General features: G+C 39.1%; 1 non-coding gene across 1 annotated transcript; it reads left to right on the top strand.

Moving 5' to 3' along the window:
• The first annotated feature begins 43,045 nt into the window (after positions 1-43,045).
• On the top strand, positions 43,046-43,152 carry LOC118492856. Its single transcript, XR_004894857.1, has one exon. It is a non-coding gene; the product is annotated as a small nucleolar RNA R71 (small nucleolar RNA).
• Positions 43,153-72,089: the final 28,937 nt, after the last annotated feature.

The raw sequence follows: 72,089 nt of genomic DNA, 5'->3' as shown, positions 1-72,089 counted from the left end.
AAAACGCATAGGAGTGCATATAGGTAAAGCGAGATTAAACAAGTTTGAATAACTTAAATTGGAGATGTATTAAAAATGTGTTGTATTAGGAAGAAATTTTTTTTTTTTTATAAAACGGTTTGTATTCAAGAAAAAGTGAGGTAGTTTGCATAGGAGGTTTTAAGGTTAGTGTAAAACCACATGTAAAAATTGCTTTTTGAGTGGAACGAGAAAGTTTGGTACTTTAAATAAAGTATTAACGGCCTACTAATATGTTTACCAGGAATAAGAATAGGAAGATGGTTTTAAATGTAATGAGATAAGTTAGGATGCGATTGTTTGAACAAGCTTGATTGTGAACGAGGTTTGTATGAAAGAAAAGGATAGAGGAGAATAATACGAGTATAGAAATGAACGAATGACTCTTAAGGAGTGCAAGTATAAGAATAGCAAAAGTGTTGAATAGATGAACGTAGTGTGTTAAGAATGAAGTCTCGTCGTGGATAATCGGATATAATGCGTTTGTGAGTTGTGTAAAGTTTGTATTAGGTCTAAAAGGTCTGCAAAACACTGAATTTCTCATGGCACGTTTTACGAAAGTTTGGTAACATGGTGAAAACACTTATATATAGGAAGTACCAGCGGCATATCCACCATGTTTTGGCCACATTACGTCCGTTTCGTATTCGGTGTCATGTTACGTTCCGTGTCTTACCATACACAGCAGTACACTCTATGGTTCTCATACGCCTATCACTATAATCCCGTGTGCACCCGCGATTATTTTGATCGTCGCATGAACCGCATAGCTTGTACTAGTTGTGTATGAATCAGGGTATACATAAAAGGATAAGGATGTGTACGTATAAGAATATAGTATGTAAGCAAGTCCATGCTTAAGTATGTATGGGATCCACGTAAGCGAACCCCTCGGATTCCACTCGCGTACGGGTACGAATGTATGAGTATGAATGAAAGTACGAGCATAGATATAAGTTTAAGTATGATTATTCACGTAAGTATGAGTATAGACATAAAACATATGAGTAGTACGTGTACAAGTATAAGCATAAATCTTATGAGTATGAATGTAGGCACGATTAATAAAACTACGCATATAGTGTATGTTGAAATATAACGAATTCGGTCATATACAATGCTCGAGAATTTGAAAATGTAAAACGAATGATGTGAGCGAACTCGTCGCGAGGTGATTATTAAAATGTGTATGATGATTTACATGTATAGCTGTTTGAGTTTATCGAATCAAAATAGATTGAGTTGATTTGGAAGGTAGAATATAGTTTGTAAATGTAAAGGAACATAAAGTACACATTGGTTATGCTTAACGTATTTTGTAATGATTGAAATGCTACTTTTGTTTAAAAAAGGGAGTTCACGTATGTTGAAAATTGTCGGTCCCCATGAAGTCTTCTAGCCCACGTGTTTTGAAATTTGGATGACGAATTAAGCGTTGTAGAGAAGGTTTTTTTTTTTTTTTGAAAATAACGGGTTTGTTTCATTTGCATCAACACAAGAAATTTTGAACTTTGAAGGTTCTTGTGAAAACGTCGACCCTTAGAAAAGAAATTTAGAAAAAGGACTTGGTGATTGTTAAAAGTTTTTAACAAATGATTTGTTGATGTTGAAAAGAGTCTTTGATAAAACAATCATATAACATCTATGAGATCTTATAAGTAATTGAGAAAGGTTAGTTTGATTTCGATTAAGAGTGGAAGTCTCTAGTATGATGATATAATGTGAACGTGTTTTAGTTAATAAATCGGATGTGAAGTTCATGGGCAAGAGATTCATTAGACCGATTAGATTGATAGGTAGCATTTCGTAAGGTTTGGAAATTCGTGTAGTAAAACGTTTTAAGGTATGATTAAAAATCTCGTATGTATGAGTTCTGTGAGAAAAATAGATTGTAGGATAAGAAGTATGTTTGATAAAACAATGTATTTTGAAATCGGTATGAGTAGGTATTTTGAATAATGATAAATGATTTAGGTATAAAACGTGATCGGGTTTGCATAACAAGACATTTTGAAGGAAAGTTTTGGTAACGATCGCCTAGGTAAGGGAATCACCCCTAACTCGTTGGTGAGGTCGATTTAAGAAAGAGGGAGTGGAGTTATTCGTCAAGGTAAGGAACTCACTCCTATCTTGATGATATGTCTCCATTCGTTGTTATAAGAAATATAAATAAAATTTTATGAAATCATGGATATGTATAAATGTAGGAAAAAGATTTAGTATGTTGTGTGTGTGAAAAGAGAATATCTAAAGTAAATTCGAATTTGAAAGATTGCATCGTATAAAATAAATAATAGAAACACATGTTTGATCAAAATTTGGATGGTTCCAAAATGGAACTTTGACTAACCAAAGTGGTCGAAAAGTCTTTTGAATTTGAGGAGCATGCTTTGGCCTAATAGGTAAAATACTCTCGCCGACAAGTCGGTTAACGGTATTTACCCTTCCGGTTACTACATGTCTCAAATCAATTGAAATTTCGAGACTTGGCGGGATTTATGAAAATCAAGGAGTGGAACTAGTCGACGAGGTGCGGGTTTCACCCCTAACTTGACGACTTTGTACCCTAGATGTGGTTGCTACTCGTCGGGTCAAAATTAAATTTCGACACGTTGACGAGGGTCCACTGGAATTTGAAATTGAAATTTGAAATTTTCATTAAGATGTGGGTTTCACCCCTAACTTAATGGTGTAATTTCGTCCAAAAAAAATAGAATTTAAACGGAATGAGAGTCGTTTGTATAATATGAGTGTTGTCGGAATTATAATAATCAAGCAAAAGTCGTAGAAAGAGCGTATGTTAAGGCAATAAACGAACAAGTATAAACACGTAAGAAGGTATGTCGAGAATAACACATAAAGAGTAGAACAATAAAGCAAGTACCAACACATAATAAATCAAGTATCAACACATAAGTGACATATATGTTTAAAAGATAAAAAGAGAAAAATTAAGAAGCAAATACAGTAGCATGCAAGAAGTTTCAAGCAAAGTATAAGAATAAGGCTCTAAAACTATAGACTAGGTAAAAGCATTCCTATTTTTCTTAATTCCCTATAGTTATGGCTCTGATACCAATCTGTCACACCCCAACCAATGGCGGAAACATCGGGATGAGACGAAGTGTGAAGATTGCTAGAGGCTTCATAACGCTAATTGTGACAATAGAATTAAAGATAAATTGATTTCATTCATGAATAAATGTTACAACACATTAAAAATACAAGAAAATAATACAACAACAAATATGAAATTTATACAACGTATTTGACCTAAGACGTCTAAGTGAGTATCTAGGCATCTTTGCTAGTCCGTTTTCATAGCATCATCAATCCTCGACCTGTAACATGTTTAAAATACAATTCAATGCAAAAGCAAAGGCGAGTATACAAGTTTAAGCATAAGTATAAGTATAAGTATAAAAGTTTAAAACGAATCCACATGGCAACTTAGTCTATACAAGATCAACCTAGCGTGGCATGCAATATTTCTAGCCAACCTCTGTTTACGCAAGAAAGTTTAATTAATTCAACATGACCCAAGTTTAAGGGGGGCGGTGCGTTACTCCTATAGCGCTATACATGTCGAAGGGAGGCTCGTGAGAGCTAATGACTAAAACATATCACATAAGTATGGTCCATGTAAGCATCAAGTATCATAACATAGTATTCATGTATAAGGATTGTTTTGTGCATTGCATAAAGAATAAGTTTAAGTGTAGTTTAATAGTAAAACATGTTACACCCCAAAAAGTGGTAAATATAAAAAGGGGGTTGCGAGTATACTCACAAATTTTCATATGCTTTCCGATTATCCAATTATTGATGAGTTGATGAGGTTAGAAGATTAAATGTGTAGGGTTTAAAGTTCAGGTATGCTTAGAGTCGAGATTCGGTAATTAAAACAACATAAAAGTAAGGATTAGATTGTAGTACATAATATATATATATTATATCAACTATAATACCAACTATTAAAATATCATAAGACTAGGGGTTTGAACAAAACAAATTAATAAGTTTGGCATTTTGGTCGCTGTGTTGGCAGCCATACATTTTTTTTTTTTTGCAATATAATATGTACATTGAAAATAATAAACTTTACGTTAAGTTGAATTCATTATTATTATATTACTATACTATTATTATTATTATTAGAATAGAATTATTATTATTATATTATTATTAGAATTAGTCATGTATTTAATAGTTAACAAGCATGTATAAGTTATGAGTATCAGTGTGTCGAATATCGGTCACGCGTATGTGTTCGAGATTGGTAACGTATAATTCAAGTATTGCAACACGTATAAGCATGTATAAAAAAAGGAATTTCATTACGGTCGAAGTCTCGGATTTACAACGGTTCGAAACTAAATACGAAATACAAAAGGAACAAGCTTCCAAAAATAGAAATACATGACGTGTTTTCTAATTAAGGAAAGTTACGGAAAAGTAGGGCGTTACAGAGGCGGAGGAGGTCAAACGCACGGATGTCCGTGCGAGGGGGTGTCCGCATCAGCACTCCCCAACCGTCAAGTGGCAGTCATTACCCGCCACTTCAGGAGGAAGAAGAAGAACCACAGATGGGGGTTCCATCAAACCCCATTCCAGATGTTAACTCAGTGCCTGGGGCGCCTCCGTTGGGTTTTGACAACCCAATTCCTGCTTACGCCGGTTCTGCGGCATACAACCCGTTTGAAATGCCGGGCCACAACAGCTTTAACTATGCCAACGTGGACCCATATCAGGAGGCTTGGGATTACAACGCTCGACACCCTGAAGGGCCCTATGGTGGTCCTTGGACTACCGGGTACCCTCCATATGTGTACCAGCAGCCACCACCTCCTCAGCCGTTGTACCAGCCACCGCAGCCACAGCTTATTCCGCCGGAGCGTCAGCAGGAGGTTCTTGATAGGTTGAACCAGGTCGAACGAGAAGTTCGAGAAGACCGCAGAGAGCGGCAAGGCTTCTTCAAGGGTCTGTCAGACTTGCTAAAGGGGAAGTCCAAGAGGAGGGGTCACTGAAGACCTTGTTGTTTGTTGCTTAGTTGTAGTCAGTCCCTGCGTGGACTTGTTGTTTCTGTATTCAGCTCCTGCGCGAGCTTGTCTTTTTGTATTCTGCCCCTGTGTGGGCATGTCTTTCAGTTAACCCCTGCGTGGGTTTGTTTGTTGTTTTGTTTATTGTTTGTTGTATTTCGCCCCTGCGTGGGCATGTTATTTGTAGAAGTCCCGTTTAGGGCAAGTATTGTACTGTTGAATCTTTATTAGTGAAATGTTGCATTTAAATTTTCATGATTGTTGTTATAAATAAGTATATGAATAAACTTAAAATAAAAAGGTAAAAATGAAAATAACATTTCCTAAAATAAAGAAGACCTACCATTAATTTAAATGGCAAAATCTAAAAAAAAAGGACAAGACTTAGCCACGTGTCATTTTAAGACAAGGCCAAGATGGTATCTCCATAATTAGATTCAGGTCCATAATTAACGTCTCAACTTAGGATTGATCTGCGTTATAAAGAGAATCTTAGGGGTAAAACCTAGCCACGTGTCGTCGTAGACATGGCCAGAATGGTAGAACCTGTCTAAAAGATTCCAAATTCTGTTGACATCAGTAAGTATGTTGACATACTGGGCAAATTGTGACATAGTAAAAGTCACATAGGCCATCATTGAAAATTGGGTTAATTTAAAATTCCCTGTAAGTAAATGTCCATTCCTTGAGAATGAAGTGCCTACGGGTAATAATTAATGTCCTAGGGACTAAGAGACAGTTTGAGTCTGCAACTCACTGTCTAGAATAGGGTAATGAACTGTGATTCAGACCCTAATACTTTGATTCTGTAAGAATCCGGGTTATAAACTAACACTGTCCTTGTGACTAAGTTATATGTTATTTCTTAACTATAATATAGGATTATAATACAGATCCTGAATTAATATTTGATTAATAAATTAACCTGCAATGGCTATTTAAAACCATGGTTAATAAAATACATAAATAACTGTATTAGCTGTTAAATAAAACCTTGCCCGTTATTGTTTATATGTAGCAGTGAAGCTACATGGCTAGGTCGGACGAGGTAAGTAGTCGTCCGGTGGAAAACCACGATAATGCAAAGATACAGTTAACTGGTGCGGAGTTGAAAGCACTGGTAGATGATGCGGTTACAAAGGCATTAGAAAGACAGTACAGTGAGTACAGTGGGACCCATAGTAGGACCTTGTCTACACCGCATATCAAATCCAAGACTCATTTTGAGTCTCACAGCAAGCCACCATCTGTCCAACCCAAGTCTAAAAAGGAAGAATCTAAGAAGGATGATGATAGACATTCTTCGAATGAAAAGAGTAAACTGCCATTTTGGTCCCTGTGGTTTGGCCAGTTTTGCCACTTTAGTCCAAATCTCAAACTTATTACATCCAGGGCCCTGTGGTTTGCATTTTGTTGCCATTTTAGTCCAAAATCCAAAGACCCTAGTTTTTTTACTGTTGCAACCTCCTATTTTGTCCTGTAGTGCAGGGGCATTTTGGTCATTTTGTTTTTCATTTAACATTTTATTAATTAAAATTTTGGTCATCTTCCCCAAATAAATAATCATCATCCCAAAATAAACCCTAACTCTCTCTCTTCTCCCAAATAATCATCATCAGCAGCAGAATATGTAGAACATCATCATCATCAAGAACATCATCATCATCAACCCAGAAAATCCAGAAAATCCAGAAAATCAAGAACATCATCATCAACCCAGAAAATCCAGAAAATCAAAACCCAGAAAATCCAGAAAACCCATCATCAAGAACATCTGTATCTTCAAGAACATCATCATCAAAACCCAGAAAATCAAGAACAGATCAAAACAGCATTTAATTAATTCAGCGAGATTTTAATATTAAACGAATTAATTTTCGTGCATCCAAAGGTAATTTTCAGATTTTCAGTTTGTTTACTTGAATCATCATCACCTAAACAAATCCAATCAAAACAGCATTAAATTAAATGAGATTTGAACAAATTAATTGTAGTGCTTTGAACAAAAAAAAAACCCAAATTAAGAACTCAAAGTAAAAACCCAGATCAAGAACTAACACAAGGAATCAACCCCAGATCAACAACCTCCACCTCCACCGCCATGACCCCCACCGTCACTTCCTTCTCCCCTTTCAGCCGACGACCAGAGCCGGCACTCCGGCGCCTCGTTTTGTCGGTGACGATCCCACACAACGATCCCTCAATCCCCTCTTCTCCTAATTTGAAATGAAAACATCAGAAACAATCAAACAATCAAACAACATCAGAATACCGAATCAATCAAACTGCTTCTCTCTCCTAATTTGAAATCAAAACCCTAACTCAAACTCAAAACTCAAAGCTGAAACTCAAAGCTCAAACCCCTGATTTCGATTCAGATCTGAAACTCAAAGCTCAAAACCCTAACTGACTCTCTCTCTTCTCTCTCTCCTCTTTCGATCAAAATATTTCGATTCAGATCTGAAACTCAAACTCAAAACTCAAAGCTGAAACTCAAAGCTCAAACCCCTTATTTCGATTCAGATATGAAACTCAAAGCTCAAAACCCTAACTAACTCTCTCTCTTCTCTCTCTCCTCTTTCATGTAGATCTGCCATTGTACAAGTCGATTTCGTCATATTAGAAACCCTAAAACCGAAACCCAACTGCAGATTGTATATGAAGAGGATCTGAGTGATCGATTGAATGGGTGCTCGATTGAATTGTTTGAGGATCTGAGTGCTCGATTGAATTGTTTTTGCAGAAAGATGAAGAGTGCTCGTTTTTGCAGAAAGATCTGAGTAAGAAAGATGAGAGAGAGAGAGAGAGAGTTCTGTATGAGAGAGAGAAAGATGAGGATGATGATTTAGGGTATTTTATATACATAATTGAGTTATAATAATTACAAAATACCCAAAATGCCCCTGAGAATAAAGACAAAATAGAAGGGTTTAAGTAGGAGAATCTGGTCAAATTTGAAATTTGGACTAAAATGGCAACAAAATGCAAACCACAGGGCCCTGGATGTAATAAGTTTGAGATTTAGACTAAAGTGGCAAAACTGACCAAACCACAGGGACCAAAATGGCAGTTTACTCGAATGAAAATGATAATCATTCCAAGAAGATCGTGCTTTATGATGCCCCATGTGCCAAGGGTTGCACGTATAAATACTTTGTGTCTTGTAAACCCCGGGATTTTACTGGGGAGAAGGGGGCAGTGGACTGTATGACTTGGCTTGATGAAATGGAGACAGTAGTGGATATAAGTGGCTGTGCTGAAAGAGATATTGTGAAGTTTGTGACACAATCTTTTAAAGGTGATGCACTACAATGGTGGAAGTTGCTGATTCAAGCCACCGGGAAGATACCTCTATACAATATGTCTTGGGAACAATTTGTTGCCCTGATCAAGGAGAATTATTGTCCCCAACACGAGGTTGAAAGGATAGAATCTGATTTTCTGTCCTTAGTCATGAAGAACCTGGACTGCCAGGCGTACCTCACAACCTTCAATACCTTTTCAAGGCTAGTTCCCTATCTTGTAACACCTGAACCGAAGAGGATAGCCCGTTTCATTGGGGGTCTGGCCCCAGAAATTAAAGCGAGCGTCAAGGCCTCTCGGCCCACTACGTTTTGATCAGTAGCTGACATATCTCTGTCCCTTACATTAGACGCAGTTAGACAGAGATCAATGAGAGCTGCAGATGTTGAGAAACGAAAACGCGAAGATGACGGTTCGCGGCGCTCAGACAAGAAGCGCAAGGGCAATGACGACCACAAGAAAGGGTCGGGATCCAAGAATGGAGATCAACAGTCGGGTGAGAAGCCCAGGTGCAAAGTTTGTAAGAAGCACCATTTCGGGAAATGCAGGCAGGAGTCTAGATCCCAATCTCAGCAGAAACTGTGTGGGATTTGTAAGTCCCCGGATCATAAGGCATTAGATTGCAAGAAACTTAAGGATGCCACCTGCTACAATTGTAATGAGAAGGGACATATTAGACCCAACTGCCCGAAACTTGCCAAGAAAGCGGAAGAGGGAAAGAAGACTAATGCAAGGGTCTTCCGCATGGATGCAAAGGAAGCTATTCAAGATGATAATGTCATAACAGGTACTTTTCTCATTAATGATGTCTACGCAAGGGTATTGTTTGACTCTGGGGCGGATAGGTCCTTTGTAGATAATAAGTTCTGTGAACTGTTGAAATTACCTGTTAAAGTTTTAAGTATGAAATATGAAGTGGAATTAGCTGATGGAACAATAGAAACAGTTTCGACTGTATTAGATGGATGTGTCCTATCCATTAGGAACCACTCTTTTCCTTTGTCCTTGTTACCCTTTAAGCTAGCAGGCTTCGATGTAGTAATAGGAATGGATTGGTTATCGCGTAACCAAGCCCAGATAGTGTGCAACAAGAACCAGGTAGTAATCAAGACCCCATCTGGTGAGCCACTCACTATTCAGGGAGATACTCAACACGGATTGTCAGAGCAAGTGGCCATGCTTAAGGCATCCGGATGCACGAGTAAGGGTTGTGTCATTTATATGGCACAAGTAACCATTGACGAGAAGAAGCCCAGGATCGAAGACATACCAGTCATTTCTGACTATCCCGAGGTTTTTCCGGAGGAACTACCTGGTTTGCCACCAGATAGGCAGGTGGAATTCAAGATTGACATCATCCCCGGAGCTGCACCAGTAGCCAGAGCACCATATAGATTAGCACCAACGGAGATGAAGGAATTAAGGACACAGCTAGATGATTTACTAGCTAAAGGTTTTATTAGACCTAGTTCATCTCCATGGGGAGCGCCTATTCTGTTTGTCAAAAAGAAGGATGGATCAATGCGTCTATGCATTGATTACCGTGAGCTAAACAAGGTTACTATCAAGAACAGATATCCTTTGCCTAGAATCGATGATCTATTCGACCAGCTGCAGGGAGCGAGTTACTTTTCTAAGATAGATCTCAGGTCAGGCTATCATCAATTGAAGGTCAAGGAGGAGGACGTACATAAGACCGCGTTTAGGACTCGTTATGGTCATTACGAGTTCCTAGTGATGCCTTTTGGGCTCACTAACGCACCTGCCGCATTCATGGATCTCATGAATCGCGTATGCAAGCCTTAAGTGGGAGATAAATTTGTCATCGTCTTCATCGACGACATCCTCATCTACTCGAAGAACCAAGCTGACCATGAGAAGCATCTTCGGTGCATTCTTAAACTGCTCCATCAAGAGAAGCTCTATGCCAAGTTTTCAAAGTGTGAATTTTGGCTTCGCGAAGTCCAGTTCCTTGGACATGTTGTGAGCGAACGTGGAATTCAAGTGGATCCCGCAAAGATAGAAGCTATTATGAACTGGCAAGAGCCAAAGACACCTTCAGAAATTCGTAGCTACCTAGGTTTGGCTGGATACTATAGGCGTTTTATTGAAAACTTCTCAAGGATTGCTACACCCTTAACTTCGTTAACGCGTAAGAACATTAAGTTTAATTGGGGGCCTAAGCAGCAAGAATCTTTTGATATCTTAAAGCAGAAGTTGAGTAACGCACCAGTGCTGACTCTACCTGAAGGCATTGAAGAATTTGTGGTGTATTGTGATGCATCACACACCGGAATGGGTTGTGTGTTAATGCAAAAAGGCAAGGTCATAGCCTACGCTTCACGTCAACTAAAGGTGCACGAAAAGAATTACACCACCCATGACTTGGAATTGGGTGCCGTTGTATTTGCACTTAAGCTTTGGAGGCATTATCTGTATGGGACGAAGTGTGTGATCTATTCCGACCACAAGAGCCTTCAACACCTGTTCAATCAGAAGGATTTGAACATGAGGCAGCGACGATGGATGGAAACCTTGAACGATTACGATTGTGAAATAAGATACCATCCAGGCAAGGCCAATGTAGTCGCAGATGCTTTGAGCAGGAAGGAAAGAGTGAAGCCGATAAGGATCAATGCCAAGAGCATTGAAATTAAGAACAGTTTGAATGAAAGATTGTTAGCTGCACAGAAGGAAGCTGTGTTGGAAGCTAACTATCCTAAGGAGAAATTAGGAGTAACTGAAGAACAGTTGTCCTACGACAAGGACGGAATGTTGAGGTTAAATGGACGAATATGGGTTCCTGTATATGGAGGACTTCGGGATGTTATCCTCAAGGAAGCCCACAATTCCAAGTATTCCGTCCATCCTGGAGCTGATAAGATGTACCAGGATTTAAAGGCAAATTATTGGTGGATAGGCTTGAAAAAGTCTATAGCTGCTTATGTAGCTAAATGCTTGACGTGTGCTAAAGTCAAAGCTGAACATCAGAAGCCGTCAGGTTTGCTGCAACAGCCTGAAATTCCCACTTGGAAATGGGAAATGGTGACGATGGACTTCATCACCAAATTGCCTAAGACGCCGAAGGGAAATGATACTATATGGGTCATAGTTGACAGACTGACTAAGTCAGCACATTTCCTGCCCATTAAAGAGACCTTCAGCTCTGACATGCTAGCCCAATTGTACGTGGATAAGATTGTGGCCTTGCATGGCGTACCAGTATCTATTATCTCAGATCGGGATACTAGATACACATCTCATTTCTGGAAGAGTTTCCAACAGTCTCTGGGCATTCAATTGAATTTCAGTACGGCTTACCATCCTCAGACGGATGGGCAGAGTGAGCGTACTATTCAAACGTTGGAAGACATGCTGCGTGCATGTGTAATTGATCTAGGAGGTAGTTGGGATAGGCATTTACCGTTGGTCGAGTTCTCCTACAATAATAGCTACCATACTAGCATTAAGGCTGCGCCTTTTGAGGCACTATATGGTAGAAAGTGCAGAACGCCCATTTGCTTGGCAGAAGTGGGAGATACGCAATTATCAGGTCCTGACTTAGTCTTCGAAACAACGGACAAGATTGTCCAAATTCGCGACCGCCTGAAAGCTGCTCGAGACAGGCAGAAGAGCTATGCGGATGAAAGGCGAAAACCTCTCAAGTTTGAGGTTGGCGATAAAGTTTTGCTCAAAGTATCACCTTGGAAAGGGGTGATGCGATTTGGTAAGAAAGGTAAGTTAAGCCCAAGGTATATAGGACCATTCGAGATCATCGAATGTGTAGGATCAGTGGCTTATAAGTTAAACTTACCTGAAGAACTCGATGGTATTCATAATGTATTTCACGTCTGCAATCTGAAGAAATGTCTGGCCGATGAGTCGCTAGTCATACCACACACAGATGTGCATATAGACGAGAGCTTAAAATTTGTGGAAAAACCTGTGTCGATTGAGGATCGACAGGTAAAGAAGCTTCGGAGAAAGCTTGTACCTATTGTCAAGGTGAAGTGGGACGCCCGCAGAGGCCCTGAATACACGTGGGAGCTAGAATCCTCAATGAAAGAGAAATACCCTCATCTATTTCCTTAAATCTCGAGGACGAGATTTCTTTTAAGGGGGTGAGGATGTAACACCTTGAAAATTTGTGTCCAATAAAGTATAAACACGTGTCATAAGCTCTGAACGTGAGAAAGAGTACTTTGGAGGGACTAAAGTTGACAAACAGGGAAACTATGTGAATATAAGGGTCCAAAGTGTCAACCATAGATAAATATATTCTAAAATAGCCCTACATAATGTTTATACCTTCCAACGAATAAATCATGGGTCATACGAAGCGAAACATAAAGGAAAGTGAGGAATTACAAACTACAGGGGCTAAAAGTGTCAACATGTGCAAAGTATACCTCTGAGTGACCTTTTGGCAGACCCGAAGCTTTGTAATGATAAAATATACTCACTAGAATATGTGGTTAAAATTTCATAAAGTTTCGTTATCGTATGAGAAAGTTATGATCAAATTCGTGTTCGAGGGGTTAAAAGCGTCAACATTGAATTCTATGGCCTTATGAGTGGTTACAAGGTTGGTCAAGGAGTTAACCAAGTTAGTAAAAGTCCCAAGGCCCTTAAAAATAAGGTTAAGAGGTCAAAAATGCAATTTAAGGACTTAAAACCACGTTACAAAGGACCAGGGACCAAAAGTGCAAACTTTGAAACCTGTTTGGCAGGTTATACAGGTCAGGCGGCCCGCATTAGAATCCCTGGTAACCCCAGGCAGGCCGCATCAGACTCCCAGCATCAGAAATTCGTGGACAGCTGGCATTCAGGCCTGTTAACCGACTTTAAAAGCTTGTTTTATATACCAGGGGCTGCCCCAATGGTATTTCATGCATAGGGGGCACTTGGACTCATCTGGGATCACCTATAGACTTGTTTGGCACCATCTTGTTGCATCAAAACATCTATATAAGAGCCACTAGTTGTAACCATTTGTGCATTCAATTGTAAAGAGTTCACAACTCAACTCTTGGAGCTCTCTGGACAGCAAGCACCTCTCTTAGTGATCCCTAAGCACAATTAGGACTCTTGTAAGTGTCCTTAACTTTTCTTAATTCGTTTTAGCTTAGTTAATTAGCTAAAAGTCAAACCGTCGTAATTAAGGTTTGACTTCGTGATTAATTAAAATGTGCTCTGTCAAATCACGAATTAAAAGTACCTTTAAGTAGGTAATTATGTGGGTAACAAGCCCTTAAAAGGGTATTTCCAGATTCCCACTCTAACTATGCTAATTGTCGAGTCAAAGCTTATTATAAAAAGTCAACAGAAAGGTTATTTGCAAATTAATGCATAATTAGCAATGTAGGATACATGCAACCTGTTTGATCATTAAAATAACTTGGTAATTAATGTAAGAACATGTTCCAACATGTTCAACTCGACAATTTTCAGTTTAGGCTCGGTTTGGAACCGAAAGTCGCAAAGTTTGACTTCTGCTTTGACTTTCAGTTCTGACCCATTTAAGCCAAGATTAGGATTGCCTTAGAGCTTCTTTTGAAGCTATTTACATGTTAGTATAACTCTCTGAGATTATACAACTTGGTTCATTAGATATCCTATTCACATGCATGTTTCCGTTAATCGCTTATATGTTGACCATTATGCCCAATTGACCTTAAAACGTGATTTTTGAAAATGTAAAAGGGTAGGCACCTTAGCTACTGATTTATAAACTTGCACCCAAAATTTGAAGTCAGTTTGAGGTCTAAATTAAGAGTTATGCTCAATAGCGTAATTAAGAGCTTCTTTACTAATTAAATGGCGTAAATTACGTATAGCCTATCAAAACCCAAATTTTTATACCAAACTTTTTACCCACTGTTATAAAATAATATTTTGGGATTTTTGGTGATTTTTACTTATTTTTAAGCTGAGCATAACTTAGTATTCTAAGATTAATTCGGTTTATACCGGTTTTGCCCTTTTTAGCCATAAAATGAGTTTTACAAATCCTTTTGACCTCAAACCAATTTCTACTGATTTGTTATGACAAATAAATTATTTTGAGCCTTCTGGAATATTAAAAATATCAGCTTTTTACAGAAAACCCGGAAATGGCTCCAAATCGCCTTTTTAGGCATTTTTAACGCATAAGTGTACACTAGAACCTTATTAAGCTTAAGGGTTTGAACCTACTGATGTAATTAGTGAATTTTTATATTCTAAACAGTAGGCAAATGTTTTGAACTCAGAATTCCAGAATTGACCTTTTAGGCACATGTGAAATTACCAAAATGCCCCTACGGTGCATAGTAAGGTTAAAGATAATAAATTTCACATGTATTTGATACCCTACTGTTATAACTAAGTAAATTAAGTATATTTACTAATTTAATCAGACCTGTAACTCAGGTTATCGTTTTAACCCTTTTACACCTTATAAAATGACCAAAACGCCCTTCTGAGGCATAGTTTTGGTGAAAAATCATTTGGGGCATAATGGAAGGTATCATTCTGATATCACAACATATCTTAAGCATATTGACTTCAGAAACTTGTATTTGACTCTTATGGTTACTCGTTACGCATTATACGCGTTCGGATCGGCTTATGTGACTAGTTTGGCCATTTTAGCCGAAACGGGTCAAACCATATCTTTTTGGTCTCAAAATCCAGAATGCGAGTATGTTACCCATATAAAACAAGTGTGCAAGCTTGTTGTGACAAAACCACATTCTAAAACGGTCTTCGCCTTATTGTGCGTTTAAAACCGTAATCTTTATATAAAACTAACCGGTCTAAGCTTAAGACCCGTTAGGATTCTAATAGGTTATTAAAACCTTAATTTCCAGATCTAGGAGCCCAGTAAAAGCTACGTGCACTCGTTATATTGGTTTATACTTTGCTCAGGTAAATACGTTTAACTTATTTTCCCTATACGGGCTTGGGGTACGGTATATAAAATACCGCTTGGTCGGGGAATTGACCTTAACCGGTCTTGGTTAGGTGCAGTCAAATTAACCCGTTTGAAAATGCTGTTTTGTTTGTTTAACGCCTTTGGGGGCTTAATGACCATGTCTCGGATATCCTTGGCATCATTCCAAGAATGGCCACGACCTTAGCACTCGGGTGTAGGCGTACACCCGTAGTGTTGTACAACATGTATTATCGTCGGTACGAGAGAAGTCTCGCGGCGGAATTATATTAAGTGGTGTGTCTATTAATCTTTAACCCGGCATGACCCGGGCTACCGAACGCAGGACGAACATGTAATTCTTTTACAAGATTATTAAGCAAATAATTATCCCAAGTTATAAAAAGTTTTATGCCACGAGCATTTAAATTAATTTTAAACATTTTCAAAATGAGTCAGTTAAATTGTATTTACCAGTGTAAACTGACGTATTTTCCAAAAAGACTAAGTGCAGGTACTACGCGTAATAGGCTGGTCACTCCTTAAGCATCCATAGAAGTCTCGCAAGCTTAGGATGCATGAAGTCTATTGAAATGAAGTTTCCTTTTTATTTGATTCTGCCTGTGGATTCTATTTCGACATTTTGTGATACTCGAATATTACGATAATTTAAGTTGAAATGAATCTATCTTTGCTTCCGCTGTGCATTATAATTTGTGTTGTTTGACTATGATGATATGAACTACGTCACGTTAATCCCCCACCGGGCCCACCAGTGACACGTGGAAATTCGGGGTGTGACATGTTGGTATCAGAGCCAACACTGAGTGAATTAAACACTAGCCTTTTGTGTTTAGTCTCAGTGCACGAATTGCACATTCTTCGAGTTCCGAGTCTAGACAAAGAACATAGGACAAACTCTGTTTTGTTTTATTTTTTGGGTCTTATTATTATATGTTGTTGTTGTTATCTAAAACTTGTATGCAGGTCAACATGCCACCAAGATTTCTTCGCGGTCGAGGCAAAGGACCAGTCACGGGTCACGATCACGAAGCCGGGCCTTCGCACCGGCGTACCCCATCCATTACCATGAGCACTAGTCCACAAGAGCCGTGGAGGCTCTATGTTGAACCCGGGAGACGGTCAGTTTCCCTCAGCTCTTCACCTTCTTACCAGCACTCCTTTGGGCCCCAATCGGAAAATGAGCCCAACGAGCAACCACCCTCTTTCATACCCTTGCAGAGATCCAACTCTCACCACTCCTTTGGTGACCCAACCCCAACCTTCCAGAGCCGGTTCAACCCGGCTAATATCTTTCCAGAACTCGTGGGTCACAACCCACTAGGACCTAAGGATCACTTCTCGTGATCACGCTGATGAGATGGACGAAGACACGGACCCCGTGGAGCCCGCGTCTGGAACACCCAACCACCCGATAGAGATCTCTGACGGGTCATCTTTCCACGGATCGCCTTATCGTGGTCCAGACAGCAACGAGGAGAGGTTCCGGAACATCGACTGGTATTTTACCCCCTCACACCACTCCTCTCCATATCAGCAGCAGCAGCAACAGCAACAGGATCCTTCTCAGGATTCTCGTTTCGTGGCAGTTACTCCGCCACCACCACCACCAGTGGAACAGCAACCGCCTCCGGAGCCACCGAGGCAGAGGAGGTCAAACGCACGGATGTCCGTGCGAGGGGGTGTCCGCATCAGCACTCCCCAACCGTCAAGTGGCAGTCATTACCCGCCACTTCAGGAGGAAGAAGAAGAACCACAGATGGGGGTTCCATCAAACCCCATTCCAGATGTTAACTCAGTGCCTGGGGCGCCTCCGTTGGGTTTTGACAACCCAATTCCTGCTTACGCCGGTTCTGCGGCATACAACCCGTTTGAAATGTCGGGCCACAACAGCTTTAACTATGCCAACGTGGACCCATATCAGGAGGCTTGGGATTACAACGCTCGACACCATGAAGGGCCCTATGGTGGTCCTTGGACTACCGGGTACCCTCCATATGTGTACCAGCAGCCACCACCTCCTCAGCCGTTGTACCAGCCACCGCAGCCACAGCTTATTCCGTCGGAGCGTCAGCAGGAGGTTCTTGATAGGTTGAACCAGGTCGAACGAGAAGTTCGAGAAGACCGCAGAGAGCGGCAAGGCTTCTTCAAGGGTCTGTCAGACTTGCTAAAGGGGAAGTCTAAGAGGAGGGGTCACTGAAGACCTTGTTGTTTGTTGCTTAGTTGTAGTCAGTCCCTGCGTGGACTTGTTGTTTCTGTATTCAGCTCCTGCGCGAGCTTGTCTTTTTGTATACTGCCCCTGCGTGGGCATGTCTTTCAGTTAACCCCTGCGTGGGTTTGTTTGTTGTTTTGTTTATTGTTTGTTGTATTTCGCCCCTGCGTGGGCATGTTATTTGTAGAAGTCCCGTTTAGGGCAAGTATTGTACTGTTGAATATTTATTAGTGAAATGTTGCATTTAAATTTTCATGATTGTTGTTATAAATTAGTATATGAATAAACTTAAAATAAAAAGGTAAAAATGAAAATAACATTTCCTAAAATAAAGAAGACCTACCATTAATTTAAATGGCAAAATCTAAAAAAAAGGGACAAGACCTAGCCACGTGTCATTTTAAGACAAGGCCAAGATGGTATCTCCATAATTAGATTCAGGTCCATAATTAACGTCTCAACTTAGGATTGATCTGCGTTATAAAGAGAATCTTAGGGGTAAAACCTAGCCACGTGTCGTCACAGACATGGCCAGAATGGTAGAACCTGTCTAAAAGATTCCAAATTTTGTTGACATCAGTAAGTATGTTGACATACTGGGTAAATTATGACACAGTAAAAGTCACATAGGCCATCATTGAAAATTGGGTTAATTTAAAATTCCCTGTAAGTAAATGTCCATTCCTTGAGAATGAAGTGCCTAAGGGTAATAATTAATGTCCTAGGGACTAAGAGACAGTTTGAGTCTGCAACTCACTGTCTAGAATAGGGTAATGAACTGTGATTCAGACCCTAATACTTTGATTCTGTAAGAATCCGGGTTATAAACTAACACTGGCCTTGTGACTAAGTTATATGTTAATTCTTAACTATAATATAGGATTATAATACAGATCCTGAATTAATATTTGATTAATAAATTAACCTGCAATGGCTATTTAAAACCATGGTTAATAAAATACATAAAATACTGTATTAGCTGTTAAATAAAACCTTGCCCATTATTGTTTATATGTAGCAGTGAAGCTACATGGCTAGGTCGGACGAGGTAAATAGTTGTCCGGTGGAAAACCACAATAATGCAAAGATACAGTTAACTGGTGCGGAGTTGAAAGCACTGGTAGATGATGCGGTTACAAAGGCATTAGAAAGACAGTACAGTGAGTACAGTGGGACCCATAGTAGGACCTTGTCTACACCGCATATCAAATCCAAGACTCATTTTGAGTCTCACAGCAAGCCACCATCTGTCCAACCCAAGTCTAAAAAGGAAGAATCTAAGAAGGATGATGATAGACATTCTTCGAATGAAAATGATAATCATTCCAAGAAGATCGTGCTTTATGATGCCCCACGTGCCAAGGGTTGCACGTATAAATACTTTGTGTCTTGTAAACCCCGGGATTTTACTGGGGAGAAGGGGGCAGTGGACTGTATGACTTGGCTTGATGAAATAGAGACAGTAGTGGATATAAGTGGTTGTGCTGAAAGAGATATTGTGAAGTTTGTGACACAATCTTTTAAAGGTGATGCACTACAATGGTGGAAGTCGCTGATTCAAGCCACCGGGAAGATACCTCTATACAATATGTCTTGGGAACAATTTGTTGCCCTGCTCAAGGAGAATTATTGTCCCCAACACGAGGTTGAAAGGATAGAATCTGATTTTCTGTCCATATTCATGAAGAACCTGGACTGCCAGGCATACCTCACAACCTTCAATACCTTATCAAGGCTAGTTCCCTATCTTATAACACCTGAACCGAAGAGGATAGCCCGTTTCATTGGGGGTCTGGCCCCAGAAATTAAAGCGAGCGTCAAGGCCTCTCGGCCCACTACGTTTCGATCAGTAGCTGACATATCTCTGTCCCTTACATTAGACGCAGTTAGACAGAGATCCCTGAGAGCTGCAGATGCTGAGAAACGAAAACGCGAAGATGACGGTTCGCGGCGCTCAGACAAGAAGCGCAAGGGCAATGACGACCACAAGAAAGGGTCGGGATCCAAGAAGGGAGATCAACAGTCGGGTGAGAAGCCCAGGTGCAAAGTTTGTAAGAAGCACCATTTCGGGAAATGCAGGCAGGAGTCTAGATCCCAATCTCAGCAGAAACTGTGTGGGATTTGTAAGTCCCCGGATCATAAGGCATTAGATTGCAAGAAACTTAAGGATGCCACCTGCTACAATTGTAATGAGAAGGGACATATTAGACCCAACTGCCTGAAACTTGCCAAGAAAGCGGAAGAGGGAAAGAAGACTAATGCAAGGGTCTTCCGCATGGATGCAAAGGAAGCTATTCAAGATGATAATGTCATAACAGGTACTTTTCTCATTAATGATGTCTACGCAAGGGTATTGTTTGACTCTGGGGCGGATAGGTCCTTTGTAGATAATAAGTTCTGTGAACTGTTGAAATTACCTGTTAAAGTTTTAAGTATGAAATATGAAGTGGAATTAGCTGATGGAACAATAGAAACAGTTTCGACTGTATTAGATGGATGTGTCCTATCCATTAGGAACCACTCTTTTCCTTTGTCCTTGTTACCCTTTAAGCTAGCAGGCTTCGATGTAGTAATAGGAATGGATTGGTTATCGCGTAACCAAGCCCAGATAGTGTGCAACAAGAACCAGGTAGTAATCAAGACCCCATCTGGTGAGCCACTCACTATTCAGGGAGATACTCAACACGGATTGTCAGAACAAGTGGCCATGCTTAAGGCATCCGGATGCACGAGTAAGGGTTGTGTCATTTATATGGCACAAGTAACCATTGACGAGAAGAAGCCCAGGATCGAAGACATACCAGTCATTTCTGACTATCCCGAGGTTTTTCCGGAGGAACTACCTGGTTTGCCACCAGATAGGCAGGTGGAATTCAAGATTGACATCATCCTCGGAGCTGCACCAGTAGCCAGAGCACCATATAGATTAGCACCAACGGAGATGAAGGAATTAAGGACACAGCTAGATGATTTACTAGCTAAAGGTTTTATTAGACCAAGTTCATCTCCATGGGGAGCGCCGATTCTGTTTGTCAAAAAGAAGGATGGATCAATGCGTCTATGCATTGATTACCGTGAGCTAAACAAGGTTACTATCAAGAACAGATATCCTTTGCCTAGAATCGATGATCTATTCGACCAGCTGCAGGGAGCGAGTTACTTTTCTAAGATAGATCTCAGGTCAGGCTATCATCAATTGAAGGTCAAGGAGGAGGACGTACATAAGACCGCGTTTAGGACTCGTTATGGTCATTACGAGTTCCTAGTGATGCCTTTTGGGCTCACTAACGCACCTGCCGCATTCATGGATCTCATGAATCGCGTATGCAAGCCTTATCTGGATAAATTTGTCATCGTCTTCATCGACGACATTCTCATCTACTCGAAGAACCAAGCTGACCATGAGAAGCATCTTCGGTGCATTCTTAAACTGCTCCGTCAAGAGAAGCTCTATGCCAAGTTTTCAAAGTGTGAATTTTGGCTTTGCGAAGTCCAGTTCCTTGGACATGTTGTGAGCGAACGTGGAATTCAAGTGGATCCCGCAAAGATAGAAGCTATTATGAACTGGCAAGAGCCAAAGACACCTTCAGAAATTCGTAGCTTCATAGGTTTGGCTGGATACTATAGGCGTTTACCTTCTCAAGGATTGCTGCACCCTTAACTTCGTTAACGCGTAAGAACATTAAGTTTAATTGGGAGCCTAAGCAGCAAGAATCTTTTGATATCTTAAAGCAGAAGTTGAGTAACGCACCAGTCACCAGTGCTGACTCTACCTCAAGGCATTGAAGAATTTGTGGTGTATTGTGATGCATCACACACCGGAATGGGTTGTGTGTTAATGCAAAAGGGCAAGGTCATAGCCTACGCTTCACGTCAACTAAAGGTGCACGAAAAGAATTACACCACCCATGACTTGGAATTGGGTGCCGTTGTATTTGCACTTAAGCTTTGGAGGCATTATTTGTATGGGACGAAGTGTGTGATCTATTCCGACCACAAGAGCCTTCAACACCTATTCAATCAGAAGGATTTGAACATGAGGCAGCGACGATGGATGGAAACCTTGAACGATTACGATTGTGAAATAAGATACCATTCAGGCAAGGCCAATGTAGTCGCAGATGCTTTGAGCAGGAAGGAAAGAGTGAAGCCAATAAGGATCAATGCCAAGAGCATTGAAATTAAGAACAGTTTGAATGAAAGATTGTTAGCTGCACAGAAGGAAGCTGTGTTGGAAGCTAACTATCCTGAGGAGAAATTAGGAGTAACTGAAGAACAGTTGTCCTACGACAAGGACGGAATGTTGAGGTTAAGTGGACGAATATGGGTTCCTGTATATGGAGGACTTCGGGATGTTATCCTCAAGGAAGCCCACAATTCCAAGTATTCCGTCCATCCTGGAGCTGATAAGATGTACCAGGATTTAAAGGCAAATTATTGGTGGATAGGCTTGAAAAAGTCTATAGCTGCTTATGTAGCTAAATGCTTGACGTGTGCTAAAGTCAAAGCTGAACATCAGAAGCCGTCAGATTTGCTGCAACAGCCTGAAATTCCCACTTGGAAATGGGAAATGGTGACGATGGACTTCATCACCAAATTGCCTAAGACGCCGAAGGGAAATGATACTATATGGGTCATAGTTGACAGACTGAGCCCATTAAAGAGACCTTCAGCTCTGACATGCTAGCCCAACTGTACGTGGATAAGATTGTGGCCTTGCATGACGTACCAGTATCTATTATCTCAGATCGGGATACTAGATACACATCTCATTTCTGGAAGAGTTTCCAACAGTCTTTAGGCACTCAATTGAATTTCAGTACGGCTTACCATCCTCAGACGGATGGGCAGAGTGAGCGTACTATTCAAACGTTGGAAGACATGCTGCGTGCATGTGTAATTGATCTAGGAGGTAGTTGGGACAGGCATTTACCGTTGGTCGAGTTCTCCTACAATAATAGCTACCATACTAGCATTAAGGCTGCGCCTTTTGTGGCACTATATGGTAGAAAGTGCAGAACGCCCATTTGCTGGGCAGAAGTGGGAGATACGCAATTATCAGGTCCTGACTTAGTCTTCGAAACAACGGACAAGATTGTCCAAATTCGCGACCGCCTGAAAGCTGCTCGAGACAGGCAGAAGAGCTATGCGGATGAAAGGCGAAAACCTCTCAAGTTTGAGGTTGGCGATAAAGTTTTGCTCAAAGTATCACCTTGGAAAGGGGTGATGCGATTTGGCAAGAAAGGTAAGTTAAGCCCAAGGTATATAGGACCATTCGAGATCATCGAATGTGTAGGATCAGTGGCTTATAAGTTAAACTTACCTAAAGAGCTCGATGGTATTCATAATGTATTTCACGTCTGCAATCTGAAGAAATGTCTGGCCGATGAGTCGCTAGTCATACCACACACATATGTGCATATAGACAAGAGCTTAAAATTTGTGGAAAAACCTGTGTCGATTGAGGATCGACAGGTAAAGAAGCTTCGGAGAAAGCTTGTACCTATTGTCAAGGTGAAGTGGGACGCTCGCAAAGGCCCTGAATACACGTGGGAGCTAGAATCCTCAATGAAAGAGAAATACCCTCATCTATTTCCTTAAATCTCGAGGACGAGATTTCTTTTAAGGGGGTGAGGATGTAACACCTTGAAAATTTGTGTCCAATAAAGTATAAACACGTGTCATAAGCTCTGAACGTGAGAAAGAATACTTTGGAGGGACTAAAGTTGACAAACAGGGAAACTACGTGAATATAAGGGTCCAAAGTGTCAACCATGGATAAATATATTCTAAAATAGCCCTACATAATGTTTATACCTTCCAACGAATAAATCATGGGTCATACGAAGCGAAACATAAAGGAAAGTGAGGAATTACAAACTACAGGGGCTAAAAGTGTCAACATGTGCAAAGTATACCTCTGAGTGACCTTTTGGCAGACCCGAAGCTTTGTAATGATAAAATATACTCACTAGAATATGTGTTTAAAATTTCATAAAGTTTCGTTATCGTATGAGAAAGTTATGATCAAATTCGTGTTCGAGGGGTTAAAAGCGTCAACATTGAATTCTATGGCCTTATGAGTGGTTACAAGGTTGGTCAAGGACTTAACCAAGTTAGTAAAAGTCCCAAGGCCCTTAAAAATAAGGTTAAGAGGTCAAAAATGCAATTTAAGGACTTAAAACCACGTTACAAAGGACCAGGGACCAAAAGTGCAAACTTTAAAACTTGTTTGGCAGGTTATACAGGTCAGGCGGCCCGCATTAGAATCCCTGGTAACCCCAGGCGGGCCGCATCAGATTCCCGGCATCAGAAATTCGTGGACAGCTGCCATTCAGGCCTGTTAACCGACTTTAAAAGCTTGTTTTATATACCAGGGGCTGCCCCAATGGTATTTCATGCATAGGGGGGCACTTGGACTCATCTGGGATCACCTATAGACTTGTTTGGCACCATCTTGTTGCATCAAAACATCTATATAAGAGCCACTAGTTGTAACCATTTGTGCATTCAATTGTAAAGAGTTCACAACTCAACTCCTGGAGCTCTCTGGACAGCAAGCACCTCTCTTAGTGATCCCTAAGCACAATTAGGACTCTTGTAAGTGTCCTTAACCTTTCTTAATTCGTTTTAGCTTAGTTAATTAGCTAAAAGTCAAACCGTCGTAATTAAGGTTTGACTTCGTGATTAATTAAAATGTGCTCTGTCAAATCACGAATTAAAAGTACCTTTAAGTAGGTAATTATGTGGGTAACAAACCCTTAAAAGGGTATTTCCAGATTCCCACTCTAACTATGTTAATTGTCGAGTCAAAGCTTATTATAAAAAGTCAACAGAAAGGTTATTTGCAAATTAATGCATAATTAGCAATGTAGGATACATGCAACCTGTTTGATCATTAAAATAACTTGGTAATTAATGTAAGAACATGTTCCAACATGTTCAACTCGACAATTTTCAGTTTAGGCTCGGTTTGGAACCGAAAGTCGCAAAGTTTGACTTCTGCTTTGACTTTCAGTTCTGACCCGTTTAAGCCAAGATTAGGATTGCCTTAGAGCTTCTTTTGAACCTATTTACATGTTAGTATAACTCTCTGAGATTATACAACTTGGTTCATTAGATATCCTATTCACATGCATGTTTCCGTTAATCGCTTATATGTTGACCATTATGCCCAATTGACCTTAAAACGTGATTTTTGAAAATGTAAAAGGGTAGGAACCTTAGCTACTGATTTATAAACTTGCACCCAAAATTTGAAGTCAGTTTGAGGTCTAAATTAAGAGTTATGCTCAATAGCGTAATTAAGATCTTCTTTACTAATTAAATGGCGTAAATTACGTATAGCCCATCAAAACCCAAATTTTTATACCAAACTTTTTACCCACTGTTATAAAATAATATTTTGGGATTTTTGGTGATTTTTACTTATTTTTAGGCTGAGCATAACTTAGTATTCTAAGATTAATTCGGTTTATGCCGGTTTTGCCCTTTTTAGCCATAAAATGAGTTTTACAAATCCTTTTGACCTCAAACCAATTTCTACTGATTTGTTATGACAAATAAATTATTTTAAGCCTTCTGGAATATTAAAAATATCAGCTTTTTACAGAAAACCCGGAAATGGCTCCAAATCGCCTTTTTAGGCATTTTTAACGCATAAGTGTACACTAGAACCTTATTAAGCTTAAGGGTTTGAACCTACTGATGTAATTAGTGAATTTTTATATTTTAAACCGTAGGCAAATGTTTTGAACTCAGAATTCCAGAATTGACCTTTTAGGCACATGTGAAATTACCAAAATGCCCCTATGGTGCATAGTAAGGTTAAAGATAATAAATTTCACATGTATTTGATACCCTACTGTTATAACTTAGTAAATTAAGTATATTTACTAATCTAATCAGACCTGTAACTCAGGTTATCGTTTTAACCCTTTTACACCTTATAAAATGACCAAAACGCCCTTATGAGGCATAGTTTTGGTTTAAAATCATTTGGGGCATAATGGAAGGTATCATTCTGATATCACAACATATTTTAAGCATATTGACTTCAGAAACTTGTATTTGACTCTTATGGTTACTCGTTACGCATTATACGCGTTCGGATCGGCTCATGTGACTAGTTTGGCCATTTTAGCCGAAACGGGTCAAACCATATCTTTTTGGTCTCAAAATCCAGAATGTGATTATGTTACCCATATAAAACAAGTGTGCAAGCTTGTTGGGACAAAACCACATTCTAAAACGGTCTTCGCCTTATTGTGCGTTTAAAACCGTAATCTTTATATAAAACTAACCGGTCTAAGCTTAAGACCCGTTAGGATTCTAATAGGTTATTAAAACCTTAATTTCCAGATCTAGGAGCCCAGTAAAAGCTACGTGCACTCGTTATATTGGTTTATACTTTGCTCAGGTAAATACGTTTAACTTATTTTCCCTATACGGGCTTGGGGTACGGTATATAAAATACCGCTTGGTCGGGGAATTGACCTTAACCGGTCTTGGTTAGGTGCAGTCAAATTAACCCGTTTGAAAATGTTGTTTTGTTTGTTTAACGCCTTTGGGGGCTTAAAGACCATGTCCCGGATATCCTTGGCATCATTCAAAGAATGGCCACGACCTTAGCACTCGGGTGTAGGCGTACACCCGTAGTGTTGTACAACATGTATTATCGTCGGTACGAGAGAAGTCTCGTGGTGGAATTATATTAAGTGGTGTGTCTATTAATCTTTAACCCGGCATGACCCGGGCTACCGAACGCAGAACGAACATGTAATTCTTTTACAAGATTATTAAGCAAATAATTATCCCAAGTTATAAAAAGTTTTATGCCATGAGCATTTAAATCAATTTTAAACATTTTCAAAATGAGTCAGTTAAATTGTATTTGCCAGTGTAAACTGACGTATTTTCCAAAAAGACTAAGTGCAGGTACTACGCGTAATAGGTTGGTCACTCCTTAAGCATCCATAGAAGTCTCGCAAGCTTAGGATGCATGAAGTCTGTTGAAATGAAGTTTCCTTTTTATTTGATTCTGCCTGTGGATTCTATTTCGACATTTTGTGATACTCGAATATTACAATAATTTAAGTTGAAATGAATCTATCTTTGCTTCCGTTGTGCATTATAATTTGTGTTGTTTGACTATGATGATATCAACTACGTCACGTTAATCCCCCACCAGGCCCACCGGTGACACGTGGAAATTCGGGGTGTGACATTTCGGCTCTTGCATCGAGATTCGACAGGTCCCAGATGATTGCGCATGCTGGCTCGGGATGTGACCAGTGCGGAGTGTCACACGAGCCTGTGGCATGTTTTCAGGGAGTCGTATATGAGGGCCACGAAGAAGTAGATTTTGTGAGTAATCAAGTGAGGCCGCAGAACAACCCGTACAGTAACACCTATAATCCCGGTTGGAGAAATCAGCCAAATTTTGGGTGGCGAGCGAACGCAGGCAATCAAAATCCCTTGGGATTTACTCAGCGTGCTCCAGCGCCTCAGCAGGGTCAGCAGTACCAGCAGTACAACCAACCCTACCAGCAACGTCCATATTCGTACCAGAATCAGGGCACTGGGAGTAGCTCCCAGCAGCAGGCCCCTCAGTCTAGTTCCAAGCTGGAAGATATGATGGCCCAGCTTCTCTCTAGCTCCGAAAAACGATACCAACAAAGCGAAGATCGTTTTCTAGCTAACGAGGGAGAAATGAGGAGTCAGAAAGCCTCGATTCAGAATATCGAGAATCAGGTTGGTCAGCTGGCACAGATGATGTCCAAAAGGCCCCCAGGTGGTCTTCCGGGTAATACAGAACCAAACCCGGGCGGACACAGGGATGTGAATGCTGTCATGACCAGGAGTGGAAAAACTACCGGACCCGTCATATCAGACTCACCACCGATCACTGGAGCGGTCCCGACTGACACACCGGACGAGGTGCAAGCCAGGCTACGCCCAGCAAGTACAGCACAAGTCAAGGAGCCTGATGTCTGTCGTTATGGACATGCAAAAACCTATTTAAACTATTAGTATAGAATAAGCAGGGTATCGAACCAAGGGAGGACTGTGGAAAGTGTCGTAATGAAAAGGATTGATTAAATATTACTGAATGAGAAAATCGGTTTGTTTGATTTTGAGAATAGCTAAATTAACGAATAAAAATTGTGTTTTAAATCAACGAGAAGAAAGATGGTTCCTCCAGATTTCAGGTTCTGCAGTTAACTTCAATTATGTGTTTAACCGTTACCTACATAGACATAGGTGTTAATTTTAATTCATCAATTGTGATAACCAACGACTAAGTACTCCGGTCAATACATAACGGGAGGTTATCGAATGATTATTTATTACAATTTACAAACCCTAACCCCATGTCAAATATATCCCAATTACTAGAACTCTCGGGAACTGAATGCTTAGAAATTAAGGTTTAAATAAACGTAATTGTTTACAATCAAGAAATCAAATCAATGGTGAAAAGCATCGAATGCTTAGATCACCAGGTTAAAATGATTGTGTCAACACATAATATCAATCAACTTACAAAAACCCTCCATCCGGAGGAAACCACAAAAAGTTTAGCCGCTCATCTCGCACGAAGAATCTTCAAAAGCTTGGATTGATGATGAATTCATGATCGTGGTTGATGATTCGGTGTGATGAATGATGGATTGGAGTGAAAAAGCGTCGATCTTGATGCCCTAGAGGTGCCTGGATTCGACTTGGAAGATGAGATAATCCTTGCCCCCATTAACCAACCCTAATATATCATAAAAACCCTCAAATTTGCGTTTTTCTATAACCCAAACCGTAGGCTACTGTTTGGGAACTGTAGCTTACAGTTTCAGAATTCTGACCAACATCAGCACCCAACCGTAGCCTATGGTTGGTGAACCGTAGCTTACGGTCGGCAGATTCTTCCAAAATTGTTTTCTTCATAACTTCTTCGTTTTAGCTCCGTTTTACGCACCGTTTTCGCCCACGTCTTCGTAATTCAACCCTCTATCATGCCATCTTCTAATATCTTCATTTTCAATCTATTAACATTCCCCAAAACCCATCCAATCTTCGTATTTAACCTGCAAAACATCATTTTCTCATAGTTATCCAATTCCACACATATAAACAACCAAATATGCATAAGATTAGACATTAAACACATATAATCACATTCCTAAACCCATCCATCAGAGTCGGTCAAAGATTACACTCCACCAGTACCTTATCCAGGCAGGCTGAAGAAACAGAAGAACGAAGAGCAATACGGTAAGTTCCTTGAGTTGTTTAAGCAACTACACATCAGTATACCGTTTATTGAAGCCTTGGCCCAGATGCCAAAATATGAGAAATTCCTAAAGGATATCCTCTCGAATAAACAGAAGCTCGAGGATATATCATGTGTGGTGATGAATGAAACTTGTTCCATCGTTCTGCAAAACCGTCTGCCCACGAAAATGGGAGATCCTGGTAGTTTTACGCTCCCGTGTTTGATTGGAAACATGTCTGTTAGCCATGCATTGGCTGACTTGGGAGCGAGTATCAACCTTATGCCATATAAGGTTTTTACTAAACTGGATCTAGGTGAGCCGTCACCTACTAGGATAAGCATTCGGTTGGCAGACCGCTCAATAAAGTATCCGCGCGGATTTGTGGAAAACATGCTTGTAAAAATCGATAAATTTGTTTTCCCCGTGGACTTTATTATTCTTGACATGGACGAGGATTCAAAAGTACCTTTGATACTTGGACGTCCTTTCCTCAATACAGCGAGGACGATTGTTGATGTGGCAGCTGGCCAAATCACGCTCCGAGTAAATGATGAGCATGTGACATTCGATATCAAAAGATCGATGCAGCATCCGCAATGTCATGATGACAAGCTTTATTATGTTGACATTGTCGATGCATGTGTGTGCTCTCATTTTCAAGGTACTATTGACGAGATTGATTCGGACACACGTCTGTCGTGTGGGGACCTGATTGGCATTACGCAGGAGGGCCACGATTTCGAGCAGCCAGTCTATCAGATTGGTGACGATGGTTCCCAGAGTCCGGAGAGGTTTCTAGAAATTGGCCATGTAAAAGAGGGGGAAGCAAAGCCTTCGGTTGAAGATCCGACGCCTTTGGAGTTGAAAGAACTCCCGCCACATCTCGAGTATGCATTTCTGGACGAGGAGCGTCGCTTACCGGTCATAATTTCGGCATCATTGGAAAAAGATGAGAAAAATCAGCTTCTCGAGGTTCTGAGACTTCATAAGAGAGCCATTGCATGGAAAATCATGGACATCAAGGGCATCAATCCTTCTTTTTGTACTCACAAGATTCTGATGGAAGACGAGTACAAACCATGTGCACAGCATCAGAGACGTTTAAATCCAAATATGCAAGACGTGGTGAAGAAGGAGGTGATTAAGTTGTTGGATGCCGGGATGATATATCCTATTTCGGACTCTGTGTGGGTGAGTCCGGTGCAGGTTGTACCTAAGAAATCGAATGATTGGAATGAACTAATTCCTACCCGTACCATCACTGGGTGGCGAGTTTGCATTGACTACCGCAAACTCAATGATGCTACTCGTAAGGATCACTTCCCGCTTCCATTCATCGATCAGATGTTGGAACGTCTGTCGGGGAACTTGTATTACTGTTTCCTAGACGGGTTCTCTGGGTACTTTCAGATTCCTATCACTCCTGAGGATCAGGAGAAGACTACCTTTACCTGCCCCTTCGGCACATTCGCCTACCGGCGGATGCCTTTTGGGTTGTGTAATGCACCAGCGACCTTCCAGAGATGCATGGTTGCAATTTTCCATGACATGATCGAGGATTCCATGGAGGTTTTCATGGATGATTTTTCGGTATTTGGGGATTCCTTCGATCACTGCTTGGAAAAAAAATTGAGAAAGATGTTGAAGAGGTGTGAGGAGACGAATCTGGTCCTGAACTGGGAGAAATGCCACTTCATGGTGAAGGAGGGCATAGTTTTGGGACACAAGATTTCGCATGCTGGTATGGTGGTCGATCCAGCCAAAGTGGATATCATTTCACGACTTCCACCTCCCACCTCTGTGCGAGCGATACGGAGCTTTCTTGGTCATGCGGGGTTCTATAGGCGATTCATCAAGGATTTTTCAAAGATCGCTAGGCCCATGACCCGTTTGTTGGAGAAAGACGCTCCGTTCATATTTGGAGATGATTGCTTGAGAGCCTTTGACCTTCTCAAGCAAAAGTTGATTGAGGCCCCTATTTTAGTTGCACCAGACTGGAGTCTGCCGTTTGAGATTATGTGCGACGCGAGTGATTACGCTATAGGGGTCGTTCTTGGCCAAAAGAGAGAAAAGCACTTTCACCCGATCTATTATGCGAGCAAAACTCTTCACGACGCTCAGGAGCATTATACCACGACAGAAAAAGAGCTCTTGGCGATCGTTTTCGCATTTGACAAATTTAGATCGTACTTGGTGCTTTTGAAAACCGTTGTATATACTGATCACGCTGCCATCAGATATCTCTTTAGCAAACAGGACGCTAAACCGCGTCTGATCAGGTGGATCTTGTTGCTGCAGGAGTTCGATATTGAAATTCAAGATAAAAAGGGTGCGTTGAATGTAGCTGCTGACCATCTATCTGGGTTAGAGCATGGAGACATCGTGGACGCGAGTTGGGATTCCATAAATGGCAACTTCCAATACGAGTCTTTGATGAGTGTTGAGATATGCGATGAGTCGCCATGGTTCGGCGACCTTGCGAACTACCTTGCTTGCGGGATTCTGATTAAAGGGTTGACTCACCAGCAAAAGAGGAAATTCTTTTCGGATGTCAAGCACTACATTTGGGATGACCCTTACTTGTTTCGGGTTGGTGTTGATCAGGTGATTAGGAGATGTGTTTCAGGGAAGGAGGCGACCGATATTCTACGCCACTGTCACGAGGGACCTACCGGAGGCCACCATGGAGCCAACTTTACCGCCAAGAAGGTGTTGGATTCCGGGTTTTATTGGCCAACTATATTTCGTGATGCGCAGAGTTGGGTTAGAGCGTGCGATGCTTGCCAGAGGGCGACAAATATATCGGCACGTGATGAAATGCCTCAGAACTGGATTCAGGTTTGTGAAGTCTTTGATATCTGGGGGATAAACTTTATGGGACCATTTCCCCCCTCATGAGGTAATAAGTACATCCTGGTCGCAGTTGACTATGTATCCAAGTGGGTGGAGGCACAAGCCTTACCCACCAATGATGCCAGGGTGGTCGTGAGATTTTTGAAAAGCTTATTTGCCCGGTTTGGCGCTCCGAAAGCGCTTATCAGTGACAGAGGGACACATTTTTGCAACACTCAGCTCAAGAGAGCTTTGTCCCGTTACGGTGTGCATCACCGTTTATCCACGCCCTATCATCCACAGACAAGTGGGCAGGTGGAAGTCACGAACCGGGGGCTGAAAAGAATCCTTGAGGGTCAGTAGGTGCAAACCGCAAGGATTGGTCGGATAAGCTTGATGAAGCGTTGTGGGCTTTCTGTACGGCTTACAAGACGCCTATTGGGACTACTCCCTTTAGGCTTGTGTACGGAAAGGCATTCCATTTAACGGTTAAGTTGGAGCATAAAGCGATGTGGGCTCTAAAAACCGCAAATTTGGACCTAAAAGCCGGAGGTGAAGCCCGGTTTCTCCAGATTCATGAATTGGAAGAGTTGCGACAACGCGCTTATGAAAGCTCCGTGTTGTACAAAGAGCGCACGAAGAGATTGCACAATAAACGCTTGAAGGACCACAAAGAATTCCAAGCGGGCAATCTTGTTCTTCTTTACAACTCGCGGTTGCGCTTATTTCCCGGAAAGCTTCATTCACGTTGGACAGGCCCATACACAGTTAAAGAGGTATTTCCATATGGGACTATTGCAATAGAGAATGTGGACGGCGTTATTTTCAAAGTAAATGGGCATCGCTTGAAGTTGTACGTTGCCGGGCTGACAGAGTCGGTGGTGGAGGTCATTGAGCTCCAAACCCCGCACACATCATAAGTGTGGGGAGGAGAGAGTCTACGCTGCTGACTCGCGGATCAAAAAATGCAGCAATAGCGTATTTTGCGCTTTAGGGGTAGTATAGTCTTTTTAGGATTTTTTCTAGTTTTAGCTTGGAGTCTTGCTATCGACTCGTCGACAAAAATTTAGCATGAGTCTACGCTACTGACTCGCCGACAAAAATGTAGCAGGAGCGTCTTTGGCGCTATAAGGGTAAAATTGTTCACTTTTATGTTTTTGTAGTTTTAGCGTAATTTAGGTTAGTTAGGTAGTTTCCGTTAGTTGGTTTTAGTTTCGTACGTGCCGAGCGAAGGTTCTATGTTGCAATATTGTTAAAATAGTTGGCGTGTTGAAAAAATGGCGAAAAACGGCCAAACCAGTTGCTGAAAATGGCTTCTGCGGAAAAATTCTGATCTGCAGTTGTTGCACGGTCGTTCCTCGGGTCGCACGACCGTGCGTTTCCGAGGGCCGGCACGGTGGATCGCACCCTCGGTGCATCTCCGAGAACAGTTGAATGGGCTTGAGCGATATCGGTGACGCACGACCGTGCGAAAAGTCGAACGACCGTGCGTCAGGCTGAGGGCAGTTTTGTCATTTGGTACTATAAATACCCTCATCTGCAGCCCCCATTCACAATTCGCGAAACCCTAGTCGCACCAGGCCGTTCCAGACCGTTTTTACTTCAAATCGCACGGTTCTTCGCACGATTTCACACCCTACTTCGCACGGTACGTTCCTAGTTGTAGATTATCTGTTTCTTTGCTTTCTAGGTTAGATTTCCTCCGATTCTCCAAGGAATTTTTAGGGTTCTCTTCATAAACAAATCGAAACCCTAACCCTTGTTTGAATCTTGCATATTGTGAACATCCGATGCATTTTCTGACCCCAGTTTGTGTAAAAACTTGATGATTTGTGAAAAAAAATCAGGCTACTTAGAGCCTGGGTCAGAATCTGCAGATAACGCGGTCGCACGGTCGTTCCTTGTATGGAACGGTCGTGCCTCGTCGTTGATTCACGATGATTTGGTTGTTGGTCGGAGTTGCACGGTCGTTCTTCCTATGGCACGCCGTGCAATTCCGACAAAGTTGGGCAGATGGTTCTTGTCATCGGCGACGCACGACTGTGCGTCTCGTCGCACGTCCATGCCATATGCCCAGATCAGAATTCACAGCTTCTTCATAATTGGCTGCTCGGCTGTTTTTGATTCAAATTCTTCCTGTTTCCATCTCTCTAATGTTATTTCTCATACAGATGGACCATCCTTTCCTTCAATTCGACCCCAACAATGAGCGAGAGGCTTTGTGCATCCCGAAACGAGACGCATTATGGGCACGGCGGGGGCAGTTCGGAGTCCCCCGATGGTTGGATTGGGAAGTGATGCAGGAACTCAATCAGTATGACAGACTAGACGACATGATGAGTCGCCCGCTTGCAAATCTGGTCGGTTGCAACCGACCCGTTTACCTGGAGCTGACCATAGAGTTCTTCGCATCTTATGCCTATGAAAAGCCAGTTGCTCATCGAAGACCCAAATTCCGCCACAAGGAGCGGTTAGCTTTCAGGTTATGTGGTCGATGGCATACATGGTCGGTTGGTCGTTTGGGTAGAAGGCTCGGGATTTATACTAGAGACGACATGGATGATCCCAATGTCTTCACAGATCAGTTCACCTTCCCTTCTGATGCAGCACGGGATGCATTTTGGGCTGCAAATGCCGTTGGGGACCCCTACAACCCGAGGATGTCGAAGGCCTCGCGACTCAGAGACCCTTTGGTGCGAGTGATGCACCATGTATTTAGCCATACAATATGCGGTCGCATGGACAGTCTTGGTAACTGTCCAACGCCAGATTTGATCTTTCTATATGCGTTGGTGGAGAAAGCACCTATCAACCTAGCCGCACGAATGGCTGAATACTTCGTCAAGTGCTCGGGGTGGACTCCGAGCAGTCAGATACATGGCGGTCAGTATGTGACCGAAATAGCGTACAACGAACGCTATATGACTGAGGAGGTGCTTCAGGGTCTCACTCTGATAACCGAGGGGGTTCATGTCGACATTAGGTCACTAAAGGCCATGGGGTTGATTGTAGAGCTAGATAGGGGGGATAGGTTAAAAGGGTTGAACAACGAGGTCTGGGACCCGTTACCCCCACTTCCAGCAGACGAAGAGGATGTAGAAATGGAGGAGCAGCACGCAGTTCAGCAGCACGAGCCGCACACACCACCACACCAGCCACAGACACCGCCACATGAGCCGCAGCACCATGATTACCACAAGCATCAGGATTGGCCAGAGTTCTACCAGCAGTTCCAGCAGATGCGACTGACGCAGGAGCAGCATGCGACTGACGCAGGAGCAGCATGGTACCACAAGCTAGGACGAGATTCGGGCTAGTCAGGATCAGCTCAGGGCCACTCAGGACCAGCTTAGGCATAGCCAAGAGAGTTTATATCAGGGGATGAGTGCCGGATTTTCATATCTTTTCGGGGAGATGCACCATGCATATCCCGACTACTTTCAGCACCCTCCACAGTTCCCACCGTGGAACCCCCCTGGTTATGGCGATGCGGGTCCGTCCTTTACTAGAGACGATGATGGTGATGACGCTTAGGAGCGGTGGAGTGATAGTTGGTGGTTGTTTTTAGTATTTCAGTACTTTGTTTTGGGTGTTTATTTTTTACTGTTATTTCAAACACCCCGGTTATGTATGCTTTATTTTTCAGACTCTTTACTTTGGTTTTTATGTTATGTCTTTGTTGGGATTGCTAGTATTTATATTTATGTATATTATGGTTGATTTGTGATTTTTCTGTTTCTGTTCTATTTTGGTGCACATGTGACATACTTGCAGGTTCTGGGCTATTGGATTTTGGACCGGAGCACGTGACAGATACAGCTTCGGAAGTCTCGTTGCATCAACATCATCTTGAGGGGAATATTGTTATCCTTTTCTCTATATTTCGGGTCTCGCATTGGGGACAATGCGAAGTTCAAGTGTGGGGAGGGGGTTAACTTTGTTAACTTTGTTTGTCCTCGTTTGTAAAAAAAATAGAAAATCAGAAAAATCATTCAAAAATACCTGTATTTTATATATATTTTAGTAAATAAACCGGTTGGTTGTGTTTTAGAAAGCTTCGGACTTGATAAAAACTCGACAAGAAAAATATTTTTTTTTGAAAAAGGAAACCGGAAAGCGTGACAAACAAAGAAAGACTTACATGATAGTTTTCACACTTTTACCCATTCCATCCGTTACGTGAGCATATTTGAGCCTATTGTTATATATTTGTTCATTTTGGATATAGGAGTGAGCCGGATGTTATGTGTAATTTCGAACTTGTCACTAGTATGCTTGTTAAGACCATGAACTTGTGGATTTGTGTAAAAGGGATAGAGGCACTTAGATTACCCCTTTGTTGTAAACCTTGTTCTTTGTGTTGTGCTCCCCGTTCACCTTATATTACCCTTTAGGATTAACCATGTCGAGCCTTCCAGTTTACCTTTGTTTACCCACATTATCGCCCACTTAGCCAACTTTAGCCTTTGTATGTTTTAAACCTTTTTAGTGTTGAAACTCGGACAAAATAATCGTTTACTAGCGTTTGTTTCAGTTTATTGTATAATTAATTAGTTTATTAAAAAAAACACCCTAAAATAGGGTGAAGTTGATAAAAATCGAGCAATTTTGAATGCTTAAATTTTAAAATTTCGTTGATAAGCTCGATTGCGCAATAGTCGCCTTTTTAAGGCATTTGTATGTATAGTTGTATATTTTGTTGCTAGTTAAACGCTACTACCGAGTTTTAACCATTTTCGCCACTTTATATGTCCACTTCCATACCCTTCGCCCAAGCCTAACGTTACAACCCGTAAAGACCTCTTGATTTACACTTGTTTGCATGTTAGTTGGTGGAGACGAGATCTTATGACAAGCTTATGATATTGCATATTTCATTGACGAGGCATTGAGTGTTTGCACGTACACATTTTATGTATGTTTCATAAATAAAACCGAGTGTGTGTGAACATTGTGAGTCGTGTGAAGATTAACATGTTGAGTCAATTAAATGTGAAGTCACGACTTTTTGGTTGTCGCTTTATAATTGCATACGCTTGTTGGGTTTGAGTCTTTTGATGTTGTCTTTCGACAAACCGGCTAACCGTTTATAGTAGTTTCCAATAAAATAGTGTGTAAATTATCGTTCTTGTTTGTTTCTGTCTTTTATTGCTTTTTAGTTCAGCTTGCTTGAGGACAAGCAAGGTTCAAGTGTGGGGAGATTTGATATTCGCTAATTTACACATATTTTAGTCCCCCGTTTTACCCCTATTTTATGTGTTTTCGGCCGTAAAACCATCATTCGGATACTTAATTATCTACACTTTTGTTTACAGGCCTAAAACAGCATACCAGACAAGATGATAGCAAAAACGAGGACTTTCCGGACAAAACGACGAAGCTGCGAACCTTCTGTTAGAAAAACAGACCTGGGCGTGTGGAACGGTCGTGCCACCTGATGCACGACCGTGCATCTCCGATGAATCATGAAAGGCCCGGCAGTGAACGAGGGTGCAACTCCGCGTGTAGCACATTGAAGGCCAACCCGGGAATGCACGGTCGTTCCAGATCTTGCACCCTGTGCGGATCCGACAATCCAGCCAACTTCGGAACTGAACGACCAGTGCGACCAGGCGTGCAACAAGACCTCAGAAATGAACGACCGTGCCATATGACGAACGGGCGTGCGAGACCGAAGACCAGTCAACTCTGCTGATGTCATGAACAGTGACTTCAATAATGCATAAAGTGCACGGTCGTGCGATCGGTGTACGACCGTGCGACATCGAAAAAATATAAAAACAGAACAGAAACATTCTGTTCGTAACTCTGGACATTTTGGGAACGATTCTGGCGATTTTCAGGCTCCGAATGCTTCTGCTTTCACCCGGATTAAAGCCACATTTTGCCGATAAGCTTCGTTATCTTCCAGATTCTTAATCTTGTGCTTGTTTATGGTTTGGATTTCTAATCTTTCCAGAATTTTGTTAATGTTTCAAGCATTTAGATTAATATTTATGTATTATTGTAGCCTTAGGGCAAAAACACAACAATCCCTTGCTTGATTATAGCCATTAGTGTGTTAATCTTTGTTTGTAATGACATTTTGAAGTATTTTCTATGATTATCTTTGATGATTAGTTTGCAACCTTGTTATTGATATTGATTTCTTGATTATAAGTAATTGTGTTGGATGATTGGTACTTGGTTAGTTAAGATAGTTGAAAAATGAAGCTTAATTAATCATGTATTAGTAAACTTTTAATTTGGTTAACTAGTTTAACTTGGTTAAAATGTGGGCGCCATGATACTAGAAATGGTTAGTGGTTTAATAAAATGCAATTATTGTTAATCAAGAAAGCTTGCCCTCACGGAAGGACTCTGATGTGCGTGAAGTGTGTTATATTTTTGATATATATTTAAGCCCTTTTTACACTTTTAGCCAAGTTTTAAATTTATAAAACACGATATTCACTAACACTAAACACACATATGGGCAAGTGCACCCATCGTGGACGTAGTATAGTGTTGGTAAGATACCGAGGTCGTCCAAGGACACAAGAGCTTTTAGTACCGGTTTATCCTCAACGTCTAATCAAATCAAAAAGGTTAGAAAAATGTTTTAAACTAAGAAAAATAAAAACTAACTAAATGCTGAAAATAAAAATAAAATAAAAAACAGATAGACAAGATGAATCACTTGGATCCGACACGTGTATTAGTATAACCTTTGATTATTTTCGCACTTTTGCACTTGTTTAAGAGATTATCTTAGTTATTGTAGTAGGCCCCTCTTTTGAAGGCGACGTTACCCTCAACCCAGTAGTTTGAGTCAGCAAGGATACAATCCTAAAGGGTCGGATTATTGAAAGATAATGAATTAAGTTATTAATGCAAATTGTGGTAGGCCCCGCTTTTGGCGGTGACGTTACCCTCGGCTAAGTAGTCTGAGTCAGCAGGGATACAGTCCTAAATAGCCGGGTTATAGTATTAATAGTAGTTAACTTATGAGGGGGTCAAAGAGTTTGGATCCCCGCCATCCAATACCTATGGGCATTGAAGGAGATCCTACTAAATTTGACCCAGGTCCCAAGCAGGACCTCTAAACGCTGAACAAGGGCAAGACCCTTACCAAACCGTTCCCTTAACCCCCGACCAGGTAGCCAACATACCTCCATATAGACCGTGGAGATATGAATGGTGAAAATCTTTTATTTTATATAGACAGTAAAATAATGCCAAGACACCACGGACAAACGATAAGGAAAGATCACCTTCAACATAAGTAACTAGTTATTAAAGTCATTAATACAAAACCAAATAAAAAGTGCAAAAGATTAAAAATAAAAAGTATTATACTAAACACTTGTCTTCACCAAGTGATGTAAGAGACTTAGGCAAACATGGCCTTGATTGTCAAGAACTCTTACGATCAATCTTGGATCCCGAGACGACTCACACACTCTACGATGGACAATGGATGATGGTGGTGGATGATGGTGTTATGGTGGTGGTGGGTGGTGGATGAGGTGTGAGAGAGGTGGTGTGCCAAGGGATGAGAGAGAATGAAGCCAAGCTCCTCTATTTATAGGCTGAACAGAAGGCTGGACACGGCCCCGTGTCCGCTGGACACGGCCCCGTGCCCGTCTGACACTCTCTCTCCTCATTAATTGTAATTGCGAATTACAATTAATGCGCCTGCTGTACTTTCACCACGCCCCCGTGCCCGCTGGACACGGCCCCGTGGTGGGCGATGGAAGCTTCTACTGGTTTGTCTTTTCTGCTGCTTCCTGGGCACGCCCCCGTGTTCGCTGGACACGGGGCGTGTTCAGACTCTGTTTCTTCTCCTTTGCTTTGGGAGGTGCCGTTGAGGGTCCGGGCAGTCTACTTTTGTTCCTTTTCTTGTATTTATGCTAGAATTAGTTGTCTTTTTGCTTCTTTTGTGATTTTGAGCTCATTTAATCCTGAAAATGCAAAAGGAAGACAAAAACACTCTTTTTCCAACATTAGTACTTAAAAAGGGTTAGTTTTATGCCTTAATTGATGTGATTTATATGTTGCATTTTACACACATCAAATACCCCCACACTTGAACTTTTGCTTGTCCTCAAGTAAAACTCTTTAAATGTGGCTTACACTCCCAAATGGAATAGGTAGAAGAGAATGTTTTAGCTTGTCCTAGAGTGTCGGGAATCCAAGGTCTTTATAAGTTTTATTTTTATTTATTTACAATCCTATTCGTTATGATTTATGTTGAACGTTTCATAAGATAAATTACTTGTTTGGGCATAGCATGTCTTATTAAAATTCCATTTATATACAAGTTCACATACCTCACGGGAGATCACTCAACAGTCGGCCGAAGGTGTATATTTTAGTGAATCACTCGAGAGCGGCATGGAACTTACGCCTTCCATAGGCTTGCCAAGCAATCAATCCTCCTCCTTTTTAACTTTTTACCTTTGTAAATATCAAGAGGACTTTTGGGGTGAAGGGTTAGGCTTGGGTTAAAGGTGGGTGGTTGGTTAGTGGTTAGTAAAAAGGGCGAAAATCGTAAAAAGCGTCGGTTTTCGTAAAATACCTTGTTTTTAGTGACTTTTTATTTTGAAGTATTTCTCCAAACAAGCTTTTTTTTTTTTTTTTTTTAGGGATCGTCACATAAAAAGGTGAGTTTACGAAAAAAACGAGCTTGTTACTAAAATAAAGGGTGAAAAATAAAAAGGTTTTTGGTGGGTAAAAAGGGTTTTGGGGTAATGAAATGAAAGGTTTAGGCTCAAAGGGGCTATCTAGGGGGATTTTGGGTAGGTAAAAAAAATGAAAAATAATGGTTTTGAAAGAAAAATGGTTAGTCCTAATGCCTCCATCATTTACTTACTTGGGTTTAAGTTGGTAAGGACCGGGAATGTATCGTCGTGGCAAGTTCTAGATTTGTAAGAACCAAGCGGTTATTCACACAAGAAACGAAAAATGAGCATTTAATCTAAATATGTGTATTTTTATGCTCAATAAAGGCTCAAAACTCACTTTTGTGGGAATGGGTTTTTAATGTGATCAAGTATATATAATCGAATTTTTAACTAGACTTGTTATACCGTTTCATAATTTTCTTATGTTGGTTCTTTTTATCACGACGCTGTCGGTTGTAAACTTGTAAAAATATAACCTTTTTAGAACTTGTTATTCCCAACTTAAACTAAGACAAGTAAATAAAAAATGAAAAAGTTTTTGAAAAAATTTGGGGTGTTTAGCGGTTCTAATAGAGTTTTGTGTAAGGCTTGCGTTTAGGATTTTGCAAAATTTCAAGGTTTTAACATCCCCCCACACTTAAATTACACATTGTCCTCAATGTGTCCAAAAATAAAGTTTTTGGTTGATTAGAATGTGTAAAAGTGGGTTAAAAAGCAAAGATTTATGTTACTGGCATCCTGGACACGGCCCCGTGGTGACCGGGCACGGCCCCGTGGTCAAGTGCCAGTAACAAAAATTACAGAATTGAAACAGAAGCCTGGACACGGGGGCGTGTCCGCTGAACACGGCCCGTGTCCAGTTACCTGAACTGGGTGATTTTCTGCAGGGGGCTCAGCACGGGGCCGTATTGGTTGGGCACGGCCCGTGTTGAGCCTTCTGTGATGGAGATTTTTGTCGGGTTGCCCTGTTCTTCGTGCATGGTTCCATTTTTCTCGTTCCCTTTTTCATCCATTACCACCATGAGTGTGTTTTATTCTGCAAAAACTAAAAGATTAAACTAAACTAAGGATAGTTCCGCGGAATGCCTCCGTGGTGCGCCACGTTTATAAGGGTCCTTGGCTAGACCCGAGTCGAGGTTATATATCTTCTGAGTGGGATGCCTGGCTTCCCATGTTACACCGTCGGAGAGCGGCATCCAGGCTCGAATCAATAACCTTCATGTAATTGACTGGGTCGTCGTCCTCTATTCTCTTCCCAACTCCGAACTTCACCTCATCATCCCCATACCTCAAAGTGAGTGTCCCGTCATTCATGTCTACCACTGCTTGTGCTGTGGCAAGGAAAGGTCTCCCCAGTATAAGGGGGACCTCGGTGTCTTCCTCCATATCGAGTATGACAAAGTCAACTGGATAAACGAATCTGCTTATCCTTACCAAGACATTCTCGATGACACCTTGTGGGAATTTGACGGATCGATCAGCGAGTTGTATGCTTATTTTTTGTAGGGCTCGCGGTTCCCAAGCCAAGCCTTTTGAACATTGATGAGGGCATGAGGTTAATGCTAGCCCCTAGGTCGGCCAAGGCATTGCGAACGGGTGATTCCCCTATTGAGCATGGAATCGTGAAACTTCCGGGATCGATTTTCTTTTGGGGGAGTTTATTGAGTACGAGGGCAGAGCATTCTTCGCCTAAATTAACTAATTGCAAATTTTCAATTTTCTTTTTATGGGTAAGGAAGTCCCTCATAAATTTAGAGTATTTGGGCATTTGGGTTAGGACTTCGATAAAAGGAATATTGACATGCAATTGTTTTAACAGACTTTCGAACTTTGCGAATTGCTCATTGGTCTTTTGACGAATTAGCCTACCGGGGTACGGAACTCGAGGAGCCTTGGTAGGCTCTGATGATGGAGGAGAGTTCTTTTCCTGCAGAGGTGTTGGCATTGTCTCTTCCGTAGGTGGCGGTACTTCTGCAGGCCCCACGGTGCGGTTTCGTAGGGTGATGAGGTGAACTTGCGCCTTTGGGTTTGTTTCGGTATTGCTAGGTAATGCGCCTTGCGGTCTCTCGGAAAAGTTTTGAGCTATTTGATTTATTTGTTTTTCTATGTTTTGAATGCTAGCTTGTTGATTCCTAAAATTAGACTCTAATTGTAGAAATCTTTCCGAGTTTTTCTTATCAGTGTCAGAGACTAGGCGAGATATAGTATCTTCGAGCCTTTCTCGTCCACCTTGTTGTTGAGTGAAATTTTGTGACTCATTTCTTGATTGCTGAAAGTTTGTTCGTTGGGTTTGTTGGTTACTACTATTGCCGGGTTCCCTCCAACCAAGGTTTGGGTGGTTTCGCCATCCTTGGTTGTAAGTTCCCGTTGGAGGACCCGACGGCCTAGGTCTATTATCAATGTAGTTTACCATTTCTTGTTGATCGTCCGTTTCTTTCATGCAACTCCAATTTTCATGTGACCCACCACACCCTTCACAAACCATAACCGAGACTGTTTTTGTCATTTCTAATTTTTTTATTTTTGAAGAAAGGGCCTCGATTTGGGCTTGTAAAGAAGTGCTTTCGTCGACCTTATGGGCGCCTGGGGCGATAGACTTATTTCCCCGGGGGATGTGCCATTGAAAATTGGTTTGAGCAATTTCCTCAATCTGATTATATATTTCATGTGGGCGTCGGTTACCTAGAAGTCCCCCGGAGCTAGAATCAAGTGTCTGCCTAGTGTGTGGCAACAATCCATTGTAGAAAGTGGATACTTGTTGCCATATTGCGAGGCCGTGATGGGGACACTTGCGTAATAGCTCCTTGAACCTTTCCCAAGTTTCATATAAGGATTCCCCGTCCTCTTGTGAGTATGTATTAATTTCAGCCATTAATTTAGCAGTTTTAGCAGGAGGGAAATACTTATATAGAAATTTTTGGGCTAGTTCATCCCAGGTGTTTACCGAACCAGCTGGGAGGGCGTTGAGCCAAGCTTTCGCTCGGTCTTTTAGCGAGAATGGAAACATACGGAGGCGGATGGCGTCGTTTGATGCTCCATTGATCCGAAAGGTATCACATATTTCTAAGAAATTAGTTACATGTAGATGGGGATCCTCGTCCGCAAGCCCGTGGAAGGTTGCGGAGTTTTGGAGCATTTGTATCAGATGCGGTCAAAGCTCGAAGTTATTGGCTTCGACATTCGGAGCATTGATAGCGGCGCCTAGATTACCTACGGTGGGCCGTAGATAATCCATAAGGGTACGTTGGTCCGCCATTGGAGGTGGATCACCCGAAACCTTCTCTTGGTTTTTGGCTTTTAACCTTTTTCTGAGAAAGCGTTCGGGTTCTTCTAATGGTTCTTTTATGTCTTTATTGGAACTGGAGCTCATACACTACGAGAGGTTGGCGTCGGGTTCCAAGTCCTGCAATAAAAACATAAAAGAATGTTGGTCAGAAGGTTCACCACGGCCCCGTGTTGAGCGAACACAGCCCCGTGATCGGAATTACAGTGATTGTTTTTCAGATCCCAGTTACTGGAAGTTGGACACGGCCCCGTGTTGCACCGGCACGGCCCCGTGGTCAGCCTTCTGTAACTTGAAAAACAAAAAACTGCCAGTAACAATGCTGAGCACGGGCCGTGTCCGACCAGGCACGGCCCCGTGCTGAGCTCTGCAGAAGCTGAAAAACTAAAAAAATCCTAAAAAAAATTAAAGAAAAATAAAAGTATGATTAGGCCGTTGATTCCTAACTTTCTTAAAATCCTTGTCTCCCCGGCAACGGCGCCAAAAACTTGATGTGCGTGAAGTGTGTTATATTTTTTATATATATTTAAGCCCTTTTTACACTTTTAGCCAAGTTTTAAATTTATAAAACACGATATTCACTAACACTAAACACACATATGGGCAAATGCACCCATCGTGGACGTAGTATAGTGTTGGTAAGATACCGAGGTCGTCCAAGGACACAAGAGCTTTTAGTACCGGTTTATCCTCAACGTCTAATCAAATCAAAAAGGTTAGAAAAATGTTTTAAACTAAGAAAAATAAAAACTAACTAAATGCTGAAAATAAAAATAAAATAAAAAACAGATAGACAAGATGAATCACTTGGATCCGACACGTGTATTAGTATAACCTTTGATTATTTTCGCACTTTTGCACTTGTTTAAGAGATTATCTTAGTTATTGTAGTAGGCCCCTCTTTTGAAGGCGATGTTACCCTCAACCCAGTAGTTTGAGTCAGCAAGGATACAATCCTAAAGGGTCGGATTATTGAAAGATAATGAATTAAGTTATTAATGCAAATTGTGGTAGGCCCCGCTTTCGGCGGTGACGTTACCCTCGGCTAAGTAGTCTGAGTCAGCAGGGATACAGTCCTAAATAGCCGGGTTATAGTATTAATAGTAGTTAACTTATGAGGGGGTCAAAGAGTTTGGATCCCCGCCATCCAATACCTATGGGCATTGAAGGAGATCCTTCTAAATTTGACCCAGGTCCCAAGCAGGACCTCTAAACGCTGAACAAGGGCAAGACCCTTACCAAACCGTTCCCTTAACCCCCGACCAGGTAGCCAACATACCTCCATATAGACCGTGGAGATATGAATGGTGAAAATCTTTTATTTTATATAGACAGTAAAATAATGCCAAGACACCACGGACAAACGATAAAGAAAGATCACCTTCAACATAAGTAACTAGTTATTAAAGTCATTAATACAAAACCAAATAAAAAGTGCAAAAGATTAAAAATAAAAAGTATTATACTAAACACTTGTCTTCACCAAGTGATGTAAGAGACTTAGGCAAACATGGCCTTGATTGTCAAGAACTCTTACGATCAATCTTGGATCCCGAGACGACTCACACACTCTACGATGGACAATGGATGATGGTGGTGGATGATGGTGTTATGGTGGTGGTGGGTGGTGGATGAGGTGTGAGAGAGGTGGTGTGCCAAGGGATGAGAGAGAATGAAGCCAAGCTCCTCTATTTATAGGCTGAACAGAAGGCTGGACACGGCCCCGTGTCCGCTGGACACGGCCCCGTGCCCGTCTGACACTCTCTCTCCTCATTAATTGTAATTGCGAATTACAATTAATGCGCCTGTTGTACTTTCACCACGCCCCCGTGCCCGCTGGACACGGCCCCGTGGTGGGCGATGGAAGCTTCTACTGGTTTGTCTTTTCTGCTGCTTCCTGGGCACGCCCCCGTGTTCGCTGGACACGGGGCGTGTTCAGACTCTGTTTCTTCTCCTTTGCTTTGGGAGGTGCCGTTGAGGGTCCGGGCAGTCTACTTTTGTTACTTTTCTTGTATTTATGCTAGAATTAGTTGTCTTTTTGCTTCTTTTGTGATTTTGAGCTCATTTAATCCTGAAAATGCAAAAGGAAGACAAAAACACTCTTTTTCCAACATTAGTACTTAAAAGGGTTAGTTTTATGCCTTAATTGATGTGATTTATATGTTGCATTTTACACACATCAGACTCTAACGGGTTAGATGGTGTTGTTATGAATTCTTGCCATGATTTGTTAGCTTGGTTAGTAGTTTCGGCCAAAATTGCTATCTTGGTGAATTTATGCGCAAGATTTGTAAAATGAACTCGGTTGTGATTTAATCTAGTTTATGCTTGTCTCGGTGGTTGCATTGTGTTTATCGGTGTTGCTTTCCTTGATTAAGTGAGGTTAGAAAACTCCTAACGGATGACTAACTTATTTTTAGGAGATTTTTGTAGACATTAATCAACTGCACGTTAAAGAACAATTTTAGGTGGTTAAAGTGTGTTTATCGTTTTAACTTTCCGAATGATTGTCATGTTAGGATTCCCGAAAGGGATACTAATTGTCTTAAATTGGAAAATTGACCGAATGCTTCTAGTGCCAAAACTGACTTAGTTGACATGCTTTGGTTGTGTATTAAGCAAGGCTATTTATATATAATCTACTATGTTTTATAAATATTCATTTATGCCTACTTTAGTTTAATTAAAAAACCAAACAACTTATGTTTTTACCGGTATTTTAGTGACAAAGGTCTAGTATTATTTCTCCCCCCATTTCCGTGGATCGATACTTGGTTCTTACCGATACTTTACTACATATATGATGGGGTACACTTGCCCTTTCGTGTGTGTTTTGATGTAAAAGTAATAATCACTTTTATAAATTTAAAACCAAAATCGTGTGTAATTTCATTGTAAAAATATGTGTATATACGCACACGTTACCCAGGACCCATCCACCTTTGGTCATCATATTGTTCTAATACAGGAAATATAAATTGTTCAAAGACAGGAAATGTAAATTGGTTAACCGACCACAACAACCAAATCTAAAAAAGTGGGCTCCGGCCTTGGCACATACATCCATCATCGCCCACATTGCTGCGCTTAGGGGGCAGCTCCCTCTTCCATCGTGTCCTCTCCAGCAGCATCCTCTCCAGCTTTCATCCCAGCCTCATCAGCAGCATCGCCACCAGCATCCTTTATAGCACCAGCATCATCTACCTTCTCGGTCACCTTAGTGGGTTCCTCTACAGCAGGTTTTGAGGGGGGCTCCACAGGGTTGCCACCAAGATCCTTCAATTTCATCTCCCATGCTTTGATATTCCATGAAGGGTATTCAACCCCCAAAGCCCTGGCCTCGTAAGCAATTTTCAGTCTGGCCTGGAGGAGGGAGATGATAACTGAATTCTTAAGGCTCTCCCGGTACGAAGCCATATCTTGCTCATGTTGAACTGGGCCGCGTCGGACTTGGCTTGAGCCTCTTGGGTGATCTTCTGGATGGCAGACTGGTGGTCTTGAGTCATGGCCTTGTACTTGGCTTCATAGTGTTCCGATTTGGCCGTGGTGATTGCTGCTTGATCTGCGATGGTAGCCTCAGCCTTCTTCAGTTTGCTCTCTAACATGACGTTCATGTTGGACTTCAGATAAGTTTGCAGCGGATAACCAAGAGTTTGGCACATCAGATGTCATGATTATGAACGATTTTAGAACACAGAAGTGAACGAATGAATTGAATGGTAAGAAACAAGTGAATGGACAGAAAATCGTTATGGAATAAACTGTCTTGGTAACCAGAAAAAGTTACCGGTTATTACATATAAATATGTGTGACTATGGCGGTTAATTTTGGCGGCAATAACTGTCATTAGGCAATTTGAAATCACCCGCTCAAGATCCGAACCAGCACTTGTCACATAATATCCGAATACTACTTATAGTTTACTACATAAAATACAAATAACATAAACATAATAAAGTTTAAATATTCATAATTAACATCCTCCCTTAAACTTAATTATGGTTTCATCTTCATCATCACGCTCCTGTTGGCTTCGTCTACCGCTTTACGTGCTTCACTGAAATTGAACCGACGGCGTTTCTTGTGCAGATTCCAAGACCCTTCCCAGCTATTCCCGGCATACAAAGCATAATGCTCTGTCGTCCCTTCTTCCAGCATTGGATCAGCATCAGCACTTTTGCATTTTCTTGCTTGTTCATTTCTTGCCATGGAGCTTCCTTCTTGTTCCACCATTGCTTTATCTTGCACTTTTTTTGTACAGATTTGAACTTGTAATAGTATACAAGAACGTCTAAATACATTGCATAGATGACTCTAATAACATCACCATCTTGATATTCGAAACCGAGATCTTTCGTTATTGTCGGCCACAAATTGTCAACCGTGACACTTTGATAGCCTCCATCTGTTTCAACCATTATGTACAGGCTGAGTAGATCTATCTTTCTTCCATCATCTAATAGTGGGGGTATGGATCTTGTTGTTATTCCCATTTTTTCTTTCAGAAACCAATCCACCATAATTTCGAATTTCATTTCAAGATCGTGCTTGTATTTGAATACGAAGTCTCGATCATCTATCATATCTAACAGGGCTTTACAGTCAGCGAATTCATTGAATTCTAACGCCCTTATGATCATGAGACTCCAATCAAAATCATGTTCATTCGAAACCTTTAACGTTTCGAAGTATGAATTTAAATAATCATGCTTATACTTTTCATTCACATCATTCAAATTCAAGACTTTCTGTATTTCTTTCATCCCTAATTCTTCTTCTTTTGATAAACCAGAAATCTTGTTTATCGTGTTAAAAACGGGTGACGAAAACATCGGGTAAATCCTACAAGTATCACCACTTTTCTTGACGGTGAAACCTTGTAATGTTAACTGTTTCATGCTTAGAACATTCCTGTCCAATTCAGGGGTGTAAAAGACACTTTGTATCTTTAGTTTTTCGTTGTTAGACTTAACTTCAACATTCCCTATTCCCCGGATGAACAAAAATTCATTTTCACCAGTTTTCGTGTCAACACCAACCAAATGCTTAATTCTTTTAAAAACATTTATATTACCGGCGTAATGATGAGAGAACGAGTTATTGACATACCATATGTCATTCCACTGACCGCCTTCCGTGCCAGTCACTATCATTTCACCCCGATCTCCTGCATCCATCCTTTGTGTCTGGATTCCGGTATTAACCGCTTGGTTAACTAGTTGTGTTGCTTCATCATGTTCTTTTGATTTGCATGAATAAATTTGATGCCCTGGCCGGTGACAATAGAAACATAATTTCACCCTTCGTTTGTTTTTCACCCCTTCATGTTGTTCGTCATAGCAGTGTTGGCATGGTAGTGTTGTGGAAGAGATTCTGATTTCTGCAGGATTTCTTGATGTGGCTCTGATACCACATTGTTGGACTTCGGATGAGTTTGCAGCGGATAAACAAGAGTTTGGCACATCAGATGTCATGATTATGAACGATTTTAGAACACAGAAGTGAACGAATGAATTGAATGATAAGAAACAAGTGAATGGACAGAAAATCGTTATGGGATAAACTGTCTTGGTAACCAGAAAAAGTTACCAGTTATTACATATAAATATGTGTGACTATGGCGGTTAATTTTGGCGGCAATAACTGTCATTAGGCAGTTTGAAATCACCCGCTCAAGATCCGAACCAGCACTTGTCACATAATATCTGAATACTACTTATAGTTTACTACATAAAATACAAATAACATAAACATAATAAAGTTTAAATATTCATAATTAACAGTTCAAGCCACATGCGTCCTCATAGAGGAATACCAGGCGTTCAAGGCCCTGCAAGGTAAGGAAACAGGTATCAGCCTAAATTAACATTTGTAATTAGCATATGGTGCAGGATATAGGTCAGGATACTAACCTGGTTAAGGAAACCTGTCATGAATTTGCTGGAATCCGTGAACCCATGATTCTCAAATGGGAATACATGGGGAGTAGTAGGATGATCTGCTTCCTTCCTCTTCCGGTAGCTGGAGGCCCGGGTCCTGGATGCTGGAGGAACTTTGGGAGCGGTAGTAGTCTTTGAGCTGCTGGGCTTTGGAGTATCAGCTGGCTTCGGATTGATCTCTTGTTTGATGGGTGCAAGGCTGGAATAACTATCCAACTCATCGAGTTGGAAGCCTTCAAGGTTGATGATCGGTACAGTGTCAAGGGAGAAATGTTTAATTCATGTCATTTATATTCTATAGTCAATTTACTCACGTATACCTACCAGACATTTCTGAACTAGATTTCTAACTTGAGTTTGTGAGAGACAGGGAGAAAGTTCTTTCAGCGGCAGGAAGTCGGTAAATCTCTTTGATCCTGGGTTGTGATTCTGCACTTGGGGATGCTAAGTCTCTGAAATTCGCTGCACAAATATTAGGATATCATTCAGAATACAGTTAAGGATATATTTGTGGATATTCCTAAAACCCTAAATCCTACCCTTGGTTAGCCATCTAACTGGCAGATCAAAACCCCCGTCAATGGAGTCCTTTTTACAAAAAAGAACTTTCGTTGCCACTGATCTTCGTTCTTGGTGGCTTTAAGGATTAGGGGATTTTTGGAAGTGGAGAACAAGAGAAAACGGCTATTGCCATGAGATCTCAATCGATATGTTATGGGAAGGTCTTCAATACACAAGTCAGGGCAATGACGAGATTTGATTTGGTCAAGCACCATCAAAACTTGCCAGACCATTGGCATAGTTTGGGCATAACTAAGGCCGGTGAGCTCTAAGAAACGAGAAATGAAGGGTGGAAATGTGTACCGAAGTCCTAAAGAAAAGGGGTAGGCAAAAAAGCAAACCCACTCGTCTGATGACGCATCTGATCGGACCTCCCAATCAAAAGGGCGAATGACTGTTCTGGCGGGAAAGGCGTCGGAATCCTTCAGAGCAGCGATGTCGGCATTGTTAAAGGAGCAGATTTCTTTTTCTGGTTCTCGTATGAGGTTTTGACTCACGAGGGTTGGGACCGGTTCATTCGAGCGAGATCTTGTCCGTGATGCCATGAGTGGTATCAAGTAAACTATAAGAAATTCAAAGAAAAACAGAGGATGAAGAAAGGATGAGTACCTGAAAATTATAGGCTGGATATAGGGGGTGAAGAGTAAAAGTAGCATGGGAAGTTGCACAATGTCATCTCAAACGTCACCTCGTTTTAATGGCTTCGGTCTACGAGATAGAGTTTTTAAAATATATTTGTTGGATTGGTATACCAACAGATATCTTTTGGGGACAACTTTTATGGCTCATTTTCTGAGCATATATCCTGACTAATATTCTGCTTTTTATTGTTTACTTGTGATCAGGATACCGGATCAGGATATTGGTAACATCCTGGTGCGATATCCTGGTATTAGCTGAATTAATCACGTGTAGGTTAGAAGCTGTGGGTCACTAACGGTCAAGTGGACCTCTTCTCCTTAAGACTCGGGCAAACCGGTTATGTGAGAGACGTTGAACGCGAAAGACTAGGTCTACAACGTTCAAATGGGGAATATCCGCCGAATCCCGGTTTAATAGGGTAGTTTGTTAAATTTCTTTTACTATAAATAGATGGATCAGATCAAGTTAAGGCACTCACTTTTCATTCGCACAATTTACACTCTAGCTGCTAGCAATCACTACACATAAACACTTGTACTCGAATTATCTTGTAACACCTAGTTGATCCGCATCACATCCTGCACTGTATCCTGATATTTGAATCAATTGAAGAACAAGGCAGCTGCGATTGTCAGCTCCCGAGGTTTTGTGCCGGCGATCTAGATTGATCAAGGGCTTTCCTCGTATATCCGGTGTCACCCTTTACCTTTTTTGCTCATTGTTTGATCATTGATACAGCTCTATATCCTGAGCCGTATCCTCAAATTGTTTTTACTAATAACTTAATCAGCATATTTACAACGCATTTTTCTAGCACACTACCTCACTTAACTAATTTGATCACTAAATTGCTTCTGTAATTTTTGACCAAAACAGAAATTATCCTAAGTCAGAAAGGCCTTCAAGAAAAATACAATGTACTAGACACAGATTCAAGCAAGAAAGATCCTAAGCCAGAAAGGCCTTCAGGAAAAATAGAATGTACTAGACACAGGTAATTGACGTATAATTGACCTAGATACTATAACTCTAAACTAGTTGTTTTGACATGTTTATTTATATTTGACAAGAGCTTTGTGAAATAAAAATAAGTTTTATAAATAGTAAAAGATAACAAATTTCTTGAAATGAAAAGACTCTGGATGAAAGAATATGAAAGGGATGAAAAGGTTATTACTTGTGGGTTACGTAATAACTTCGGTTATTAATTAGTTGCCGCATTGAATCTATGTTGAGTAAAATATGTCATGTGTTAGATGGTTAGTGGGAAAGTTGAGGGTCAGCCCATCTTTGATTTAAACCTAGGCTATGGCTTTGGGCCCCGTTAGAAAAAAAAAGTAAAATGTCAAAATCGTCTCTAAGGTTTGGTTAAATTTGTATGTTCCATCCAAAAAGATTTTTTTGTGCATTTGATTCTTTGACGTTTGTATTTTATTGTCATTTTCATCCAAACGACTAACAACATTTTTCATTTATAATAATAATGATTTGGATGAATATATTACATACACCATGACAATAATCTCATATACTCATCTTTTATTTGAGTTGATGAAGACTCATTGATAAGATTTGTTGCAACTGTTGTCATGGATAATTTCTTTATCTTCATCAAAGTCATCAATCTTGACTTCAGAGAATGGTTCTCTGTCTCCACATCTTTTAATCTTTGAGTAGCTTGTGATCTCTAAGTCTCTAGGTTAGGAAGATTAGAGGTTACCCATTTGGACCTCTAAAGAAGGAATAGAATTCATATGCTTTTGAGATATGTGCCATGTTTTTGTTTTTAAAAGCCTTTATCAAGAAATAATAGGATTTAGATGTTTTAGAATATCTTGATAAGGCAAAGACCTTTAGAAGCTTATGAAGGATTTTCTGTTTGAGCTACTTCAACTCTTTGAGAAGTGTTGGAATTTTGAAAACTACTGAATGGTGTGTATTGAAGCTTTCAGATGTTTATATATCTTATATGTCAGCAGTTTTTGAATCTGATTGATAGTTCCAAACTCCTTGATCAGTGAGTGATAATACAAAGTTATTGAGGAAAGATCATCACTTCAACCCTTATTTACCTACCATCTTGACTCTTCTTTGCTACTCCAGTGATTGGTAAGAAGCTTTTGGAAGATATCAGTTGAATTTTCTAAAGTAGAAAGAATACTGGCTTTTCTTGAAAGTTTTCCAAATTCGTAATATTTTTGAAGGTGGGATAAATACATAGTATGACAATTATGTCCAGTCTCCCCCTTTTAGTATCAGCTGATGTTTTGGATAGTGCAAATAGCACCCCCACTAGTTGATGATGAGGTGGTTATTTCCTCACAAGTAGTTTGTGATGAGGTGGTTATTTCCTCACAAGTAGTTTGGCTTTCTGTGGCTGGAAGTTTTTGATATCTGACTAGCAGTTTTGAGATTTTGAACTCTTATTTAGGAGACCAGTTGTTGGGTATATTCATGGTTCAGCTGGACTTAGCTTGAGGCATTTTGGTGGCCATCTACTTGAGATTGGAAACCTCAACTCTCAGCTTATTTCATTAAACCTAGAAGTTTCAGATATTGGCATTAACCAATATAGTGACATCATATGCCCCACAAGATATGGTTGTATAACTAGTTTTTGACAAACTGGGATGCCCCTTTTTCTTGGTACTGGGGACTTCCAACTATTTTGACTTTCTAAGGAAGCAAAGGGTTGTTGCCTGCAAGGTGGTCTTAATTATGTTTCTACAGTCAATATGTGATCTAGTGAGATCAACCAGAAGAGTAGAAGCCACTCATGCAATCACATCAGTAGGATATACCTCTCATGGATTTCACCTCTTCTTCATGTGGAATAGAAAATGAACCCTGTAACATATGAGCATTAGTCTGAAGTATTCTCTCTTGAATGTGGCAGTGATATTTGCTCATTTTGTGATGTTCAAATGTTCATCCATCAGGAAATATTTAACTACTATTCTCAAGAGAATAAGCATTTGTTTTGTCAATAGGCATTAGGTTGATAAAAACATCAAGATTGGATGTGAAGAAGTAAAATATATCTTTTGTATGAGGGAATACGTGTGTCACTCTTTTGGGGGTAAGTGGGCTTATGAAATATGATACAACATGACATCATGTTTCTTGGAGTGTTTAGGAAGGTGGTATTCCTTGGATAGACGGAGGCAATGAGCCCAAAGAAATAATAGACAAGAAGAAATTATACATGTTCTCACCTACATTCCTTTATCTGAGATGTGCAAGTTGTTGTGATGAAGGTGATGTTTTGAAAACTATGTCTTTTGGTAAATTACTAGTATATGTCCAGAAGTTTATTCTCATTTTGGTAAAATTACCGGTATGTGACTAGAAGTTTTAGTTTTTGAAAGTTTTAAAAGGAGTAAAACGAATATTTAAAAGTAGAAAGGTAAGTATAAAAACATAATATATAGGGTAAAGATCATTTAGGAAACACCAGACAAACGCGAGAACCAGTGTGAACTCAACCAAAACTACTTAAAAAGGCTTAAAACACACAAAAAAAAGTTTTTTTTTTAAATTTTCAACTAAAATCACAACATTTTATTAATAAAAAAATATGATTTTTTTAATCCGAATAACAATTACTGATGCACATGTGCATCAACACCTATACAATATCTCTTCCATCTACACTACCATCCGTAATACTTTACTAATATTATACAATTTCCCTTCCGTATACACTACCATTTGTAATACATTACCAATATGTATAATATTTCTAACTATGCACATGTGCGTCACCACCCTTCACACCATACTAAACAACATATTACAGCATAAACAAACAAATATAACCAAACCATCAACCACCAGATAAAATTAACCAAAAATATGCATAGTGCATACAAATGACAACATCATTTAACATGAAAATTATAAATTGATGCACATGTACATCTCTTCCCAACTACATCATTAAATAATAAACAACCTTTTTAACTCTTTGATTAACCATTACGTCGTCATCATCTATAGCAATTACGTCATCATCCTCCACAGCATCTGACATTTTTTACCCTTTATTCCTCGATTTCAGAACAAAACTTACCTTCTTCACTTTTTTTTCCATTTATTGATCTACTATAATAAACAACCCATAAGATAACCAAACATACAAACAATGCATATGTGCATTAACATTAATTCTCTCATTACCGTATAAACTATGCACATGTGCATCAATATGAATGACCTTGGTGATGTTATAAAAATATTATAAAGGGTTCTAATTTTATAAAGGCAAATTGGATTTAAATAATCCTCAACTTTCTCAATTTGGCCGATAATAATCCCAACTCAGTTATTTGCCGATAATAATCCGAACTCGTCCACTTTTGGCCGATAATAGTCTACATTAAAAATAGCTTAACGGAGTTAAGTTTTTTTTTCCAAATTACAAATTGATGTTTTAGGGCTTAGAACGAGGATACGAGTTCATTGATGTAAAATTTACCTCGAGATACTGCCCCAAATGACGAAAACGATGCTTCAATTCAGTGTTTAAACTTACAATTAACAAAAACAAGTCGTTTGAAGCACCGTTTCGAGGTAAGTTTTTCATAACTCGACTCGTATCCTCGTTCTGATCAAAAATTCTAAAATATCGGGTTGTAATTCGGAAAAAAAAAAAAACCTAACTCTGTTAAGCTATTTTTGATGGCAGGCTATTATTAGGCAAAAGTGGACCAGTTCGGATTACTATCCGCAAATAACTGAGTTGAGATTATTATCGGCCAAATTGAGAGAGTTGGGATTACTTAAATCCAAATTGCCTTTTATAAATTGTAGTGTAGACGGAAGAGAAATTGTATAATATTAGTAATCTATTACGGATGGTAGTGTAGATGGAAGATAAATTGTATAGGTGTTGTCAAGAAACATGACATATGCACATGTGCATTAGTAATTGTTATTTGGATTTTAAAAAAAAAAATCATATATTTTTATTAATTTAAAGTTGTGATTTTAATGGAAATTTAAAAAAATGTGTTCTTAAGTATTTTAAGTAGTTTTGGTTGTGTTCACACTGGTTCTCGCCCTAAAGTTAGTTATCCCATGAACCCTACCATATATACATATATATATATATATATATATATATATATATATATATATAGGAGAAGAATCCGTTAGGAACCACCCTTTATTGCGAGAACCACGAGAACCAGTGTAAACACAGACAATAATACCTAAAAAATCTAAAAAACACCCAAAAAAATTTTTTTATTTTTTTTAATTTTTTTTTTTTTTGTAAAATTCGCTATATTTCGTTTACAATAAAAAAAATAAAAATTTAAAAAAAAAATTCTGAGTCACAGTTATCCATGCACATGTGCATTTGTATCATTTCTTTGACAAATTCCGTAATTCATTACCAATATTAGACAATTGCACTTTCATTTACACTACCACGTGTAATACACTACTTTTTACGTTAACAATATTAGAAATGCACAAGTGCATCTATATGTATCGACATGAAATAAGGTGTTTTGATACACTAATTTCTCTTTCATCTAACATTCCATCCATAATACACAAACATGCACATGTGCATTTTTGCCATTTTTTTGACAAATTCCGTAATTCATTACAACTATTAGACAATTGCACTTTCATTTACACTACCATGTGTAATACAATACTTTTTACATTACCAATATTAGAAATGCACATGTGGATCTATATGTATCAACATGAAATAAGGTGTTTTGGTACACTACTTTGAATACACTTTCCCTTTCATCTATCATACCATCCATAATACACTACCAATACCTCATACCATCCATAATATAATACCATTACCTCCTACCATCCATAATACAATACCATTACCTATATTTTCACTTTATTACATGTATGTAAACACCATGTATACCATCCAATCAACATATTACATCTTAAATTGACAACTATAACCAAACCATCAACCACTAGATATAACTAACCAAAAAACATGTATATGGGCCTACTTCTCCATTCAAAATCACAAACTTTTTGTACCAAAACACGTTATCATGGTTATACCTAATGATGCACATGTGCATTTTGAATATTGGTAATGTAAAAAGTAGTGTATTACCCATTACGAATGATATTGTAAATTAAAGTGCAATTGTCTATTCCTGATAACGTATTACCGAATTTGTCGAAATAATGATACATATGCACATGTGCATGGATAATTGTTACTCGAAAAAAAACGTTTTTTTATGGTAACGAAATATAGCGATTTTTTTAAGAAAAATATTAAAAAAAATAAAAAAATTTTGAGTGTTTTTTTGATTTTTTTTAGATTTTATTTTGTGTTCTCATTGGTTCTCGCAATAAGGGTGGTTCTCGCATGAACCTTACCCTATATATATATATATATATGTATGTATGTATGTATATATGTATGTATGTATGTATGTATGTATGTATGTATGTATGTATGTATGTATGTATGTATGTATGTATGTATGTATGTATGTATGTATGTATGTATGTATGTATGTATGTATGTATGTATGTATGTATGTATGTATGTATGTATGTATGTATGTATGTATGTATGTATGTATGTATGTATGTATGTATGTATGTATGTATGTATGTATGTATGTATGTATGTATGTATGTATGTATGTATGTATGTATGTATGTATGTATGTATGTATGTATGTATGTATGTATGTATGTATGTATGTATGTATGTATGTATGTATGTATGTATGTATGTATGTATGTATGTATGTATGTATGTATGTATGTATGTATGTATGTATGTATGTATGTATGTATGTATGTATGTATGTATGTATGTATGTATGTATGTATGTATGTATGTATGTATGTATGTATGTATGTATGTATGTATGTATGTATGTATGTATGTATGTATGTATGTATGTATGTATGTATGTATGTATGTATGTATGTATGTATGTATGTATGTATGTATGTATGTATGTATGTATGTATGTATGTATGTATGTATGTATGTATGTATGTATGTATGTATGTATGTATGTATGTATGTATGTATGTATGTATGTATGTATGTATGTATGTATGTATGTATGTATGTATGTATGTATGTATGTATGTATGTATGTATGTATGTATGTATGTATGTATGTATGTATGTATGTATGTATGTATGTATGTATGTATGTATGTATGTATGTATGTATGTATGTATGTATGTATGTATGTAGATTAAGAATCCTGTAAAAAGGGTTAATAGTATGAGAAGTATAGGAAATAATATGGTGTTGACATGTGTCCTTCAATTTAATTAATTAAAAAGGGCAATAATGTAATTTACTTCAAAATTTTATTAATTGATAAAATAATTTTTGTAACCTCCAGTGAGTTATTTTAGGTGTTGACTCCTGGATCCGATGAGTTTGACGGAGCTTCGGTCCAGATCCGACGTGTTCGGTGCGTTTATTACGACTAAGAAAGGAGTAGAAGATAGACACGACACCGAGCAGTCACTTACAATCTGGTCTCTATTGTTTATTCAACGTTTACAGCACCACGAGACCAGTTGGACAGCATGTCCCCTCTGGGAACCAAAAGCTTGTCCAAATGGGAGCCCCAAGTCCGGCCGGATGGACCTTTACATTATCAAAACCATGTCCAACTTTCTCTATTCTATACAATATTCAACACACGCTCTATCTAGCTATTCGCACAGTGGCAGACGTATGAAATATGCACCAACAGATTCCCCCTCGGCTGTCACTGTCGAATCGTCTTTAAAACTTTGAGAACCTTGAGCCGTGTTTGAATATTCTGTAATCTTCAAATTTTCTGCAACTTCAATCAGGTATCTTGGAATCTGACTATCCAAATTCTCCCTCGATTGATGATTCAGGTTTGCTTTTGCCAAAGTAAAGCACGAATTCCCCCTGGAATGAATCTTCAGGTCTTTTGCACAGTTCACGACTCTCCTCTAATTTGCTAAACTGCAACCTTCACGAACAATCACCAACTTAGAACTAGTCAATGTAGTATCCTCTGTTTCAACTTTAACCGCATCCGAGCTCAGTTTTTGATATATCATGTGAGCACCACGATCTCGCATTCCGCCTGCTCGATCTAAGAATGTACAAAAACTCAACTGGCAAATGATAGAAACTTCAAATACCCCCTTGGTTGACTTCAAATCCGTGATTCCCCCTGAAGATCTGATATCCTGCTTACCGTTATCCACGTTAAGGCACCCTAAGAATGACAGATCCGTGTAAACAATATTCTCCACAATCAGCAAATCTTCATCGGAAAACAAATCATCTGATAATGTAATCCGATCTCTGAAGCATTCGTCCACAATCAGATTCATATCCTCGGATAATCTAGACCTCAGAAGCTATCATCCACGATCACTCTCAGATCTCTGATGCTTTCGTCCGCGATCAGATATCAACACCTCGGATCATCTTGATCTCGGAAGCTTACACCCACGATCAAATTCACATTCCCCTTGACAATCTGAAGTCAAAACTACCCGAATACAGTTGTAGTGTCACGAATTTCAAAAAATGTCAGAATTTCAACATATGACTTTAAAATTGTTATTCCCCCTCATGTTTGCAAATTCTGACGTCTCTATTACTGAATTCCCCCTCAAACTGAATTCAGTTTTCAATTCTCTTCTCCGAAAAACTTGACCAAATTAGAATATCACAATATTCTCCACAATTGTCAGTTTTTCGTCTTTTGCAGATTTTACGATTTGGCCCATAAATAGTCAGATACCATGAATGATAAACATTCTGCACCAGTATCATCATGACTACCCCACTAACTTTCACAATCCGTGATCGCATCATCAAATGGTGTCCCCGAACAACCCAGCTTGGTCGTTAAAAACCCAAAAAAATTGTCAATCACCAAATTTTTTCTGGAGACTCTCCTCGTCGTAGCAATCAAAAAATGCCTTTTTTTAGGCATTTGATCATCTGGTCGAAAGGCATGCGGACGGATGGTCATCCTATCGGATGGTCGTCCGATCGGATGGTCGTCCGATCGAAGGACATAAGAAACAAACTTATGTTTTGTGGATCAGATGGTCATCTAATCGAATGACAAACTGGACAAAACTTGTGTTTGTAGATCGGATGGTCATCCGATCGGATGGTCCTTCGAGTGAAAAACAACTGATCTTTCAAACATCCAATAGTGACTTGGATCGGATGGTCATCCGATCGGAGGGTCATCCGATCGAATTGTCATCCGATCAGATTGGCATCCGAACGGATATGTTCTAACAGCTCAAGAACACTGCAAATCACGTTTTTTCGATCCAGAATCTTTATTTGTGTGAATTTTATGATGAAACTTCACAGGATTGTGCGCGAATCAATTCCGAAGAGATTGACGTCTTCAATTCCAAAATCCATCCATGAATTGACCTTTGTTTTGATGAGTTTCTCTGTTTAACGTCAAAACTCCCGTTTAACCCAAAATTGATGAGCTTTGGGTGATTTAACCGACTATTGGATCGATTAAATCGGTACCGTAGCTCTGATACCACTGCTGACTCCAGGATCCAGTGAGTTTGACGGAGCTTCGGTCCAGATCCGACGTGTTCGGTGCGTTTATTATGATTAAGAAAGGAGTAGAAGATAGACACGACACCAAGCAGTCACTTACAATCTGGTCTCTATTGATTATTCAACGTTTACAGCACCACGAGACCAGTTGGACAACATGTCCCCTCTGGGAACCAAAAGCTTGTCCAAATGGGAGCCCAAAGTCCCTATTTATAGACAAATAACACTATGTCCATCCGCCTGGATTGTCATCCGTCCGGATGGACCTTTACATTATCAAAACCATGTCCAACTTTCTCTATTCTATACAATATTCAACACATGCTCTATCTAGCTATTCGCACAGTGACAGACGTACGAAATATGCACCAACATTAGGTTAGTGATATAATTTTATTTTTTACAAAGATTTAAGAATTCAGTTTTATATACCAACTCGGAGATTTTATAAATCATTATCGTCTGATTCATAAAGATCGAAGGAAATTACGGTTCATAATTTTTTTTAATCATTAGTTCTTATTTTTTTTGAATCATCAGTTCTTATTTTGAATCATCAGTTCGTATAAAACACCATATGAATTCCAGAAAACACCACAACTTGAATCGTAATACAGTCATGGTATTCTAACATCTGGAATGATTTTTGTTATTTTTGAAGGTAGAAAAACCATACAAATTCCAAAAACACCTTGAATTGAATCATAATACAGTCGTGGTGTTTTAACATCTAGATGTTAAAACACCATGACTGTAATCACAATACAATGTTATAGACTCTAGATGTTAAAACACCATGACTTGAATCATAATTCATTATTTGCAATGTTATGGTGTCTTATATACATTCATGGTGTTTTACTGTAAAACACTACACAACGCCTTAAATCACAATACAATTAAAACACCATTGTATGAACATAGACAAAACATCATGGACTAAAACATCCGATCGAAATGTAATTTTTTCTCTATATAAGTATAACAATATGGTACTCATATTAAAGATAAAAAACACTCGTTATTACGGTGTAACTTTTTAAAAAGAGTTACGTATAAAAAGTTATTGACGTTTAAAAAAGAAGGGGGAAGCTTGCATGTGGGTTTCTAAATTTAAAAATGTTAAATTTACCTCTGTACCCTTAATATAGAAAATTAATTATTTTAATAGTAAACACTATTTACAATTTTGCCATTACAATCTCAACCATTAGATTATAGATCAAATGGTGTAGATTCCTTCCTACACTTCTCATAAAACACACCCTTTTTACAATAACCCTACCATATATATATATATATATATAATTTGATTGTTCACAAAGTCAACTTCTTCTTCCTGCATAGCAATATGACAGTTCTTCGTTATATAGAATCCTCCACACGTATTGCACATATCTTGTTTAGTCACAAGCTTTTCAATCTGAGTAGCCAATGCTTCAACTTAGGCTGCTAGCTTAGAATTTAAATCTGCACTGTGAACATTAGCCTTCCTTGAAGATCTGGAGTCTCTCCTAGATGAGTAGTCATTTTCTAAGATCTTTTCAATGAGAGCACGAGAAACAATAGTGTAATGCTTCGCATTTTGTACTTTCCTTATTTAGAAAGTGTAATCGTATTTCTATTCATGGAAACTTGTATTCGTATCATGTTCGTATTTCATTTCCAACTTTGTAATCCGAGATCTCGATGATAATGAAATTCTTATTTTATACATACATGTCATACTTACAGTCAACCACTTAAATACATTTTTTACTTGCAAACCGACACTTGTTATACGAACTAATACTTATACGTATATTCACGACACTCAAATTATATTTTCATACACTCATATTATACTTTATTACATTGTGAATACCTAAAAATGGGTTGAAATGCAAGTTTATCTCATAAAATAACCTAACTACAAAGTTCAGGGCCCAAAAAAGGAAATTTTCTGACATGACTCCTAGGCGACACGCGGCACAAACCCCCTCTCCTTTCGCGTACCTCCTGAGGTATCAATCCATAGCCAGATGTTTCTTGGCTGCGGGTTGGCCTATTTTCTCACCCACTTTTCTTACCCAATGACCTTAAAACCTCATTAAACATCAAACCTAACTCCCCCACTATATAAACAAGCTTCCTAACCCTCATTTTCACTTTCCAAACACATCTAAACTATCAAAACACTCTCTAAATTGCTGAAAATTCAAGTTCAAGGCAGAAACTTTCTAGTGCAAAAAGTGAGTTCAAACTCACTTTTCTTCACCATTTCTTCCTCTACAAAGCTTGGAACACCTCTAGGAATGTTACCACCGGTTTACCATGGTAAACCAAGGTGGAACAACACCATTTTGAGGTCCAAACTTTCTATTATGGAAGAATCTATGGAAACTTTTTATGAAACTTAACTTTTCTTTTTGAATCTCATGCCTAACATCTTCCTAAACCCATCTAAGGTTGTAGGACTTATTAGAGCTGGATTCCTACAAGTTTAGAGATGCAAATACCCACTAAACTTTCTCTTTTAATAGGGTTTAAGACAACCCACAAGTGTTGAAGTCTACCATAGTTCATATGGCAAGACTTGTGTTTGATGCAAGTGTGAACCTTGACAGCTTTGGCTATCCTAACTTGTTCCACACCTCACTTGTTCCGCACCGAACTTAAAGTTTTAGAAATGAAATGTCAAAAGGAAAAAAATATAACTTGTTCATAAACATTTATTTGAAAACTTTATATATAAAATCAAATATTTTTCTTACTTATTTAAAATAATAATTATGTAGGAACAAATTAAATTCAATTAAGTATGTAAATAAGATATTCCATTAAGCAATTATTTTTAGTTGAATTATGTTAATCAAGGCTGAATATATGATCATTAATAAGTTAACCGTTAAATTTTAGAACCGACATTATTAATTACATTATCATTAATAAGTTAACCATTAAATTTTAGTACCGACCATGCGTAATGGGCATTATAAGGGCATGAAAGAGTTTGATAAAGCCCCTAGCACCATCCCCTTGGGTGTTATAGGGGCATGAAAATGGAGGGGTAATTCTTGAATAATGCCCAAAGAGGAGGAAAAAAATGGTAAGTATTGAATGAAATGGGCATTAACCATTACACATTTTTTGCAGGGGCGTTATAATGTTGATGTGGCAAAAAATGCCCCTTATGGGGCATTAACCATTACACATGGTCTTAATTACATAAAAAATACATAAACTCTTAATTAATTTAAAGTCATGCATAAGTTAGTTAATAAGGTAACTTTCCTATAATTAACTTGTTAAAAGTTATACAAATTTTAGGGATATGCACAATAAAAATATCTATTTTTTTTTCTAAAAAGAACTTCATTAAAAACCATCTCCGACCCAAACGGGCAAAAGGCCAAACAAAACAAACCCCCGACCCAAACGGGCAAAGGGCAGACAATTACAACATATACAATGGATATTTACACCATTCATTTACAAGAAGATCTATTTCTAACCCAACTGTAACCCCTCGACTTAATTTCCCCTAAGATCTCTTGCGGACCCCTTTTAACTTGATTGAAAACCAACTCGTTCCTTCCTTTCCATATACACCAGCACGAAATGATCACTAGACCGTGAATGATTTTCTTCGCTTTCTTGCTAAACTGAGAGGAATTGTGAATCTCCATAATGTCTTTGAAATCGAAGATAAAAATAGGAGGGATGTTGCACCACGCACTAAGACCCGACCAAACCCAGTTAGACATCACGCAAGCGGAAAAAAGATGGTCCACGGTTTCCTCATAGATGTCACAGAACGGGCACATAACCGAGGTTATGTTAACATTCCTTCTTCTTAGATTGACTCTCGTAGCGAGTCCTATCCAGGTTGCATCTCCAAGCCATAATGTTACATTTTAGGGGCACCCATTTGCACCACACAAAATTTGGGAGAAAAACTTCCCGATTCTCCGTCGTTCCAAAACCAAGAGTGTTTGTCGTTGGAAAGCGTAACTAGGTTGAGAACATCTTTACACTCCTGCCATTCCTTAAGCACGTTTAAAATAATATGTACATCTTTACACTCTTGTCTTTCCTTAAACTCGTTTAAAAATATCTAAATAACACTACATTATAACTGTTTAAAAAGAGTTGTAAAATAAAAATATCTAAATAACATTACATTATAATTGTTTAAAAAGAGTTATAATGCATATGAAAATAATAATTATATAACATGCATTCAATTTACAATATTTACGTACAAATACATATTATCATAATTACCAAATTTTCAAATAATATGTACAAATAATTATATCGTAGTTATAATTAAATTTTCAAGGAGGTAAGTTCAACATATATTTATTTTATTATCACACTAGTCTAAGTACACATGTGTTATACGGGTTACACAAAGTTATGTGGACATAAACTTTGAAATGATGGAAACGTTCTATTACTTATGTAAATATTAAATTACAATGAACTGAGAAAAATGAATACGAAAATCACAAGTCATTAAAGATTTCTTGATACACCACATTTGTTGTTTTATTTGTAGGTTTGTCATCGTTGTCTAATATTAGTAATTTGACTCTATCTCTAGTTTTTAATCTTGATAAAGCGACATACAACTGGCGATGGGTAAAAACATACAACTAATGAAAATTTAAAAAGGGGATGATTCAGTACCTATTTTGGCTAGCTGATCGATTGACCCATTTCAGGTATACCAGGTGCTCAAAAACACCACTTTCTAATTCTTGATGACATCCAAAACTTGAACCCGAGGCACTTTGAATGCTCGATTTCAAAAGCACACTACTTTCTGATTCTTGATGATATCCAAAATCACACTCTGTACCTTTAACTGCAGTCAACTGTACATATCCAAAATCCAAGTAATGATGTTTAATTACATTCTAGGTTATCAACCGTGAATTAATACTCACGAGTTTGGAGAATTAATTTTTTAAAACTCACTTGTACATATATATATATATATATATATTAAAAAATGAATATTATGCCACATATCTTTCTACACTACTGAAACAATTTTGTTACTGGACCTATCACGCGGGACCCTGCCTCTTAGGCACGCCCCCGTGCCCATCTTCTGTAAGGTTCCAAAAATTCACGTTACCGGCACTTTTGACACGGGGTCGTGCCTGCAAATTCAGATTTCTCGAATCCCCTACTACAAACAAATATGATATTCTAGAATGTAATTAAGCATCATTTATCACAAAATACAACCTCACAAAACTCATCTGAAAAAAAAACTACTAGACAAAATTGTGAAGGAAAGGTACTGGTACAAATCAAGTCGCCAGTTTGAGGGAGCCATTTAGAATCGGTACCATCAATTTGTTAACATGAGATCAGGAGAGAACGGGCATTGACGAACCCTAATTTGTTTTGGTTGCAATATTGTAAAGGAAAAGTTATGGGCATGATGAACAATTGATAAAGCTTGAAATTACCTAATGCAATTGACTGAAGAACAAAGCTGAAATTGTTTGATAGATCGTTGAAAAGATTAAATCGCTAGAGAGTAGGATTTATGATTGTGAGAACATTAAAGAAAAGGAGGAAAAAGGAAGGTCAAGATGAAAAAGAAATTGAAATATAATCCAAGAAGGAAACGATTTCACATTTTTTGAAACCATGAATTCATAAGGAAATCATTTCAAATTTATGAAACCTTGAATTAATTGAAGAGAGGGGACGGATGAAGGTAAAGAGGAAAAACTAATTTCCGCTCAAAAAGAATTCTCTTAATCATGAGCAATGCCACATCATCAAAGTAGTGGCCTAAAAATATGACATGTGGCAAAGTTGTTTTGCTTTAGTATAGGAGATAGATGTGACATATTTATCTTCTATGTCTAATAATTAAAGATTATGGAAGTCACATGTAAGCTTTGTAAGTCATTTAAAAATTGGTTTTACCGCCTCTTTCTCATATTAAATATTCAGCATTACGTGTCGACTTTTGATACACTATAGATTTAAATAACTATATAAAATGTTATTTAAAATAAATATTTAAAAACCATTTAATTACATATGTAACAAAGGTCCTTAATCTAGCGCATTATATGGTGAAATTTGGGGTGTTACACAAAAAGGAGAACATCGTATAAGTAGTATAACTCATTGGCCTTATATGTTCGATTTTTAACAGATACCGAACCAAACCAAACCAAACTAAACCAAACCATACTCACCCATGGTATGCACGAATATTAACTTAATAATTATTTTTTTAAGTTTTAATTTTTTATTATTCCATTATTATAAGTAATTCTAAGCATTTATTTGTTATAACTTTTAACATACAATATTTTATAGAGATTGACACTAATATGCACAAAAAGTAACATGTAAATTATATTAAACAAGGTATTAAATCAACCCCTTTTATGTACTAATGTTGGAAAAGGGTGTTTCTTTGTATACTTTTAATTTTCAGGACTAAATGAGCTTAAACGTATGAAAGGAACACATTAACGGCAAAAAACCAGCATGAATACAAAAAAGAAGAGTTGACACACCATACCGACCCTCCAAGCTTCACCCCAAGACCAAAACAACAAACCAGAAGACAAGCACGGGGCCGTGTCACCAAGGCATGAGGGCGTGCCCCACTCCAGAGTACATGCAGATCAAGACAAATAGAGCAGACAAAAGACACGGGGCCGTGGTCAACTCCCGGATATGCAGAATATCTCAAAGTATAACAAGTACTGACCTCGGGGCTATGCCTTCTGACACATGGGGCCGTGTGTGCATACGGACTGATACTAGGCAATTAATGAAGACAGAGAGGAAAGGACACGGGGCCGTGCCCCCTGGGCACGTGGCCGTGTAAAGAAACAACTATAATTAGAGGTGCTTGGTTCATTACCAACTCATTCTTTGGCAAACCGCTTCTCTCTCACCTGTCACCATTCCACCACCATTACAACACCATCATCCACCACATTCCTCCATCATCCACCTTTAGATTGATCGTAAGAGTTCTTGTCACACAAAGGCTATGCTTGGCTAAATCTCTTACATCACTTGGTGAAGACAAATCTTTTATGTATTACTTTTGATTTCCAAGTTTTTGCTACTTTTTATTTGGGTATGTATTAATGACTTTAAGAAATAGTTTTCTAGAGTTAAATGCCATTTTAGTCCCTGTGGTTCGGGTCATTTTGCCAGTTTAGTCCAATGGTTTCATTTTTCGCCTGTAGGTCTAAAAAGGTTTCACCGTTGCCATTTTAGTCCACTGGGTTAACTTCTTACATTAATTCTGTTAATGAGAAAGACAATTCGGTCATTTTATATGGCCGAATTGCCCTTGTAGTTCACAGAATTACATATAAAATGACCGAATTGCCTTTTTCGTTAGCAAAAAAATGGATGATGTTAACCCATTTTCAAACTATAAATTAGCAACTTTTTGTTACTTTAAGTAGTTGTACCATATGCATTGGGAGTTCTTCAAAAAACTTACATTTTTAACTTTTAACCAAAGGTTTTTATATTTTGCATTTTTACTCCATTGACTTTTTTAGTTTTAAACCAAAGCTTTTCAACTTTTCAATTTAACCCAAACACTTTATTATTTTCAACTTTGTTCCCCCATACTTTTCATCTTTCGCAAGTTTTTCGTTTTATGTTTTGTTCTAAATTTTGTGAGTCAACACGCAGCAACGTGCGTGTAGGGTTCAACGTTTTTTCGTCTGTTTTTCACGTTTGACAGCCCAGTAGCAACGCGCGGATCCTAGATCGACTTAGTTATTCTCTTCTACGTTTTACGTTTCTATCTAATTTCTTCGCATTAACACGTTGCGACTGGCGTGCGTGGTTCAACGATTTTACATATGTTTTTTGTTCAGTGTTATTGTTTACTTTTTCATTTATTTTATTTTTACAAGCTCTTCTAATGTTGGTGTTCGTTGGCAGTGGTTTGACATTAGTGCTACTTGGCACAATTTTACGAAAGTACTTAACCTATTAAGTTTTTAATTAATAATTTTTTCACGTGCATATTTTGATGTACGTGCTTGTATAAATTTGATTTTCTCTACGTGTTGACGTAAAATTTTTCTGGAAACGAGTCAAGTCAGATATAATACGTTTTCGTTTAAAAATAATATTTTTTACGTGCATATTTTTATTTATGTTTTGGTATAAATTTTAGTTGGTGTATGTTTCGATGTAAACTTTTTTAGGAAACGAGGATGTTTTGTAAATTTTGTTTCAAACCGAGTGGAGTCAATTTGTGGTTTCTTTTTTTCCATTTTTTCAAAAGCTCTAATTCATCTCTTTTGATTATACGTGTTAGCTTTTCCGTTATACCCGTTGTATTTTCTATCTATGATTCTGGCCACATATAATACCTTATGATTGCACGGTATAAATTTGATTTAAATTATGTTTGATCCAATTGCAATGCTTATATAGGTAACATTGAGTTCAATCAGATACATCGAAACGCGTGTTTTCATATGGCTAACGCATCACATAACGTTTGGACTAATCTATTCGATGTTTGCGATGTATCGCGCCGCAACGTGCGCGGGTCTTGTTGCTAGTTGGACTAAAATGGCAACGATGAAACCTTTTTGGACTCACAAACAAAAAATGAAACCTTTGGACTAAACTAGCAAAATAGCCAAACCACAGGGACTAAAATGGCATTTAACTCTAGTTTTTTATATTGGAAGTGAACTTTATTCTATTATCTATTCATGTTTTGTTGATTCACTCATTCGTGTCTTTACGGTCTATGTAAAGCACGTTAACTGCCTGGAAATGGGTTAGAAGGGTGGTTTGGGTAAAGTTCTTGCCTCGTTCAGTGTATAGATCCTGCGAGGAATTGCTTTAAGTTTATTAGGACTTCTCTTGAGGTAGATAACATCAAATCGGGGTTAGTAAGAACGACTTGAATCTCTTATAAATAAATAACTATTAAAACTTTAAATCGACCTTGCAGGAGTGTATCCCTGTTGACTTAGACAAATATAGCCGATGGTTTTGCCTCAAAAAGAGGGACATGCCACATTTTGCATTAATAACTTACTTAATTATCTTTCAATAATCCGGCCTTGCGGGACTGTATCACTGCTGACTCAATGGTTGTTGCCTCCAAGAAAGGGACATGCCACAATAACTAAGATAATATCTTAAAAAGCACAAAGTACGAAAATCATTAAAGGATACGTAAAAAAGGAGTCGGAACCAAGTGATTTTATCTTGTTTATTTTTTTTAAATATTTTATTTTTCTTTTCATTCTTATTTACTAACATCTTTTCTCAAAAATATTGGTTAGATTAGATGTTGACAATATTCTAGTATTTTGTGTCCTTGGACGACCTTGGTATCTTACCATCACTATACTACGCCAACGATGGGTGCACTTGCCCTAGCGTGTTGTAGAGAGCGATTGTGTTATATCGTGTTTTATAAATTTAAAGCTTAATTGTGACAACCCGAACTTTCAAGGTCAGTGTCTCTTAGTCATGCAATCCTGTTTCTTGTTATTTCTCGTTCATATTCTTTGCGATGATAAAAATTAGTAAACACTTGCGACTAGAATGTAATTGCTAAATGTATAACGTGATTGGATATGTTTGCTTGTGTGTAACTGCTTAACTACAAGAAACCGTTAAAACGTTTCTACGTGTCGAATAACTAACCTAAGGAGCGAGCATTGCTAGCACTTTTGGGCTGCCAGCAATTGGGCCACATTAGTGACCCTTGCGATATATTTCACCTCGGCCCGAAGTGAATGAACCGAACCCATTCTATTCCAAGTGGGCTTTGATCGAATGTGGCCCAGTTGTGATCTAACTGAATATGTAAGGGGCCGGCCCACTTGTTAGGAACTTTGGCCTTATAGTTCATGTGTAAGTGACTTCCCCTATACTCTCATTATTCATTACATAACAAACCAAACCCTAAACCTCTCTAACTGTGCAACGGCAGTAGCGAAACTCCTCTCTTCGAAGCAGCCTTCCTTCGATCAAAACTTGTGGTTAGTGGTTTGTGTTTATGCCAAATCTTTACTCGTTGACCTTGTTAGTATGTATTTGTACTTGTGAGTATGTTTAACCCGTAGTGAGTATATGTAATTTATGTTAACTATGTTGCCTGAATAAGATAGATTGTAGAACGATGATCGAGTAATGTAATCTGGTAGATGCGATCGGGTATGTAGATTGTATGATCTTGATATGTTGATAAAAGGTTTAATATGCATATGAGTATGGTTGTTAAATGTGTTGATACGAGTGGTTTCACCTTGTAACGGATCAAAGTGTTATAGGAATGAAAGTCGGTTCATGATAAAATAATTATGTTGTTGTCTTTCATTTAATCTCGCTCGACTACGGATAAATGTTAACTCGTGACTTTATGTTCAAACCATGATTTCGAAGTGAATGATTATAGGTACTCGTTGATTAAACAATAGTGCTTGATCCGATTCGGTTAGCTAGGGAGTATGCATGGACTAATATATTATTTTTAGTGGTAGCATGCTGAATTTTCCTCATTGAAATCTGATTTAATAACATGTGATGTGTGTAAAACTGATTGATAACATGTGAAGTCTGATTTGAATCTAATGTAACACACACTGGATGGATTGAATTGAGGCATGGGCCGCATAACACATTATGATTTGGGCTACTGGGGTTAAATGAATTGGACGTGTTGGTGCATATTTGTGACAACAGCTTAGATTTGGTCTTTGGATATCTTGTAATTAGTTAAATGATAAACGGTTAGCGGGTTTAGCTTTGTAATAGTTAGTTGTAATGTTTGGGCTAACTAAACCCAAAGGATTGGGTGGTGGGGGGCAAATTGAGCCTGTCCAATTCGCAGCCCAAGAGTGTAAACCTAGCCCACTTGTAAACCTTGTGTTATATAAACAAGGTTAGACATTAGGGTTTAGGCTAATCAGCCAAAACAGTTATGTGAGAGAGTATTTTCGTAAGAGCATAGGCTTGGACGAATTTGATAGTGGTTAGGTTTTTGGATTGATTGCAATTCCTTGTGATTAATAATCAATAGAAAACCCAGTTTGAAAGTGATTGCTGATTTCTGTTTCTACACGTTTTCTGTTAATTCTGATCAAGGGGATTCCGCACTCTTGATTGGAAAGACGATTCTGTTAAAGATCCATACATCAAGGGGACCTACAATTGGTATCAGAGCATTAGGCTCTTGAAGGCTCGGTTCAGAATTGTTTGCTGCAGAAACAGGGAGTGATTTCGATTTTTTTGTTAAACCTGAAAATTAGGGTTTATAAAATTTTCGAAATTTTTGTGTTGGTTTGAAAAAATTTTCGAAATATTTTGGCTATTTTTATCTTCTGGTTTGTTTGTTTGGTGGTTTGCATGATTTCTGGAAAGATTCGGTTGATTCTGGAAAAGTTTTCGGCTGATAGACTTGAAGATTCGAAGACTGTTCTTCGTGTTCTGGAGTTTATTCAATCAGTTCTTGATAAATTTTCGAAATTCTTTTGCTGATTTGCTGCTTTGATTTTGCAGGAAGTTGTTAGGAGAATAAGAAAAATCTTCACAATTTTCGAACAGATCAAGTTTCCAGATTTATCTGGCGATTTTGATCAATTTCGCTGACTGACCAGCGAAATTAATAGTCCAGCGATTTTGTGACTGAGTACCTCGGTGATCGGCGAAGTTAAATCCAAAGGCGACTTTGGTAACCATATAGTTTTCACAGCGAAATTATTACGGTTTTCGGCGACTTTACCAGTCGTCGTAATCGCGAACTAAACCAGCGAATTTGTCTAGCGAACTTGAACAGCG

The sequence above is a fragment of the Helianthus annuus genome, chromosome 5 (genome assembly GCF_002127325.2).
Source record: "Helianthus annuus cultivar XRQ/B chromosome 5, HanXRQr2.0-SUNRISE, whole genome shotgun sequence".
Taxonomy (NCBI): domain Eukaryota; kingdom Viridiplantae; phylum Streptophyta; class Magnoliopsida; order Asterales; family Asteraceae; genus Helianthus; species Helianthus annuus.
Note: the sequence above shows the minus strand (reverse complement) of the source record. Positions and strands in the feature narration are given on the sequence as shown.